The 71,267-nt window shown below is 45.4% G+C and overlaps 3 protein-coding genes across 6 annotated transcripts; 2 read left to right on the forward strand and 1 right to left on the reverse strand.

Moving 5' to 3' along the window:
• Positions 1 to 13,974: 13,974 nt before the first annotated feature.
• On the forward strand, positions 13,975 to 28,256 carry LOC136516626 (DNA mismatch repair protein MSH5). Of its 3 annotated transcripts, none has more exons than XM_066510072.1 (34): positions 13,975 to 14,466; positions 15,090 to 15,121; positions 15,452 to 15,546; positions 15,732 to 15,812; positions 15,885 to 15,957; positions 16,567 to 16,630; positions 17,046 to 17,183; positions 17,454 to 17,587; positions 17,673 to 17,700; positions 17,764 to 17,795; positions 17,873 to 17,930; positions 18,010 to 18,096; positions 18,593 to 18,649; positions 19,416 to 19,517; positions 19,631 to 19,675; positions 20,888 to 20,965; positions 22,846 to 22,896; positions 22,986 to 23,067; positions 23,684 to 23,757; positions 23,827 to 23,923; positions 24,317 to 24,413; positions 24,506 to 24,595; positions 24,693 to 24,757; positions 24,843 to 24,901; positions 24,985 to 25,061; positions 25,213 to 25,299; positions 25,374 to 25,435; positions 25,535 to 25,596; positions 26,440 to 26,493; positions 26,601 to 26,683; positions 26,777 to 26,808; positions 26,895 to 26,918; positions 27,199 to 27,314; positions 27,431 to 28,255. In XM_066510072.1, exons 1-34 carry the CDS (start codon positions 14,425 to 14,427, stop codon positions 27,515 to 27,517), a joined length of 2,445 nt encoding a protein of 814 aa, XP_066366169.1. In that variant the 5' UTR covers positions 13,975 to 14,424; the 3' UTR covers positions 27,518 to 28,255. The 3 variants fall into 3 exon arrangements, with proteins under 3 accessions (XP_066366169.1, XP_066366170.1, XP_066366171.1); XM_066510073.1 differs by having other exon boundaries at positions 17,046 to 17,197; positions 17,486 to 17,587; positions 27,431 to 28,254; XM_066510074.1 differs by lacking the exon at positions 19,416 to 19,517 and having other exon boundaries at positions 27,431 to 28,256.
• Positions 28,257 to 29,163: 907 nt separating this feature from the next.
• Positions 29,164 to 31,027, forward strand: LOC136516628 (protein translation factor SUI1 homolog). 2 transcript variants are annotated; one of them, XM_066510078.1, is made up of 5 exons: positions 29,164 to 29,288; positions 29,984 to 30,090; positions 30,287 to 30,498; positions 30,590 to 30,643; positions 30,739 to 31,027. In XM_066510078.1, exons 2-5 carry the CDS (start codon positions 30,054 to 30,056, stop codon positions 30,781 to 30,783), a joined length of 348 nt encoding a protein of 115 aa, XP_066366175.1. In that variant the 5' UTR covers positions 29,164 to 29,288; positions 29,984 to 30,053; the 3' UTR covers positions 30,784 to 31,027. The 2 variants fall into 2 exon arrangements, with proteins under 2 accessions (XP_066366175.1, XP_066366176.1); XM_066510079.1 differs by lacking the exon at positions 29,164 to 29,288 and adding an exon at positions 29,375 to 29,397.
• Positions 31,028 to 31,979: 952 nt separating this feature from the next.
• On the reverse strand, positions 31,980 to 36,037 carry LOC136517470 (uncharacterized). Its single transcript, XM_066511035.1, has 3 exons — positions 34,962 to 36,037; positions 33,937 to 34,041; positions 31,980 to 33,838 (listed from the first exon to the last, which is right to left on the reverse strand). The coding sequence occupies exons 1-3, from the start codon at positions 35,310 to 35,312 to the stop codon at positions 32,288 to 32,290; spliced, it is 2,007 nt and encodes a 668-aa protein (XP_066367132.1). The 5' UTR covers positions 35,313 to 36,037; the 3' UTR covers positions 31,980 to 32,287.
• Between the last annotated feature and the right edge of the window lie 35,230 nt (positions 36,038 to 71,267).

A 71,267-nucleotide genomic window follows, 5' to 3' on the forward strand; every position in this document is an offset into this window, starting at 1 on the left:
GGCGATGTCCGAGCACCAAGGAGCGAGGAGTCTCCGACGTCGCTGGCGATGACCGAGCACCGAGGAGTGAGGAGTCCCCGGCGTCGCTGGTGATGTTCGAGCACCGAGGAGCCCTCGGTGTAGGCGGCGAGGTCCGAGCACCGAGGAGCGAGGAGTCCCCGGCGTCGCTGGCGATGACCGAGCACCGAGGAGCGAGGAGTCCCCGGCGTCGCTGGCGATGACCGAGCACCGAGGAGCGAGGAGTCCCCGGCGTCGCTGGCGATGTCTGAGCACCGAGGAGCGAGGAGTCCCCGACGTCGCTGGCGATGTCCGAGCACCGAGGAGAGAGGAGTCCCCGGCGTCGTTGGCGATAACCGAGCACCGAGGAGCGAGGAGTCCTCGACGTCGCTGGCGATGACCGAGCATCGAGGAGCGAGGAGTCCCCAGCGTAGGCGGCGACATCAGTGCGGTGAAGTGTGCCCACTTAGTCCTCGAGCACGAAGAATCCGAGCGCTGAGTAACCGGTGTAGCTGGCGATGAAGCACGAGCGGCGAACAGTCTGATTAACTGGTCGGCGGCGAAGTGAGCGTTGAGTAGAAGCGATCGGCGAACAGTCCGATCAACTGGTCGGCGATGGAGTCCATGAACCAAGCGGTCCGACTAGTTGATCGGTGGAGAAGTCCGAGCACCAGGTGATCCGATCACCTGGACGATGATCCTGCAATACAAATATATAGAACGGGTAGTACATGACGCACAAATAAATAAACTCCAGAGAAAAATCAGCAATGGTGATGAAACGACGTATGCAGTTTGGCGATCAGTTGGCGTGAAAATATATTTATGTTTAATATAAACCGCCCGAACAGTTATTGTGTAGCTGAGTCTCTAGCCCTAGCTAGCCCACAGTCCATAACGTCAAGCACGGAGCCCGTGCACGTGTAGGAGAAACAGGCGTGACCAAGAAGCCACTGCCGACCCCCCATAACGCAGAGCGCGGAGCCCGTAGCACGTGTAGAGAGGAGCCGGAGACAGGGCCGTCTCTAGAGGCGTCCGAGCATCAACAGGACTGTTCGGGGGTTCAGAAAATCGTTTGGAGAGCAAATATGGAGAAAACAGTTCGGAGAAACATTATGGCAATATACGGAGATTGGAAAATATTTGGAAGAATATTAAAGTGTGACTTAGCTTTGGACGGAGCGTCTGGTCGGTGGCGTATGGCGTTATCTGGTCGGCGATAGGATGGATGTCTTCAACCTGGTCGGCGAATCTATCCCACAGGGCATGTTGGTAAGCGGCGGCGACGTTGGTGAACCCGAAGGGTAGAGCCGCAACTCCTGGAGTTTCTCAAGCAGCCTCCGATAGATCTAGATTGGAGGGTGGTTGGCACTGAACCAGAGTGTCCAGGGCCGATTCGGCGACGGAGAGACAATCGGCGAGCTTCAGACCGACCCGATCGATGGATACGATCAGATCGTCGTTGTTGATCTGCCTCCTTTGGTAGCGAGGAAGCGGGCGGCGAGTTGTTGATGAAGGTGACCTCGGAGGTGGTTCCGAGATCGGATCTGCTATAGCAGGTGCTGATGTAGCCAGCGATGAATCGTCGTCGTGGACCGGCATGGATCTCCACGAGATTGATGACGAGAACACGCTGTTGATTTGAGGTCCATCTGGCTCGGCATGGATCAAGCGCACACCCTTACCTGGCGCGCCAACTGTCGATAGAATATCGTTGGCAGTCCACCGAGGGGTATCCCGCGATGGTGGATTTATCGGTGGGGGTGCGTGTAATCAGGAACCGGATGGTGACACAAGGCGCAGAGACAGCGATTTAGACAGGTTCGGGCCATCTGATCGACGTAATACCCTACGTCCTGTGTCTTTAGTTTATTGTATTGATCTGGACGACAAAGTAGCTTGTCAGCTAGGGGACCCCTGCCTCTCCTTATATAGTCTGTAGGGACAGGGTTACAAGTAAAGTATCATATTTGGTACTATACAATGTCTTGCGGTGCACGCCGAGCAGCGCCGTGCACGCCTTGATCTTGTGGGCCGGGCCACCTCTGATGGTGCGGCCCATGTCTTGGGGGCCATACCCCCACAGTCGTTGTAGTCGTGGGTCGTGCCGCAATGAACATAAGGAGGCGGCTGGGACTCCGGCAGCAAGGAATCTGGCACAAAGTCTTGCTGGGCGCTGGAGTCCAGCTCGAGTTCCTGCGGCGGCGTCGATTCCTGCTCGAGGTCCTGGGGCGCCATCTCCATGGCAAGAGGGAGCTTCATGATGGAGTCCGATGCCATCTCCTCCGACTCGACGGAGTCCAGTGCCACCTCCTCTGACTCGACGAAGTCCAGCGCCGCCTCCTCCGATTCGGCGGAGTCCGGCACCACCTCCATGGCCCAAGCGGGCTTCATGGTGAGAGAGAGAGAGCGACGAAGCACGCTGCGCGAGGAAGGGGAGGCGAAGTGGGCGACGAAACGACTGGGGCGCGGAGCGGCGGCAATCGAAGGGGCCGATTTAATTGCACGGATGGTAACCGAGGAGTCCAGGGGCATTAGAGTCCAAAACGTGGTTAACTGATCTAAAACGACCTTAATTCTGCAAACCATACGAGGTCATAGAACGACTTTTTTCGAGGAGGAAGTACAGCTGTTTTTCATTTTTCCTATGACTTCGAACCAATTACTCCCTCAGTCCTAATATATAAAGCGTAACTATTTTTTAGTCAAAGTCCCATAATATAAGACATGCTCTCTCTAGCCACGTATACATCGATGTAGTAACACTACTGTTGAGAGAAATTAAATGTGTTTCTTGGTCTTTGAACGAGGATGGAGTATTAAATTAAACAAAAATAATTCCCATGCTCTTGCCTAAGACGTACAGTATGTACCGTTGGCGACCTGGTGTTGCTGGAGTGAGGTCACAGGTTGCTTCCCAGAAGGCGGCGGCTCGCAAGTGGTCCTCCTGCACTTATGGAGGGCGCCGACAAAGAAACGTCCAAAATCCCGATGCTCACTATTCAACGCCAAGAGAATCAAATGAATGAAATCCCCAAAAGTACAGCACATTTGCTTATCCCTTTTAAGAAAACCAACGAGTGTAGAACTTGTCACAATCTCTTCAATTAGTCCATAAGAGTTGTTGCCACAATCTGAACTTCCAACATGGTTTTGAAGCTATTTCAGTTTCAGCACGGTTCCAGTTCTCATAATTTGTCCAAATCATTTGTTTCAAAAAAATTTGTCCAAATCATCTCAAACCAGAAGATAACTAAGAATCTAGTACTGATAATAGAGTGAAGTCACATGCCCAATTCCACCGAGTCACAACTCGGAAGTTCCAAAAAAACAAGAGACCATTGCAGTCTTGCAGATAGATTTGAATGTGCCACACAATCACGCATGCAAACCTTCAACTTGAACTCCTCTGCTTATTCATACGTGGTGGGAATTACTCAACAAGAAATCGTAAACTCGCCCTACTGCACAGCTAGCTAATCCCTAAAACTCTACTACTGCACAAGATACTCACAATGACAGTTCAGATCCCAGAACGGCGTGATAATCACACACATGAGGCCTTCACCGATCTGCTACTGCTACCACTAAACTACTAGTGCTACCAACCGCCCGTCTAACCTGGATTACGCCTCCAACACGCGCGACGATCAGAACCAGGCGAGCGCCGCGGCGGTGAGGGCGGCGCCGGCTCCGGCCACCCTCCACACGCCAGGCCCGCCCGCGCCACCCGCTGCGGCGCTGTGGTGGCCGTGCGATCCTCCCGAGGCCGTCCTCGCGCCGACGCCGGCGGCGGCGCCCGCACCGACCCCGCCGAGGAACGGGCCTCCGGAGCCGGAGCGGCCTCTTCCCGACCCGCCGCCGCCACCTCTTCCTGACCCGCCGCCGCCGCCGACACCGCCGCGTCCTCCTTTGCAGGATGCGCCCTGGAAGTGGGTGGCCACGCAGAGCAGCGCCAGCGCTAGCGCGCAGAGCAGCCTCGTCCCGCCCCTCATCGCCGCCCCCGATGCGGTGGTGGCTGCGCGGTGCGTCGAGGTGGAGATGGGGAAAGCTCTACGCCAGTGACGAGGCCAGCAGGGAGAGGCGTCGTGGCTTCGTGGCGCACAGTACGCCTCCAACCGTCTTCCTCAAACTTGGCAGGGCGGGGCTTTATGGCGGCACCGTGGGCCGTGGCGCTACGCGGCAATGCGCCTATGCCTACGGAGACGCGTGAACAAGTTCGATTGCGACTTTTTTCAACTGGAGACGCGTGGAACAAGTCACAGTCCAGCACCTTCGGCTTCGATTTTTTTTTCATTCGATTCGAACCGGTCCTATTGGCTTCGCTAAAAATCAGATTTAAAAGTATCGTTCGTTGATTTATCGTTTAAAAAAAATATTATATGATAGCTCATAAATTCCCAGTTTAGCTTGGCTGGACTCGGCGAGGTGTGCGTACAGGTACAGTACATGCGCTTGCTCGTTCTTCTACAGTTAGCCACGTGCTCATCGCCTAATATTCCTGAAGTACGTACTCCCCTGCTAATCTTTTATTAACTACTACTCCTCCTAACAATTAGCGAAGCCAGTAGAAGTTAACAAAGCTGTCAACTACAGCAACTAGTCCACAGTAGCGCCTAGTACTGGTTTTCGAGCACTCGTGTTTTGCATTATTGCATATGATCAGTTTCAGTAAATATATTAACAGACGCATTATGCCGATTGCTAAGTACTCGATACTTCCGTAGTTCATAAAAAAAATTAATAACACTAATGAGCAATATATGACACGACTTGTTTCACTATTTGCCATATACACAAGGATGGCCCTGCACATCGGTATCATTTGAACTTATATACAAACCACATGTGCAGTCGCCATCCTGTATACGGTGATCGATGCCATCGAGATCATGACACATTGACACCCGACGCAGTCCGTCCCCATGTCTACATCTAGACGAGCCAGACGACGGCAAGAACCGTGGCAGCGACTCCCGCCTTCCAAACGCCGCCGCGGGCACCGGCAGACGAGTCGTCGTAATCGAGCAAGTCATGCACGCTATCATAGTTCGCGGTGCCTCTCGAGCCGCCGCCGGAACGAGAACCACCGCTAGAACGGGAACCGCCGCCCTTTGACCCGCTGCCGGAACGAGAACCAGAACTGCCGCTTGATCCGCTGCTGGAACGAGAACCAGAACCCCTCCGGAGCCGCCGCCGCTGCCGGAGGACAGGCGCATGACCATGACCTCCTCGCTGACGTGCTCGTGGACTTGCTTGACGTCGACCGCGTGCTCGAGCGGCATGGCTCCGCTGCCGGCCGGTGCTTGTCCTTGGTGAGCGGCCTCGGTGTCGCCATCCTGAAGGGCGGCGGGGACTCGGACTGCGTGCGCGCAGCTGAATCACGCCACGAGCGCGAGGCCGACGAGGAGGAGAAATAGGAGCGCACCGGGACGGCGACGCGTCGGGAGAGCCATGTCGAGAGCGCGTGCGTTGCTGCCTTACCAAATACGGAGTATAATTACTGCATACAGTACGACGTTTGCCTGACAACGCCTGTTGGTGCGGTATTGCGGATTGCGCTGGGTTTGTGGACACATACTTTTTCGCACCAGGGCAGTTGTCCGTGTCGAACTATTGGGAGTTGCAAGGTGTGGTCCAGAACTAGACTAGATAGATTAAGGGCACGTTTATTTGAGCTTTGGGGTATTTTTAGACTAGGCTTTTTGATATTTTTTTTCAAAAGCCAAATAGCTTCCATCGATAAGCCAAAAGTTCGGAAGTTTCTGGTTTTCTGCTTTCTGTAGTTTTTTTAATAGTCTGTCTACTACACAACCATGTGTTTTATGCAGTTTCAATACATGAATTTTTTTACATCATAGGATTAAGATCCAACAACCTCCATCCTTCTTCTACCTCTAGCCTCTAACCTCCACAGATCACATATCACAATTTTTTTTATATGAAAGGACAAATCACAGATCCACGGCCGCCGCCATCGCCGCCAGTTCTGATATGATGATCGATATCCTTCCATTCATCCATTGGTGCTTTTCAGACAGTTGGTGTTGGTTTTCACCTTCCACTGGCTGGCAGGACAGGCTGTGTAGACGGACATTGTTCTTTTACGCTGGAACTGGTGCAACAGCCAGCGGCCGGCTGCATCGACCATGCGGTATCGTGAGCAGACTAATGCAACTAGGTTCACCCATTGCCGGATCATGCATGTCAGTGCGCCGGTGACAACCAGGCCATTGACAGGTGGGCCCAAAACAATGAAAAGATCGATCAAGCTACAACCATTGCATGCAGCCAAGCCATAGGCAATAGCTAGCAGCGATACAATGTGAGAAAGAGAGTAAGAGAGATAAAGAAAATCCATGTGTGTTTTTTATGCTAAAATACATATGTGTTGTATAGCATTTCTATTTTTTTAATCTTAGAACCCAAACAAACAGACTCATAATATACTTATTACCGCGAGGGCTGGCTCTACTATTTTAAGAGCCCTTAGGCAAACAAGATGATAAGGGTAAGTTGAACCAATTTTTTAATGTAAAGATTAATATATAGTATGAATAATTAAAGTTAATTTGCAACATATATTTAGTTCATAAAAGATAACTATAGTACTACAACAAAATTAAAAGAACAATAACTATTATGATTATCTCAAATAAAAATAGAATGCTTCAGTGCCTTGTAAAAAACAGTCTTCGGACATTTCTTGATGCAAAATCTTCAGAAACAATATCGAGTCAATGTCGTCCAAAACATTCTTCTCAATGCTACACATAGTCAAGCCATTCAATCTTTCTTGTAACATAGTTGACCTTAAACAATTTTACTTTTCTAAGCATCCGACAAATGCTTCTTAGGCAACATCTAACTAAGGATGGCAACGGGTCGGGTTCGGATCGGGTGGAGTCTCCGTGCACCCAAAATCGAAACCCGAAATCGAAACCCGAATCCGCCCCGAAAACCGATTCGGGTGGAAATCCATCACCAAAACCAAACCCGCGGATACTCGAAACCCGAACGAATACCCGAAACCCGAATGGATAACCGAAACCCGCGGATATATATACACATATTCACATGTATAAACAAGAGGCAACAAATAATAAATATTTTCATGAGTCAACTTTAAATAAATTTAATAATCTAAGTAAACAAATTATTATTAGTATATTATAAAACATGAGTTTTAATTCCAAATGATTTATTTTGGATATCCATTGGATATCCACGGGTGGAAAACCAAACCCGAAACCGAACCCGATTGTTTTTGGGGGCCCTGAACCCGAAAACCGTGGGTGAAAAACCATCCCTAAACCCAAACCCGTAGAACCCGAAACCCGCGGATACCCGCACCAAACTCGATCCGTTGCCATCCTTACATCTAACATATCCAAATAAATACATTGAATTAGAAATTTATAACCCTACCTCTGTACAAGCAAAGCGCATAACAAAACAGTTAAACAAATAAGAAAAATAGACTAATGTCCCTAGCGCTAGCTTCCAGTGATCCAAGTTAAAAATTGGAAAATAGCGCGTGGCAGTGTGCCGGCGATTCGGCGAGGGTGGCCAGCGTCTCCTCACGAGAATAGAGCATCCGCGTCGATGGACGAGAATAGGAAGCACCAGCGCTGACGGAAAACAAAACGTCGCTGGCTCCTCACTTTGCGGCCTACGTGTTAAGTAGAATAGGAAGAGGTACATACGGTACGACATGGGCTGATGTTTGTTGGGTCTTCAAAAGCTTATGCTAAATAGGAAAACATATCTACTAATTACCTATATACTCTTGGGCCCCCTAGCTCCATGGGTCCCCGGCGGTCGCACTGGCTGCCCTCCCCCTAGAGCCGGATCTGATTACCGCCGTATGGTATTATGAACTGTTAGTGAAATGATTTTCACTATCGGTTGGTACCATAAACTGGCGGTAAAAATGGGTCGACCATCAGTACCGGTTGGTAACATAAACCGACTATAATGATAGGTGTATCACCGCTGGTTCGTGTTACCAGCCGGCGGTGATAACCGTCCAAATTTTCACCAACGGTTCGTAATACGAACCGGTGATGATGAGTATTACCGCCGGTTTTTAGCAAACTGACGGTGAAAGTGACGGCGGTGATTATTAATTATGTAGTAATGAGAGATGACAAATAGAGAAACAGACTTGAAGGTGAGAGTTAGGAATCAAAGTAAATAATCGTTAGATTTAATATTAGATATAGATATAACACAGGTTTCAACTTATTCGAGCCAAGAGGCATTAGTCCATTATTAGAGCATCTCCAAGAGTTCCTTAAATCTCTTTCTAATCCCTGTTTTTTAGTAAGACGAGAAAAAATTCCTCTCCAACAACTTCTAATCCATCCTCCTAATCTTTTAGAACTTGGAAAAAGTCACCCTGTTCCGCGTAAAGTTACGCACTTCCGAGTTGCGCGTATCTTCTCTCCCTACGCGTGTTTGTCGGCCAATCTAAAGGTGGAAGGACGTGGAAAGAATAAAGAGCAGGAAATGGTTACAAGAGAGAATATATAAAAGTGGTTCGGATAATTTAGAAATAATGTAGGATTCCCGATGTAAAATCGTCTTCTATATTTTAAGAATGGGTTATTAGAACTATTGGAGATGACATTCTTTATTTCTTCCAATACTTGTTTAGGAGTTATAAAACTTGTTTTTGGAAGAAAATATTGCGTACTCTTGGAGATACTCTTATATTTATTACAAAACATGTAGCCAACGCTACAAACAACCCAAACGAGACAAAAGCACATAAAAACACCACAATACCGAGCAATTCATTTAAAACGACTCCATCAATGGAAAAAGTGAAAATTGCATTGTCATCACTTCTATTTTCACTTTTGTTGTAATCTATATCTATATTATTTAATATTAAAGAGCAAATAGATTCTTTCATCTGTCTCTTTTTTACTTTTCATGATGCCCTTGCGTCTCTCCTTGTTCCTTTGGACCATCACTGATAATTCATGCTCATACGAGTTAGAAATATATATGTTTATGCATCTAATGATACAGAGTTCGATTCTAATACATATTAGAACAATTATACATCATGTTGCAATGCATAAGCATATTTGCTAACAACAAAAACAATAACAACATAAATATATATTGGAACACATGACACAACCATTACATAAAATCATAGAACTACAATTCTACAAGCCATTCCGGACGTTTGCTAGTAATAAATACATTGCAGAAAGAATAAAAAGAGCCAAAATAAATAGGAAAGCTAAAGTTCATTCGTGTGATTTGAGCTTTTCCCTTATTCGAAATTTTTTCCAATCAAAGGATGTCACATGGCTTTCTGTCGGTGATACGGACTCAGGGTACCTCATCGTACTATTATTAGTCCATTACCATCGGAATAGGCCGAAGCTGACGAAGATGAGGTCCACCCGAACCAGGACGCATCATTAGATGTGGTGGACAAGTATCCTGATGTAAGGATCTTGGATGCCGATTTCTACAAGATATGATAGTTATTTTGATGTGGATTTCCTTGTAACTAACTAAAAAACATATCTGTAAATCGATCGATCTAGCCATAGCATTCTTTAGGCTACATGGCATAGGCAATAGTCATTAGCACCCCCTTGCAAACTTGAGCACACGAGACAAAAAAGACCCACTGCCAACTGGACGTATGATAGTGTTGTAGGGTCGAGATGGTGACTAGAGGGAGGTGAATAGTCATTACTAAAACTTAATCGCGTCGGCTAACCGAAACAAGTGCGGAATTAAAACTATCGGTCTAGCCAAGACTACACCCCCCTATCTATGTTCTCTAGCACCTTGCAAAGATCCTAATTAAGCAACAAAGGTGTCGGGCTAGCTAGAGCTCACCTAAGTAATTCTAGAAGCAAGGTCACACAAACCTATGCCACTAGTACTTTAAACAATAGGGAGCTCCTACACATGCTAGTAAGCAAAAGCACAAAGCCAACTAAGCTCACTAGCAATGCTCAATAACAAGACAAACAATGCCAAATTAGAGAGCACAAATACTTAGCTACACAAACTAAACAATGTGACTAACAAGGTTATACAAACTAAATTAGGCATGCAAGGGAGCTACTTCTATGCTACACAAGTAAGAAGGTAATTAGTGAGCTATACAAGCAAACTAATTATAAGAGCAACTACACAAGCACAATCTATATAAAAGTAATTACAAGCTTTGTGTAACGAGGAAGCAAACTAATGGGAAGAATAAAGTTGACACGGTGATTTTTTTCTGAGGTTCACGTGCTTGCCAACACGCTAGTCTCCGTTGTGTCGACCGCTCACTTGGTGGTTCGACGGCTAATTGGCATCACCCGCCAAGCCCGCACATCGGGCACCGCAAGAACCTACCCTGAAAGTGAGGGTAGCTCAATGACACGCTCAACTAGAGTTGCTCTTCACGGCTCCCGTGGGGCGAGCACAATGCCCCTCACAAAGCTCTTTTCCAGAGCACTGCACAAGCTTTTTGCGGGCTTCGACGGAGACCACCACCAAGCCGTCTAGGAGGTGGCAACCTCTAAGAGTAACAAGCACTACCGGCTTACAACTCGATCACCTAGTGCCACTCGATGTAACCTCATGATGCAATCGCACTAGAATCGCTCTCTCACATAATCGGATGATCACTATCAAGCATATGTGAGATGGAGGGCTCCCAAGCACTCTCAAGCATGGACACAAAGTCCCCCAAGGTGCTCAGCACCAGTCATGGCCGAGACCCCCTTCTATTTATAGCCCCATAGGCTAAACTAGCCGTTACCCCTTCATTGAGCGTTTTTCGGGTTGACCGGACGCGCCGGTCATATCGACTGGACGTAGGACCTCAGTGTCCGGTCGCCCGATGCTTGCCACATGTCATCGGCTTCAAATGCTGTTCACCCGATCTCAATAATCAAGTAATGACCGGACGCAGCTGCTTAAGTGATCGGACACACCAACACCAGCGTCCGGTCCTTTCCAGTAAACATCCAGTTGTGACTGGACGTGTTCGGTTGATCACGATCGAACACTGCATCAGTGTACGGTCCTTCTCCAACTTCTTTGCGTCGCCTACATCATCGTACGCCAGCCTGACCAGATGCACCATGCTAGTGTCCGGTCACTTTCAGCTCTAGCGTTCGGTCGAAGACCGACGCCTACGCGCTCACTACTGCCACTGATCGGACGTTGGACCCCAGCGTCCGGTCACCACGTGACCAGTGTCCGGTCCACTCTGTGAGAACCTGTCTTTTCTATATAGGGCTCCGGTGACACCGCTGGACTGTTCGCACTCTATGGGTGGACACTTCGCCAGTGGAGTTACGAACCCTTGCCTCCGTTCCTTCACCGAGTCGATCCACATCAACTCTAACTTCATCTTCTTTATAAAAGTGCCAACACCACCAAGTGTTCACCACCATGTGTATGTGTGTTAGTATTTTTACAATCATTTTTCAAAGGATTAGCCACTCAACTTGCCACGCCACTCAATCCTAGCGATAATGCAAAGTTAGATCACTCAAGTGGTACTAGATGACCGATATGCAAATAAGTTTGCCCCTCTTGATAGTACGGTCCTCTATCCTAAACTTGGTCATCAACTTCTCTACACATCTATGACCTGTGAAATAAAATGTCCTAGGTTATACCTTTGCCTTGCGCATTTCATTCCATCTCCTCCAATGTTGATGCAACACATGCACCAACATGATCAACAATGATATGATCCACTTTATATCATCACATGATCATATCGGTTCATCGATCTTGACTTCACTTGCTTTTCACCGTTGCCTTCGCCATCGGCGCTAAGTCTCGCTTAAGCTTCACCATCACGCGGTCCATCGCTTCAAAGCCTCCAACTTGCCCTTCACGCTTACAACTGGGCCATCAAGCCAAGTCATGTCTTGATCTTCTCCACCTTGATCACATGACTCAATGTCATGTCTCATTTACAATGAGCTCCTTTATCATCACATGTGTGAGCTTTACAATATCTCCGCGCTATTTTCACCTTCATGGCATATGTTGCTCACACATATGTACCTGTGGACTAATCACCTATGTATCTCACATAAACACTATTAGTCCACCTAGGTTATCACTTAATTACCAAAACCACACAAGGACCTTTTAGATACGCTAATTTGCATTACCGGGGTCAAAACCTCCAACGCCTTTCCCAATTTTGACCACATTATAGTGTTATTCATGTGATGGATAGTTGCATCGCATAAATTTGTGGCATTAAGAAATCTAAGTGATTTGGTCATCTAAAATAACTCAGGTGATCAAAACCCAGATATCATCAAAAATTTGAATAAACAGATAAATTATAGTTGTTATCAATATATACTGGATTTATACTATACTGTACTTATATTAAAGTTACAATAATTATTTTAGTGTAATTTCTATATAGAATTGTTGTAACCATAGATCTGTTTGAAAATCCTTTGTTTTTATTAAATATGTTATATGTTTGTTTAAAATTTGCTTTTTAATGTGTCATAGTTTAAAAAAATCTGTTTGTATTATAAGATTCATGTGATGGATATAGTCGTATAGCACATAATTTTATATAGCATTAAGAAATCTACAAATCACTCGGGTAATAAAATCCATACATCACTTAAGTTTGTAATAAAAAAAAGAAAGAAGGAAGGAAAAAGTCCACATTAACCCCCTCAACTTTTATGAAAGTCTATTTTTTCTTGCTGAACTCTAAAACCGAGTAAATCACCTCTCTGAACTTTTAAAACTGTTCGTTTTACCTCCCTGACCGGTTATAAGCAGTTTTCAAAGACAATTTTGTATTTTTCTTTTTTTATTTATTTATTTTAGCTGAATCTTTGAAAAAATATAGTAAATCACAAAAAATAATAAAATTGAAAGTTCAACTTTGTTGGACTTCACATGAGTATATATAAACAATAAAAATATAATATGGTATGCTTTAGTATAATTTTTTTGCTATGGTTTTACATCCATGCTTTTCTCTAATTAATTCATAGCTGTAATTTTTATGATTCAATTATGGTGAATTTTTTATGGTGGGTTAATTATTATATGCTTGAACTGTAGTAAAAATTTCATATTTATTGGATCATGTATAACTTAGTTATAGATTTATACACTTTTTGACAAGCATACACCTAAATAAATCTATAACTAAGTTATATATGATCCAATGAGTATAATTTTTTTACTGCAGTTCAATCATATAATAATTAGCCCACCATAAAAAATCAATCATAATTGGACCATAGAAACTACAACTATGAATTAATTACAAAAAAGCATAGATCTAAAGCTATAACAAAAAAATTTGTAATAAAGCATACCATATTATATATTCATTATGTAGATCTATTTATGTGGAGTCCAACAAAGTTGAATTTTCTGTTTTATGATTTTTTTTGTGATTTACTATGATTTTTTAAATATTCAGCCAAAATAAATAAAAAAAGACAAAATCGTCTTTGAAAACCGCTTATAACTGGTCAGGAGGTAAAACAAATAGTTTTAAAAGTTCAGAGAGGTGATTTAGCTGTTTTAGAGTTCCAAGGAGAAAAATCAATCTTTCACAAAAGTTGAAGAGCTATCGTAGACTTTTTCCAAGAAAGAAAGAAGGATCTGCTAAACATTTGTTTTCTTATCTTAGGCCTTGTTTAGATCACCTCCAAATTCCAAGTTTTTTCACTCTCTCTCCATCACATCAATTTTTAGCCGCTTGCATGGAGCATTAAATGTAGGTAAAAAAAATAACTAATTACACAGTTTAGTTGGAAATCACGAGATGAATCTTTTGAGCTTAGTTGGTCCACGATTGGACAATATTTATCAAATAAGACGAAAGTGCTACTATTCATCGGGTTGAAATTTTTTGCAATCTAAACATGGCCTTAGAAACAAAACAATGAAGGCCCAGGAGGAGGCCCACGCGGTTGGGCTGCCCCTCGGCCGAACAGCACCTCGGCTATTCGTTCTCCCCGCGTGCTCTCGAGCAGGGACGAGCAGCCGCGCGGGACGAGCTGCGGGCGGACGAGCAGGTACTCGCCGGGGGAGCCGCGGGCGGACGAGCAGGGACTTGCCGAGACCCGCAGGGGCTTGCTGGGGGAGCTGCTCGCCGGGTCATCGGGGGAGGAGCCCGCTGCGGCACAGGCAGGAGCTGTGCGGGCGGGGAGCGGGAGCTCGTGCCGGAGGAGCGGCTGCCGTCGGGAGGAGCTCGCTCCAGGGGAAGGGATCTGCTCCGGAGCTCGCTCTGCCCCGCCGTCGTGAGGAGCTGGGAGCGCCGCCGTTGAGAGGAGCTGGTAGCCCGCGCCGCCGTCGTGAGGAGCTGGGAGCGCTCGTTCGGGAGGAGCTGGGAGCGACGACTAGGCTACCACCGCCGCCGCCGCTCTACGCCAGATTCCAATGTCTTCGCCGGACCTTTCCTCGGAAACGAGCACCCAACAGGTATGCCCGCTCCTTCTCTTCCCTTCTTGCTGTGCGAAACCGAACAGGCGAACAGCATTCAAAGCCTAACCTACCTTCTCTTCCCTGTCTGTTGTGGGAAACCGAGCAGCACTCGAAGCCTAACCTAAGCTATTTGGCTATTTGTAATCGGACAACGGGCATGATCTAATTGCAAGTGTATACGTGAATTTTGCCTATTAACTTCGATTACTTTTGCAAAAAAAATCTCGGGTGTACATGTACACCCATGTCCTTTACTGGGTCCGCCCCAGTCTTTCAGTTTCAGCTCAAACCTGCACTTCGTACATATATACACTACTAGGACTTTATAGTATGAGTGATAATTTGCATATCAACAACATTTTCGCAATGCCATTTTTTTTTGGTTCTAGCGACTCTTTTTTTTTTCATACGTAAATGCTAGTTGTTTCATATGTAAGACTGTAACCCAAAATTTGTTTTATGTGGGGCGGTAAATTTACGTTCTAGCTGACTCTTTTTTTATTCTGTGGTATCATGCTTTCTGCACATGTCATTTTGATTATTATCAGTTATTTTGTGCAAAGGTGCATATCTTCATGCTATCACTGTACTCACTGAATGGCTTTCTGATTACATTTCAGGTTCATATGGCCTGTGTAATGCAAGGACGTAGGTAAATCTAGATGCATGCTTCACTTCATTGTCCATTAGCTACCATTCTTTTCACTATTTTTATAAGACATGTTTCTTTACTTGATGTACACCATGTCAGTTGAATGTTTCCTTGCTATTTTATTTTAATTTCATTACAAGATCCTGCTTCATAGACTTCCTCAATAACGTGAATGCTAGACATCAATCTAAATAGTCCTGTGAATATTGTTAAACAAACACCATCATTTATAGCTGCACCACACTGTCCAGTGCTAAAGTTTGTTTTGTGAATTATTATCACAGTGCATAGTTAAGTTATTGTATTCTTTTTTACTTTATTGTGATTCAGAGTTGGAGTGGCATACTATGATTCAGATGCACGCCAACTTTTTGTGTTAGAAATCTGGGAAGACAGCGCTGGGGAATATCCTCTGATTGATCTTGGTATGTTCCTCACATAAATAGAAATCAAGTTTGCTTCCTATTTGTTTGGAATATAGACAGAGGGGCTGCTGTGGTAAAAAAGATACTTATGTATGTTTTCCAATATATTCAAGAACTTTTAGGATTGGTAGAAAATGAAACCATATAGATATAGCTGACACTTTGTGATCCTGGTTTTGCATCAGTGAAATTTCAGTCAAAACCAAGCACAATATATGCAAGCACAAAAACGGAAGAAGCACTTTTGTCGGCTTTACAACGAAATGGTACGGCCACAACCACTTCTTTGAACTGATATCTTTAGTTCTCTTTTGATGGTTTTGCATGAAATCATGCAGATGGTAACGATGAGGCTCCTGTTGTGAAGCTCATGAAAAGCTCAACATTCAGCTATGAGCAAGCCTGGCACAGGTTAGCTGCTTTATCTACTGTTCACAAAACCTGGCACTTCTTAAATGTAGTAAGAAGTATTATTTCTGTGCCTTACAATATTCCTTACATCAGTGTATAAGGATCGTCACAATATTGTCTGGATCTGCATAGTACAACATTTACAAATACACTAAATTGCTTGACATGCTTTGTTGGATTGCTCTTGTATTCCTTCTTGAACATGTAGTAACCAAATTCGTCATGGTTTGGTGCAAATTACTTCACTTTAGTAATATGTATACGATGATGAGGTTTTGACATTATTAATTTCTAACCGGAATACCCTCTTTTAGCTGAACATCTACAACAAAAAATGCTTAGTCTGGCCCATTTGGAAAAAGGGACAAGAAACACTTTAGTGGAGCTATGTGATGACCTATGCTATGACTATCAATTTTCTTTTTGTATATATCTGTATTCAGGGAACTTGTAAGTGAAGAGACAAAATAACAAGCACGATCTCTTCTTGTAAAGTTCACCATAATTAGTAACCACCAAGCCTCATAGTATTTTTGTTATCTCTCTCAATGACATCTTTAAGCTGATAACTTGATGATGTAATACTTTGTATGCATATCTAAACTGCAGATTGATCTACTTGAAAGTTGCAGCTATGGATGATGGACTCAGTGCAAAAGAAAGGATATGCTTTGTAAGTGATCTTAAATGAGAATCTTGCCACACTAATTGCTACTTACATGTTTCAATTCGTCTCCTGAGATTTCTTTAGAAATATTAATTTTATTGTAAGTACCTGTTAATTGCATCTCTGAGATACAAAAAATATATATCGTTGGACCAATAATATGTGACTATGTGATCAAGCACTGCAACAAGGATTGCTATTTCCCTCAAAAAACAAACAAACAAGGATCGCTATCCTACTGCTTTTTCTCATTCCATTCTAAACTGACATTATCCTACTACTTTTCTCGTTCCATTCTAAATTCTGTCGCTGATAACTACTGATTATTTATTATCTTTTTTATCATTCATTTTTTCGACTCCCAAATCTTGTTAGCCATTTCTAGTTACGAGATGGAAATATCTTTTTGGTTTACTTGCAGCTTAATTCCATGATGGATCTTGGAAGCGATGTTCAAGTTCGTGCTGCTGGAGGTCTCCTAGCCATATTAGACAATGAGAGACTTCTTGACACCATTGAGCAGATGGAAGGTGGAGCATCCATTGCAATCGATTCTGTGGTACAGATCTCATTTTATCCTTTGATGATATGAGATAAACCGAACACACTGATGTGTTGAGATTTAATTACATCTTCTATCATGGGCAGTCAGCTGGGCTTATGGTCCCGGACGGCAGTATGTCAGATCAGATCCGACCTGACATACTGCTGCCCTGGCTGGCCGGCCCGTAACCAACAGACTGCCCATGACATCTTCCAGTGATAGTCTAGTTTATATATACACTGAACACATTTTTAACAGGTTGGCATTCTCCTATCTATTTTTTAGTTAGCATTGAATACCTTGACTTATAATCACAGAGACAAGTTCCTTAAACTCGATGCAACTGCTCATGAAGCACTACAGATTTTTCAAGTAGATAAACACCCTAGTTACATGGGAATTGGAAGGGCTAAAGAAGGGTAAGAATCTTTCATCAAGGATTCAAGTTTTTTATGGTAGCTTTTGGCTGGCGTCCAATTTTTTAATAATATTGACAAACTGCAGGTTCTCAGTTTTTGGCATGCTCAACAAGGTAAAAAACCTCTTTCTTTATTTACTTCTTTTCTGAAAAGCACTGACTGTGTTTTGAATTTAGTGCGTCACGCCAATGGGAAGACGCCTCTTGAGGTATCTCTTACCTCTGATAATAATGATTGCAATAATGATAAGCCAAATCTGTATTAACTATTCCTTTTTGGTTTCAGGGCATGGTTCCTACGTCCTATAATTGATATTGATGTCATAAATAATCGCCTCAACACAGTATCCTTATCCACTTTTTCAATTCTTGATGCCCACTAGGCACCATTAGTTTTCTGTACTGTTTTCCTAGAAATGGCAGATAACATTCTTTCTTTGCTGTGAAGAAGTAATGTCTGCATTGCATGAGACTTTAAAGTCTGTCAGAGATGTTCCCCACATGCTCCAGGTTCTAAGTTGGCAATTTACATACAAATTTTAATGTGGTGTTATTTGTACCTTCTTTGGTTGTGAACTTGTAGTACAATCATAACCCCTTTAGGCCTTTACTATGTCAATATGTCATAGAAAGACCCTTTTCAAAGATAAACTGAATATCGATTTTATAGCTTTAATTATGCTCTCTTTATGGAAAACTGGCCTCAAATTCTGCTTCTGAGTTTGTTGGGTCTTGTGGCAGTTTCACCCTACACTTGCTCCCAAATTGTTCCGTGGTCTGATATTTTATTTTGCCCACCCTGTTCTTGCTATAAATATTGTGAATTTAGCATGACATAGTACGCATCTTGTTTCTGACAATAAATAGTGAATGAAGACATTGTTTTTGGTTTACAAATGGTAAAAACAAAACCTGATATTGTGCTTCTTCTTATAAGTGTCTCCAAGCATGCTGATTCAGGTTTAGATCTCTTAATACTCATGCCTGATATTTGTTTTTTCTGTAGAAATTCAACTCTCCAAGTTCCTTCTGTACAAGCAGTGATTGGAACACATTTCTTAAGGTACCCCAAAAGTCTTGTTTCGAAATAACTACATTTTAACCTGAAAGATAGAAAACATATGTCTTTCTAGATCGTTAGTACTTTTATGCCTTGCATGCTTGTGCAGTGCAGGACTAATAGAAAACTTAAATCTGAAATTCCCTGGTGTCCAGGAGTAGGCATAACACCAAACCATGTTTGTTATATTACTTATTTTAACAGCATAAATATTAAGATCAGTAGTTAGAATTTCTGGCAGGAAATACCTGAAGAATTTCTCATGTGGATCTTTTAATTATTGCTTCATAGCATTCGTCATGCAACATGTTTTGATTAACGGTGTTGGGAAAGTAAGATTATCAGTCATAGTTAGTGCATGGTTTTTAGCATAATTGCTATGCCTACTCCTCTTATCAGAACTTCTAGTCTTCGAGTATGTCAAGCACTCAAGCTCCTCTATACAACTAGAGTACGTAGGACAAACTGTTTGGTTTTAAGGGAAGTGGAACTTAGAATCAGGACCCAATCACTACAACCATGTGCTTTATCAGTTATCACTATCAGTGTCAACTGTCATGTGTCAACTGTAGTTTTTTTTAATAAACTCAATCATTTTGAATGAGTTCTTGTTTTTGGCCTTTCTCCTGCCTAGCAAGTTTAGTATTTTGCATAAACTATGACTGAAGTGTTATATATTCAGTATGCACATCTGTGCCATCGTAAATCTGTTTCTGTCTTTTCCCTATTTACTTATTGGTATATATATGTCCCCCCCATTTTTTTTCAGTGCATTTGCTCTCTGCTACATATAAACAAGATTTTTGAAGTAGGAATATCAGAGCATCTGGCGATTAAGTTGCAACATATGAACATTGATTTGATTGGAAAGGTATCAGTCTCCAAGGGAGAACCATCAGTTCCACCAATCCAATATTGAAATTTGGACAAGTTTCATGTGGTTATTGTATCCTTTTCCTCATCGTGCATCCTTTATGTTTTCAGGCAAATTCTTCCATTACAGCAGAGTTGGATTACGTGTCAGACCTGGTCAGTTCAAAACTTTGTCAGGTTTCATTTTGATTTGGAAATATTGCGACCTTTTATTTGTATGTTTGATAGAAAAATATGCACAAAAGTACTGATGGGCACAATAAATGGCTTGACTGCAAAACTTCTTAAGCATCACTTATTTTTTTTTATCAGGCGGTGTAATGACCAAGTCTTCTCCCACTCTCTCTCTAGAGATCTATGTCATATCTTTTCTTGTTTTGTGCCAGTGATACATGTATCATTACACATTATACATGATGAACTTCTATAATGTGATTTTTGGGTACTGTTAAAAAGTTCATGACATAATGATTTGTGAAACTTGTTGCTTCAGGATTTAAGCCTGAACAAACATTATACGCTTCGACGCATTCTTCTATTAGGCCCAGTCCACTGACCAAGCGCTTGGGTGTCAAATTTGGTTGACACTTTGTTTTTGACTGCAAATAACTAAGCGCATATAAAGTAATGATAAATATATGATGCCATCAGTATCCAGGCCGTTGCCCGGGTTCACTAAGATTCGTTTTGACGGCAGGCTGTGACAGTGTTTCTTCCTCCTCCACCTTCTTCCTCGCCTTGTTTTCCTCCGCCCCCGTCCATACCTCCCCCATGAGCTCGCGCCTCCCCCGTGAGCACTGTGTCCATGACTGGGCGTGGGCCCGCGCTCGAGGTCAAGCGTGGTGTGAGAAGCCGCCAGTTGATCCTTGATTTGTCAGCCACAGCCAGGAGGAGACAGGGAGGAGCAGAGGAGGTCGTGGGGGAGCGGGCCATGGCTGGCGTGCGAGTTGTCTGCGAGGAAGCCAGGTGGTGAGGAAGAGGAAGACAGCTCTGCTTTCTTCCATCTGTTTCAGTTAAGGTGGTTGCTACAGATAAGGAGGGTGCCAAAGCCGCTCTCATAAAGTAATTGAAAAATAGGAGGAAAAATATGTAACACTCATTCTTTTGTTTTTCTTTTTGTCTCTGTAACATTTGCTGTGTACAGCTTCATTTTAGATGTTTTGTTGACCAATGATAGCTATCTGGTTTTTGCCAAATATTTTGGTTCCTGCTATGCTATTGTTACCATTTTCCTTTGTGTGTTGAGACATTTTTCTGGAAATGGCAACTCTTTATTGCTACTACTGATGAATACTTAGAGCTTTTTATGGAATCTGTTTTTACCATCTCATACACTGTTAATTGGTAATCATGTCCTATTATTGATAGGTAGTTGGTGTGATTGATGTTCAACGGGGTAAGGAGAAAGGCTATGAAACCGTGGTGAAAGAAGGGTTATGTGATGAGGTCAGACTTGCTTTTTCCATCCTTGAGTTGTATTCTATTGTTTCTTCTTAATGAAATGATACACAAGACTCCTGCATGTTTGAGAAAAAAAAAGTTCTATTGTATAAAGGCTCTATTTGAAAAGAAGTGTGGAAAATCCCTGCTTCTTCTTTCAATGGTGGTATTCTTTCTGCATAACTAGAATGTATGTGGTACTTACATGTTGCTGTGAAATTCACCATAGAGGCAGATGTTGCAGGTTTATGTTGTATTTTGTTATTTTAATAAATAGTTAAATGCACCATAGGTCCATTAACTTATGCGGGTGTTTCGATTAGGTGCATCAACTCTAAAATTTGATTTCTGAAACTTTTTAAGTGATTCACTGCAGGTCTATACACCTTCGTTTGGCCCTTAGATTCAACTTCCGGGTCCATAATCTTTTTAAGTTGTTCACCACAGATTTGCCGAGCTCAGGCCGAGCCCATGCTTATCCTCTGCCCGTGCTGCCCTCCTTTCCACTCCCTCAAGCCTCGCCACCACCATTACCGGTCACCTAGCTCCCACTACCAACGCTGTTTCTCGCCTTGTGTTTCACCTCTGTCCTAGAATGAGCTCTATGGACTCCGTCTCTGCCTCCTCTACCCTTTGCGCTCTTGGACACACAGAAACTGTGTCGGAGCTCCTAGCCTGCTATACTGCAGCTGCCATGGTCGAGCTTTAAACTCGCATGCGCCACCGTTCCCATTGGTGTAGGCCATCACTGCTTCAACGAGTGCACGGTTGAGTCCTCCGCAGTCCCCTTGTACCGCACGCACGCATTCGGGGCAAGTTTATGCCGGACCCACCATTTCCACTACCGTCTTCTACCTTCTGCTTGTCGTTGACCGCTGGACAGGCACCCTCATGACTTATCCGCTGCTAACCTCCACCGGAAAACTTAAAACCACCCTTAGGTGCCTGGGTGAGTGGTGAAGCTCGCGGTTGCATCCATTGCCACTGACGAATGCTCTCTTGGCTGAATCCTGCCCTTCCCTGCTATACTTGAGCCTATGTTGATTTGGGGAAAAAAGAAGAGGAAGGAAATGACTTGTGGAACACGCGCACCGCCGTGCACCCCTACGGCCCTATGCCTCACTCCACCGTGCCTTCGTCGCGCTCCACCGTCCCTTGAGCTCGTGCTGCTTGCTGGTGCTTGCGCTCACCACCTTGCGTGCCGCACGCTGCCGCTAAGGGAACAGAGCAAGGAAGGAGAAGGGAGGGAAGAGGGGCTAATTGCAAAGTTCATGCCATGCTGGCTGTTGACTCTGCATGCCAATGTTAGATCTAAGAGTCAAGTGAAGGGGTATGGACCTGCAGCGAACCACTTAAAGTTTATGGACCCGGAAGTTGAATTTAAGGGCCAAACGAAGGGGTTTGGACCTAACTGAAACCCCCACATAAGTTAATGAACCTATGGTGCATTTAACTCTTTAATAAATGATTTTTGCCTTTATCTTGCCATTGAAATACCTTTTTTGTTGTTGAATTTAACCCCTATTTCCTCAATTTTAGTTTATTTCACCAAGTTTCACGATGGCATTTCCAAACATAGCTTCTGTCTTTCAAAATAGGTTATGCTTCACATCGTGCATGGGAAGTTGCTAGATCATTTATCATTGTAGCAACAGCTCTTAAGTGTGGTTGCAAGATGAAATTTCCTGACTGTTCAATGGCCAAGCCTTTGTATTTCAAATCTGAACTGCCACAGGAAAACCATTTGCTTGAAATATTTATATGCTGCTATTCATTTGCTTTCTCTACATGTATCACAAAACAGGCATTTCTAGATTGTCATGTAGTTGTTATTGAAGTTATGGACACACTTGTATAATTCAATATCTTCTCTTTATATTGAACAGCTGGATGAGCTGAGGATGGTGTATGAAGGTTTACCTGACTTTCTGGAGCAGGTGATAGGTCTTTCAAACCCAAATTAAGTTTGAAACATGAAGTCTTTAAGTATTTATTCGGTAATTTCTGACAGTTCAATTGCTTCTAGGTGTCAGATAATGAAAATGCTTCTTTACCTTTCTCATTTGGATGCAGAGTACCTCCACTAATAGTCTATGTACATCAAATAGGTAGGGTTTCCTTATCTTTAATAAGAACTCTACTCCTTTTTTTTTCCTTTGATTTGAAATTACCTAGCCTTCTGTTATGTGAAAGTTTTGAGTTACTATTATGTGATAAAACTTAGCCTGTTTCCTCCCTATTTCTTATAGAAGTATTCTTCCTTCATCTACTGTGGTACTCTGTATAACAGGGATTCTAACTAAATCCCTTAAACTTCTACTAAACCCTATTTCCAAAACGCCTATCTACCTTAAGAAGTTGAATAGTGCTAAATCTGCTTGTTGAATTTTAATTTTTGATGCATGAGACATTACTTAAATTAAGCTTGTTCTATAGTTCTATACTTAAGGTCAATGCACATAATAAATCTTCTGACCTCGATTTGAGGGATGTTTAAATGTAGTCTCACTTCGTAATAGGTTGGGATCATGGTTAAGCTGATGATGTTTTATACTATCATCCATATTATGTTCAAATATTTGATGTCATTGTTTGCTTTAAGGAGATAACTGCTTGATTTTTTCTGCGTGAAATTTAAATTCTAAACAATTAACATAGTTGCTACTTAATCCTGGTGTAATTTATGTGTCGTGATTTCTATATCATCACATTTGCTACTTCCAGGGTACCTAATGTGCTTTTTCGATGAGAAGATTAGTGATGCCTTGTTGGCAGGACTTCCAGATTACGAATTTGCGGTATATGCGGTGTCTTTATCCCTTTTTTAGTTTAATTTGTTTGCTAGGCAATAAATTTGTTTTCATCAGTTTTCAGAGGAAGGTGAGGAGAGAAGGTTCTACTATCATACCCAAAAGACTAGAGAACTGGACAACCTTCTTGGAGATATTTATCATAAAATTCTTGGTAGCTTCTGTGCTCCTTTTATTTTTTTTTTGTCTTGTCATACTATTGTAATTTCTTCATGAAATTCTACACATGATTGCGGTTTATTTTATTCAAGTAAAAGTTCAGGAATCTATAGTCTCTATACAAGTCATATATGTATGCATGTAAGGTTATCTGCACGATTTAGGGCTAGAAGTAAAACAAAATGGCTGGAGTTTGTATAATTTAAGCTTATATCTAATTGATCCGTTTCCTTTGTCAAAGTCAAGTTTATTTCTATTTTCTGCTTTCTGGATTATTAATCCTGTTTGGGCCCACGCATGGAGGACCTTTTTTATGCTTTTGAAAATGTATTGGAAACTCACAAAATCACAAACATATTTTGTCTCATAGCTGTTCATATTCATACAGACATGGAGAGAGCTATCATAAGGGATTTAGTGTGTCGTGTCCTTCAATTTCTACCTCAACTGACAAATGCAGTGAACTTTGCAGCAGAACTTGATTGGTATGTATGCTTTTACTGGGCATACAAATAATATAGAACATCTTACTGACAGTACATCGGTTAATGTGCTCTTCTTGATACTGTTACATCAGTATTTTATCATTAGCAATTGTTGCCCGCCAAAACAATTATGTGAGGCCCATCTTAACTGAAGATTCAATACTCGAGATACATAATGGCAGGTTAGTATTTATTTTGTTGATTTACAAATTGCATGATAGTTAGCTAGTCTTTAGTTTTACAATGTCTACAACCTAAACTTACTCCAGTAGCATTTAGACATGCTTTGCAGGAAATGACTGTTGATACCTTTGTTCCAAATGATACCAAAATTCGAGATGCAGGTGAATAGTGTGCGAGATTTATGAACCTTCATTCTTTTGGCACCTAGAATTGTTGGAAAACTTCTGACATAAGTTTTTTTTTTAGGAAGAATAAACATAATAACTGGGCCCAACTACTCAGGGAAAAGCATTTACATTAAGCAGGTAATTTACTTTTACTATACTTCCTCTCTTATAAAAAAACAAATTATAGGAAAGATCAATTTGCATTGGATACCTGCTTTCAGGTGGCCTTGATAGTTTTTCTTGCTCATATTGGAAGCTTTGTTCCTGCTGATTCTGCTATTGTTGGATTGACAGATAGGTTGGTCTAACATATAAGCACTTTCCTTGTATGTCACATGGTTTATATGTTATAGAAAAGATTATGTATTACGGTTGTAGACCAAAAAAGCATATGTATGTACACACATGGGTTTGGACCAAACCTTGACATGCTCAAGAATCTTTTGTAGGATATTCTGTGCAATGGGAAGCAAATCCATGACAACCGAACAGTCAACTTTTATGATTGACTTACATCAAGTTGGAACAATGCTCAGGTATTGTGGTAGTGACCCTGAAGCTTGTAGTCTCATCTTTCAGCTGTAGGTTTGATGCTCAATTTGTATTTCAGGCATGCAACATCCAGGTCACTGTGTTTGTTGGATGAATTCGGTAAGGGCACTCTAACGGAAGGTGAGAGTGGGACCACAGTAAATCTAACTCCTTTCTATTATTTATCCTCAACATGGCTCAAGATTACATGGTTTGTCTTTCTTTCCTGATTATGTGTAGATGGCATTGGTCTGCTTGGAGGTACTATCAATCATTTTGCAAACTATGATTCCCCCCCGAAGGTTAGATAGCTATCTTGGGAAATGTTGTTTTAGAAATTCAATCTGATAGATTTGCTAGTCTGATCTTGTGGGCTTCCTTTCTATCACTTTGGATTTGTGAACTTCATTGCATGATTTGCTTAGCTCAAATTTTCTGCATTCTATTTGTTCTTATATTTTCCTCCCGATTCTTTTCAGTCCATTTAGTAAATTGATTTCATTTTCTGCTTAAGTGAATGTAAAAAAAAACCCGACTTAGACTAGAAAGGCAGATTTTATAAATTGATAGTACTGTTGGACTGTAACGTATATGAATAGGAAAAAGTTATAGGTCAGTTTCTCAAATCATATCATTTCCCCCTGTTCCTTCCATATCTATTTCATTCAATGATTTTTATCAAAAAAAAAAAAAATCATTCAATGATGCTTTTGCACAAAAAAGCATTTTGACATTACATTTCTCAGGCATGAGTAAAATTATTGTCCATGCACATGCAAATACTTGGCATATTAAACGTGACTGATTAGTTTGATTGATGAGTAAAAAATACATCAATTAGACATTGTTGGCACCTTGACGCTTGAATTCCTTCTGTATTATGGAAGGAATTATGTAGTTTTGTGTCACACCTGTGGCCCTACATCCTGTAACATATTAACCATATAATAACTTGTTTTCTATATCGTTTGCCATACTGGATGGGAACAAAATAAATTGGTGTAATTGCTGATTGACTCTTGTAGATCTCGTAAATGGCTTACCCATACATGGATGGCCAATATATTCTATGATGCTTAAAACTAGCTAGCCTAGCATCAAAATTGACAAGTTCAGTATGTTGCGATATTGTCTAATTATTGCAGGTCCTTTTGTCAACACATCTGACAGAGATCTTCACCGAGAACTACCTACCACAGGTTAATAGTCAATGTCCATTTGCTGATGCATAGAAACAATTGTTTTCTTTTTCAGTCAGTCTTGTGTAGTCCTGTTCATAACAAGAAGAAATCTGAGACATTTGCAGTGTGAACATATCAAATGTTATACCATGAGTGTTCTGAATCCTGGTGGACAGACGAGCAATGAAGATATCATATTCCTTTATCGGTAACTGGACAAGAAACCAGCCATGCTTTATTCTTGTTACTGTTTTGTTTTCCTTGTGTACTAATTCCTTAATTTGTAATGCACATGATGAAGGCTTGTACCTGGGCAAGCTCTCTTAAGCTTTGGTAAGCTTACGTACTGCATTTCCAACAATTGCTATGGATCCTTTTGAATCAGTTACAAGGTAACATTTTTTTTTTCTGCCTTGCAGGTCTGCATTGTGCACGGCTTGCTGGTACGTACCTGGACGAACTTGTAATCACCTGGCATGTTGTGATAACACAATTACTTTTTCATTGAAACCATAAACTACTGTACTATTTTGTTCAGATTGGTATTGTCATCATTGTTTTGTTTCAATTAAAAGTTGCGGTCATAGTGAAGTGATCGACATGTTGACGCGCCATGTAAAATTTACCTACAAGTTACACTGTCACGTTGGCATGTTGAAACAGGATATCATGTTACTCTAAACTGCAATTTTAAATATGGTCCTCCTGTTTGCCTGTTAGCAGGTGTTCCAAATGAAGTCGTCCAGAGAGCTGACAGTGTTTTGGAGGACATTCATTCCAAGAAACCTATGAGGCGCGTGACCAGTGAGAAATTAACAGCAACAGACAAGCAGTACCAGGTGCATAACTTGGCGAACAATGACATTTAATGATAAAGAACATCTATTCTGATGTTACATATAAACTGGGGGAAAAGATGTGTTAACTGAATGTAATAATCTTTGTTAAATTTCAGGATGCAGTGACTAAACTGATGGCCTTCGATACACAGAAAGATGACCTGAACAGCTTCTTCCAGGAACTACTTCCCTCCGAATTGTAGCTCTGGAAATCAAGACTTGTCGCCAGTACTGGAACCTACTGGAAAAAGGGTGAAAGTTAGAATGAGTACCGGAACCTATAGCAAAGTACCGCCGTTCATCTGTTGCGCTGTTAGCAGCTTTACATGTCTACTTATCGTGCTTGTTTCAGTGGTCTTCGGATGTTCCCCATCCTGATACTCGGAAGTGTCCAACTATAGAGTGAATGGAATTAGGGAAAGGTTAGATCATTTGTGTAGTCTGAGCACATTGCTGCCGCTTGGGTTTACGTATGACACGGTGATGCGAGATGTCAAAGATCACAGTATAATGTTGCAATATCTTTTCCCTTCACAATGTACAGGCTGACAAAAAATGGACACGGCCTTGGTTTGGACTTTGGAGTCTACTTTAAAAAAAAAATGGAGTCTACTTTTTTGGTTACCTAATAACCAAACGCAGAAGTGTGATACCATCACACCAACAAGCATCTTCAGTGAAAGTGTCGGCCATGGAACCTATTCGTGACGATCTACAGCTCAGGGTGTTGTGTGTGCTCACGGTCTTGCAAAAAGTAGCCTACATGGGCCGGTGGGCCTTGTTATTCGACAATTTGTTTTTGACACTGATGTGCCCTGAGTGTCAGTGGGTCTTTCCTCTAAGAAATATATTTATTATCTTTTATATTTCCTCTATGAAAATATCATCTTGCATATTTTTGCATTTTAGTGCAAATGATCTAGTTCTTTTCTAAAATTTAATACAAATCTTCTCTATTGATACATGCTTGGCAAAATATCGTACTTGTGTTTTTAAAATAATGTATATACTAACAGTGGCAGAGCTTGAAGTAAAATAGGGGAGGGGGGCATTTTGTCAATTGAATCTATATGTACATAAGTAGTGAAAAGAAATAATGGGAGTACTTATAATTACAGAGGCAAGGGGGGCCATGGCCCACTATGGCCCCACGTAGCTCCGCCAGCGTATACTAAGATTAAAGGTAACAATTTCTTTCTTCTATCTTTCGCTCTCTCTCCTGATTGTCCATCCCTTCTCTTCCGTCTCTGAATCCATTGTTCCTCACTCTCGTCATCCTTACTTTGAACTTAGAGCTGCAAAACATTCATTAGCATTGCACCACTCCAACCTTTTATTGGAGACATGCATGTGGCTTGCCTTCAACCTTTTAAAAATTTATAGAAGACACACAATAGACTAAGTCAATCTCATGCCAGTTTTCCATACCGAATTATTTTTTTATTACACTAGCATTTATTATGGATGTTATAGTTTCTTTGATTTAAAATTAGATCAAATACAATAATTAAATCTAAAAGACGAGTTAATTATTATTGGCCCAGCATATTCCATACGGACATGCTTGCTAGTAAAGTAAAATTTTGAAAGACGAGCAACCAATCAGAGTGCTTCGACCGTCAGTCGACGAAGATAGTTGCATTCCACACCATCCATTACTCAGTTCCATTGAAAATCAAATAACTATGAAAAAGAAGTTCTACCGAAGCGAGCAAATAGTTTAAAAAAAACAAGAGAGGAAAAAGAATTAAAAAAAAACCTCCGTCTCGATAGGTCGGCAGGAATCACGAGCCCCACAGTAGAGCCGTGTGGGGATGCATAATTAGCCAGCTTCCTTATACGCATCAGTGCATCACACGCCTATAAAGCCAACAACCCGGTGGAGGGGCTCTAGCCAGACAGCTCCTGGTCAAGTCTCATCCGCCTCTCGCCTCCAACCGCGTGCGCTCCACGCCGCCTCCAGGAAAGCGAGAGGTGAGCACAGCCCCCCTTTCCCCTCCCTTCGATTCATTCGTTGTCGTCTCGTTCTTAGCCCTAGGATTTGGGGATCTAGAGGGGTTCGATCGCTTCTCGCCGCGAATCGGTATAACCAACGGATCTCGGATCGTTGTCTTCAGAAGGTCCCTAGTTTTGCGGTGTGTTCGTTTTTGTCCTATGATTCTTAGATAGAGGGATGGTTTTCTTAGATAGAGGGGATGGTTGTTCACGACCTCTGGGCTTCGGGGCGGTTGTTGAATTGATTGTATCTGTTCGGGATGGTGAGCAGCTGGGTTTTCGGGGGAGTTTTTCTGCTTTGCAGTCACTCTGTCGAATCATGGGGTTCGACCCGATTCGTAGGCGTGCTCCCTGTTTAGGATGGGAAGTAGGCGTGTTTGTAGTGTTTGGGCTTCGATTCGTGAGAGAGAAGATCTGGGATGGGATTTGAGGAAATCTCAATATTTGTCTAGCACGTTTCTAGATCTATTGTTCAGCTGTTATATTGTTCAGCTGTTATATGAGAGTGATTTTGGAACCCTGGGGTATGTTTGACCGAGTATGGTGTAGATGATTGTCCGTAACTTGCTGATCGCTACCGTCCTATCTCTGCATCATCGATCTGTGCTAGTTTCTGTTTACTTCTCCAATGTTTCGGCTTGTGTAGCATGTGATTGATAGTATGATTTTGGCAGCTTCTGCTCAAGACCAACAAATCAAAGCGTGATCAGCTCGGTGCCAATCAAACCTCAACAACCAAGTTTCATGTCTGATCTCGACATCACGCTTCCATCTGCCTTTGGTATGTTTATTACTTTTCACATCCATGATTCCATGTTTTCTTACGTTGTGGTTTAGCATAGCATGTTCTAGTTTCCTGAATAGTATTACTGAATAGATTGATAACATGACATGCACGAATTTCATCTTGAGTTTAGTTCTTGTTGATCTATACATGTGTGCATGCGAATCTGATGGTGTGGCATCATCTCTGATAGATCCGTTTGCTGAGGCAAATGCTGAGGACTCTGGTGCTGGTCCCGGAACAAAGGATTATGTGCATGTGCGCATCCAGCAACGCAACGGCAGAAAGAGTCTGACTACAGTCCAGGGACTGAAGAAAGAGTTCAGCTACAACAAGATCCTCAAGGATCTCAAGAAGGAATTCTGCTGCAATGGTACTGTAGTCCAGGATCCAGAGCTAGGCCAGGTAAGATGCGAGAGCAATGCCTTTCAATTTCACAAAATGAAATGGTACCTGCTGGTTGTGGGTATACTGATGATGTGTTTGTCCTCTGCAGGTCATTCAGCTCCAAGGTGATCAGCGCAAGAATGTTGCTACTTTCCTAGTTCAGGTATTCAGAATCTTCAGAGCTGAATACTGTTTTGACAGACTGATAAATGCTCTGTCTGTTTATACTAATCATGTAAATTTTACTTGTCTTGATAGGCTGGGATTGCAAAGAAAGAGAACATCAAGATTCACGGGTTCTAAGGGACCTGTAAATGCTTGTGCCCTATATTGTGCGCCTCCACATATTGGGAAGCTTGAAGCAGCGACAATTACTAGTCATTGCTTTCTTATATAAAAACACAAGAACTATTGTCCTATTGTCAAGTGTGTCTTGCTTGATGCAAGTTGTGTTTTCGTCTCATTGTTATGTGCGGTCAGCATATGTGTATGGCTTGTACTATGGGTTATTGCCAACTTAATAAGAGTACTCCCTGTTTGGCTATAAGCGCTGATGTTTTGTCTCGTGCACTTGTTCTGAGTTGGTTTTTATTTGTAATTACCTCCTTGTAGCGCATGTGGTGATCTAGCTGTGAATCTTGCTGGGTCCTCCGCTGGCGTCTGGTTGGTCTGCCGGATCCGAGGCCGGCTCAGCTAGCGATGAAGAAGATCCTGGGTGGCCCAGGTTCACGGGCGTCAGCTGCCGATCTCTCTGGTCGGCAGAGCCGCGTAAGCCTAGCGATGAGACCATTTGTCAGGTGTCAATTCTTCTCATGGTGCGAGCAACTGCAAATTACTCTTGCAGGATACAAGAGAGGTGGTCTGCAAGAGAGGTGGTCTTTAAACCGCAGGATACAAGAGATGTGGCAGCGAATTCGCTTGCTCATATAAGATCGTAGATTATAAACTGAAACAATATTTTTCTCTCACATCAAACCAGTCAGCAGTAAATAATTCACTATTGTTTACGACGAAACGAACAGGTGGTCTTTGAACCGTGAACTACTGTTGCCGGAATAACTCAGCATCAGTGCGCAGCACTGCGTGTTTTTAGTGCCAATGCAGGCTTCTAGATCTTAGTACAGCATAGTTCAAACATCCAGATTGGCGGACTGTGCACGGATTTCAGTTACTGTTCCTCTACGGTATAGATTACAAAATGTCCCGTTCAAATTCACCTGAAAGACACGGCGCAATATCGAGCCAAGACTGATATGCTTTGTATGGATCTGACTTCGAAAGAAAGAGACGCACAGAGGAGCCGGCAAGGAGCTGACTTCGAAAGAAGAGAAACCGCACAAAGGAGCCGGCAAGGAGCTAGGCCTGTTCGCTTTACTAAATTCTGGAAGAATCTGGATGGTTTGGAGGAATGCTGGAGGAATTTGTGAGAGAAAAACACTGTTTCAGATAAAAAAAATAAACAGATCAAGCCGGGTTTAAGGACATGCGTGAGTAAGGAGCTAATAGCACTATTTGAGTGACATCGGGAAAAAAATATACTGTAAATAATACTTCTGTTACATTTGATTACACGGAGCATCGGAGCTCACTATTTTTCTAAGCGAGCTAAATGCTTTACATTTTACAAAGGCATGAATTAGGTACAGCGAGTGATGACACTCGATGGAGGGCCAGTGCAGCATCCCCATACAAGATACAACAACGGTACCTGCCCTATACTTGAAGGTGCCACTCCAGATTACCTCCTCCACCAGGCAAGATCATGGTGTTCTCTTTGACAACGAAGAATATGAATGAGCATGCCATGCTATATCTTCTGTTCTAGCGCTTGGCGCAGCTGTACCTTACGTCCATTGGTCCTTGCGTTCAAGAATTTGGACTTCAGGTTGCGCTTCTGGGTGCCTTGGGGCCATTCGACACCCCCTTTCATAGCGCCGACAACATGAGGGTTTAGCAAGTCTGGACTCCAGTCCCCAACACTCGGTGAGACTTGGCACACCTCACTGTTCTTGAGATCAGGAGAAAGAGCGGCATCGAGCATCCTGCTGCTTGAAAGCCTACCATTCAGTAACTCTGAACCTGTTTTCCTCCTGCCGTCACCATTTGATGACCTCCAGAGTCGGGCAAAAGAAGAACCCTTCTTCGGGTGCTTCTCTCCAGTCGTCAAACAGACACCACTGATGCCACTATTTGATCTGCAGTTTTCACAATTATCTTCTTCCCAGTCGGTTCCACTTGCTGATGCATCGTTTCGTCCACAGAAACCGTTTACTGATGGTTCACTTCCATCAGGTGAATTGCTAGACCCTTGCTCCTCTACACGGCTGACGGTCTCCCATCCACTGTCATCGTCATCCTCATTTCTGGCACAAGGTTGAGTGGAATATTTGTTTGCTGGTTTTTCCAGAAAGATGTCAGTTTCAGGACTCACTGTATGGATCTTTGTTGCATGGCTCAAGGGAGTATCTCCATTACACTGTCCAATTTCCTTCTCACTAATATCTTCTCTCTGTCTGAGTTCCTCAAACACAGCAAAAATGTCCTCGGAAGGAGGTGGTGGTTTGTATGAGAACTCTTTACCATGAAGCTTCATTGAGCTAATTGCTTCCCTGAGCCTTTCACCATCTCTTACTGTTTCTTTGTCTACACTGCTGCCTCGGTGGAAACTGAGGAAAGCCTCCAGGTTAGCCTGAAGCTCACTCAGCTGTGAATACTTGCTGTCTAATGTCAGTTTAGCATCCACAAGCTTCATCTGTACTCTCTCTTCACGCCAAACCTCTGCCATCTGTAGCATCTTCCTTTCTTCCTCCACCTCATCTCTTATCTTCATTGACTCTTTCTTCAAAGCTTCGACCTCAGCTTTGTCGTCTGCAATCTCCTTCGCTAATTCATCACACACCTCCTCCATGAGTTCCCTGGCCTTTCTTTCCTTTTCATAATCTTGAAGATATCGTTTAGCCAATGACTTCAGCTCAGAGAACTCATCCATCAACTTTGAGTTCATAACTTCGGCCCTTTGTCGATTCTTCCTCTCTCGATTCAGATCCCCTTTAACAGCATCTAAGATGCTTCGAACCTTATCATGCTCCCTACTCCTCCAGGAAGCCTTTTCCTCAGCGAGATTCTTCACCAAGTGATCAAGCTTCTTCTTAGCTGATCGGCTCTCAGCTTCAAGCTCATGAATCTGGTTGCGGGCCTGCATAAGCTCTTCTTTAAGTGCAGAGATTTCTTCATCAGCAGCTGCTGCATGATGATCACAGAAATCATAGTCAGCACCGCCAGATGTGTTCAGGCATCGACGGTCCCATTTTGTTGCTACTTCCATTTCAATTCGGGGTGATGGAGAATAAGGTCCAACCTAATTGTAGTACATAATCATTTCATCAAACAAGACTGGATCAGAAAGGAAGGTGGTAGTCCATACCAGAAATAATAATTTATGAAGGAGACATATACCTCACGAATGATGCCATTGCCAAGAGGCTTAGTTCCTGTCCTGCCCTCAAGGACCGCTTTGTAGTAATTGCAACGATCCGGAGTATGCAGATGCCTTGGGCTAGGCTGCAAAATTAATTCCCTGTTAGTTCACCACTAATACTTAATAAGAAGTATGTTGCTGGAATTACAGAAGTCGCATGCAAAATGGAGTAAAACTTGTCAAAATCCGTGCACTAGGATGTCTTCGTTTCACAACTAAGAGCAGCTAGTATCTGGGGACCGCACAGGTTACATCGCCCTGTACATTGACACATGGAAATATGGGGATGTCACATCTTCAGGCCCAGTTGAAAGGGACATACGGAAAAGAATCCAAAGCAGACTGGAATGATAAGGATCACCAATTGGACCAACTCAGAAGAACTTACTATAATCTAGCATAAAACTCAACATGATTGGTCCACACTCCACACAGACGGAGACTGCTCTTCCTCAAGAAGCCAAAATTTAAGCAGATTGTAGTTCGGTGCTTGACATGGAAATATCAAATATGTCGAGGCAAATTCACGAAAACCATGGAATTACGCAATCACAAAGTGCAAACAATGAGTCTTAATTTCAAGAGCTTACGCTAGTTAGCAAAACTGCTACGAAATTTGCAGAAGCAACAACCACTCCCTTTGCTAGTGGATGAAAAAATTTTTGCCAAGCTTTAGGAACATTCAGCTCAAAAAATCCAGAGAATCGCCCCACCTCCCCCCAACAACGACAAAAACCAAAGAAACGTACAATACGACTCAAACAAACGAACACTACGACTCAAACAAACGATCACAATTCACAAACCACCCGGCCACTCAGTGTCGTACTCTCATGCTACTCGAAGCTGCCTCTCCGCGAAAATCGTGAGCTCAGCAGCAGAAAACACTCCCGAAAAACGAGCCTGCTATCGCGGAACACACAACAGAACGGCCACCTGAGACCCCTAGAAGCCTGGAACGCAACAACGCGCACGGATCTCGAGTCGAGAACAGCAGGCTCACCTCCAACCGTCGCCGCGCTTTCCCGGGCTCCCGCGGCGGCGGGTGCGGGTGCGCCCGCCACAGCGACGCGGCGATCCTCCTCACGGACGCGGCAGCGCCTGCCCCGCGGGGCGCCACGGCGTCCCCGGGCCAACGGAGCGGCGGGGTGGCTGGCGGCGGCGCGTGCGCCGGGGCGGGGGCGCGGCGGGCGGAGGCGAGGGAAGGGCTCTGGATGCCGCGCAGCCGGCGGCCGCGGCGGGGCGGCCGGGAGGGGGACGACGCCTGGCGCGGGGTGGCGGCGGCCCGGCGGCCATGCGCCGCCCTGGCCGGAGACCTCATCGCCACCGGGGACGAGCGGTGGGGTCGTGCCATGTCGATGTCGTCCGCCGCGGCTCACCACCAAGACGGCGCCGAGGGCAGTGGCATTGCCGCGAATAGCGCGCGGACGGACGGGGTGGGGTGGGTTGCGCGCCGCGCGGGGGGTAGACGCGCGAGATCTACTACCAGTGGTGGTGTCCCGGCGAGACGACTGGTACTCTATAGTTGTAGTAGGCCTGTGAGGTGAGGAGGCTGGACGCTGGAGAACATGAGCACGGGAAAGAGAAGTGGGGACTGGAAATATTTTTCCGCCCTTTTTCTTGTTCTTTTTGCTAAGGTTCTTAGATCATGTGGATTATTGGGCTGTGCGAGCTGAAATGTTTTTTTTTTCTTTTGGGGTGGGTGGAAATTGGAATGGTACATAAGGTTAAACTATTGTGTTTGTACAATATTCTTGTGCAAGTATGTGCTTTTGTTAGGTGCCATTTTTACGTGGAGTTGTTTTTTCACATTAGCTTTCGATGATTTTGTTTGTCAAGAGCGAAACAATAGCTAATACCTAAAGTCCTAAACCACACGGTTGCACGAGTACCTTGCTAACTTTAACTCGCACACATAAATCAAACTAGCCAAGTCAATTGCTAAAGCACCTCACCGTGTGTTTCTACATTTAGCGGCGCTTCTGAGTTCTGACAGTGAGATTTCAACGGCGCAACATGGATGAAAATACTGTAGATCGGTGGTGGTTGCAGTTCCAGACTCGCAGCCCTGTGCATTTGCTGCTTACGACTCGATCGTTTAGGCTTGCCTGTGTGATAAGCCATGGTTGAAAATATTATTAACTAATTTAGTGTGAAAAAATATTATTTATTAACTAAAAAAGTATTGATTTATAAGCGAAACAAACCCTCAGCAGACAATGGGAGCGTTGGTGCAGGAGGTGCCACGCTCACTTTGGCTACGTATTGAATCTAGAGTAGATAGCATGTTCGTTCGATCGTAAACTGAAACGATCCTAATTTTCACAAAGGGAAATTCATAGTGTCGAAGTGTAATACGATCGTTGTAGATCATATTACCCAAATTCTAGTCGAATATCACATCTATACAACGATAATATCAGAGTACAAATAGTGCGGAATTACATAATTTATTACATCGCCGCATTGGCGGAATCAAAAGTAGCATTCATTTAGAACAGCTTGAAGATAAGATCGCCAAACTCGAGCGTAGGCACGAACCCCTCGTCCGTCAAACTCCTCGGAGCTATACTCCTCAGCAGAACCTGTGTGCCAAAATTTATCAGTACGAATTATACTGGCCACTCCCATCCCTATGAGCATTGCTTTGTAAAAATTGGATGCAAGTGGGACATAGTCAAAGGAACCTATAAAGCTGGGGTTTCCTATGCAATAGCATATCAAGTAAATAATAGTTTGTCAAGTTTTAACACCATTTCCACACACATTCCACTCCATTTCCTTTTCCGAGCCAGGTTTCGATCCTGGGATCGACGTACCACCATCTCCATACCATCACCATACCATACCCTCGCTTAGTCGACAGGCCAACTCCCTCTCGACACTGTCTCAAGGCCCGTAGCCCTTGGCTACGACCGACACTCTCTCACGAGGGAAGAAGAGAAGGACTTATCTCACTATCTAGTTTAAGCGAAACCCAGAAAAGATCCATAGCCGACAAGTCGGCACATGTATCGATCGATCAACCATACACTCTGCAGAGGTTTTACATAACCACAAGATCCGCCTTCCTCGCTGACCGTCGTCAACTAGGCTGATTTCGGCTGCTTGCTAGCCTAGGATAATGCCACTCTACCATTCAGCCCTGGTTCACCCCAAGTCAAGTCTGGGGTGGCTGAAACTGTGAGTCATGAGCCGGGTCCACAAGGTCTCCATGAAGTCTCGGAAGGGTGTGGGGGAAATCCTCCGCGCCCCGTACCTTCTTACACTGTCCGCTATCAACCTAGCAGTAGTGGCAATATCCTACTAAGTAGTCCAGTCGTCCCGCACCATATAGGGCAAGTGGTACGTAAGGCTTTCCGGTGAATCTGAGTACTAGTAAGTCCTTAGGGGTGACCAAGCCAGAATGTCTCCATCAGGGTTTCCATTTACTGTGCCACCACAGCACCTCCATCCCGGGCTCCACCCGTCACAGGTTCACACCCAGGTCCACCTCATATACCATTTTACCCACCACAGGTATCCATTTCAGGGGTGCCCAGGTAGCACCCCATGGCAAGACTTGTCCCAGGCTCGTCGTATACTCCAACTTGGTCGACACAACCCTCACCCTCCACACACCCAAGTCACACACGCAGCACTCTCCCCATAGTCCAGGTAACACCAGTTTCCACCACGCACGTAGTATAAGCGTAGTATAAGTAATAAAATATATAGCAGTAAGCGTGTGTCTAGCCTAATAGCAGGGTATGTAGGGGTAAGGTTGCGTCAAGGTAAAGGCTTTTAAGCAAGCATACTACCATGCAAATCCTAGCATAATATATTTGTAGCAGTAAAGTAAAGCGATAGCAGTTCTATATTAGCCATGCATAATAGGTGCTACGAGATTGGGTGGGATGTGGCACCTTCAGTGTAGTCGTCTTCGTACTCCTCACGGTACTCACGGTCCTCGTCTATCAGGTTCTCCTCCGAGTCTGCAACGTTTGCATTATAGTCGCGTTAGCGACATCTATAGAGTAGCACAAAGAAGCAATGAAAATTCAAAAAGAGTCAAATGCACTCAAACATGAGTTCATTGCGTAGAGCTTGATTTTAGATGAATTTTGGTCCTAGTCTCGTATTTTTCTGAGGTCGTATGAATTAGTTATGAATTCCTGAAGTTTAAATCCTTTCTGAAATTGAATAAAGGCTGAATTAATCCTGGGCTAACACGTGTCACGGTGTCACTGGTCAACGTGGCATGCTGACGTTAGCATGACGTCAGCATGACGTCATCGTCTCGGTTCCGAGCTAACAGGTGGGTCCAGGGGCTCTTGGGTCACAGACATATGGGTCCCTCATGACGTCAGCATCTGACGTGTGGGTCCAGCGTGTCTGTGATGCTGACATATGGGGCTAGGTCAACGGTCAACATTGATCGGTCAACGGTTAACATGTGTCGGGTCTCAAACGGGCTTTGGTGGGCTTGGGTCGGGCCGGTGTGGGCCGGGCCGGGCCGAACACGTGGCGTGTTGTGGCGCAGCCACATCACGGCCGTGGGCTCTTATTGGGCTTCGTCCGCAGCACGGCTCACACCGTGTGGCTCACGGTGGACCAGCGCTCCTGGTCCATGGTCCTAAGGTAGGGTCCATGGTGGACCAAGCCCATCGTCATTTCTCCTCGGCTCGGCTCATGTGCACCGGGTGCAGGGCTGCGCTGCTCACCTTGCCCCTTCTCCTCTGTTTCTTCCACAACGCGCTCCCGCCGGCGACGTGCTCACCGGCGAGCTCCCGCAATGGCTCAGGCATCCAATAGAGGTGGGGAAAAGCCTCCCTGTGCCATGGCGACTGCAATGGTGGAGTCAGGGCGACGGATGGTGCATCCTAAGTCACTGGTCACGGCGAACGGCGGCTCGAGCACAACCGGCGTGCGGGAATGGCGCGGGTGCAGCGGCATTGGCCAGCTCTGTGGTGCGCATAGGCGTCACAATGCTCCAGCGGGCATGTTGGGTAGGTCGAGGGGTCCTCCAGGGCCTCCGGTGGCTTTGGCCACGGCGGACGGCCTTCCGATCACGTCGGCAGCGTTGGTGTGGGGGCTATGGCCTCGGAGGGCGTCACAGTGGGGCGTGTAGGCTCCTACGGATCCGTGTGGACGCGGTGAGGGCGTCCAGAGCTCAGGGCAAGACTTCCGGTTTCTAGGTGGCCGGTAGGGTCTTCCCGGCGGCCACGGCGACATGGTGACGACGGCGAGGTGCGCGGGTCACTACGGGCTCCTATGGGGTGGTCACGGCGTGCGCGTGAGTTAACCGTGGCTTCAGCGAACGGAACGGGCGAGTCAAGGAGGCGCCAGGCGCTCCCGTCGGTACTGGCCACGGCGATCGGTGCTCGGACCGGTGGTCGGGTGCTCGGACCTATGGTCGGGTGCTCGGACCAGTGGTCTGGTGCTCGGACCAGTGGTCGGGTGCGCGGACCTGTGGTCTGGTGCTCAGACCAGTGGTCGGGTGCTCGGACCTGTGGTCTGGTGCTCGGACCAGTGGTCGGGTGCGTCATGGTGGCGGCGTTGCAAGCGCGGCATGCGTGCTCGGCTACGGCGTCCGGGGAACCTGGAGAGGCCTACAGCGTCCAAGGGCTCGGGGATGGTCACGGTCAACGTGAGTGTGCTGTGCTGGTGTGCCTAGAGGCCGGGGATGGCCTTGGCCTACGCGCTCATGGTATGGAGCGCCATGGTCGGAGTAGCAAGGTCCAGTGGCGAGCAGGGAATGAACCGGGGCTCACCGTGGGTGCTGTGGAAGAAAGGATGGCGGTGCAGTGTCGAGTTGCGGCCGTGTAGCTCCAGAAGCGGTGCCGTGCAGTGCTGACCCGCGATCGTGATGACGACGACGGCGTCGCCCTCGGCTCCGGCGACTTCGGCAGCGTGCGGGGGCTCCGATCCTCCTCTCACGATCTCCTTCTCGGCCCTCTACTCTCGATGTGGTGCGGCTGCTGGGCCACCAAGCGGCGGCGGAGGCTGAGGGAGAAGCTAGGGTGCCGGGCGTGAGCGGCGTGCGGGCTGGCTTTATAGCCGAGCGCCATGCCTCCCAGGGCGGATGGCATCGTGCGGTGGAAGCGGATGCATCGCATCAGACGGTGGTGCGGGGTTGCGTGGGCGCGGCGCAAGGGGACAGGGTCATGCCCCGGGCGTGACCCCCTGGCCCGCCCCTGCCACAGCTGTCGGGCGCCGGTCGCGTAGGCGGTTGAGGCGTGGGTGAGGAAGACGACACTGTAGACGGGGGTGCGGCTGACATGCGGGGTCCAGCGGGCAGTGGCTGTGAGCGAGGCAGACGGGTGCGCGGGCGTGGGCGACGCACTAGGCCGGCTCGTGGGCTACGTACGTGCGCGCCGGTGCAAGGTGGCGCGCGGTTTGGCTGGCTGGGCCGCGAAGCCGAGCAGCCTGAGCTGCGAGGCCTTCTTCCTCGTTTCCTTTTTCTGTTTTTCATTTCATCTCTTTTGTTTGAATTCGCATTTGGTTCCAGAATTTAAATTCCAAATTGGTGCACCTAATTTATTGGAGTTGTTAAGCATATCATAACTCAAATGGAAATCCAAATCACATTTTGAATAATCAATGTATGCATCCCTTTATTAGTTAGATTTTAAATAATCACAATTAACTAATGACATGCCATGCTTATGTGTTAACTAGGGTTGGGGTTAGACTTAATGCATCTCTTAGGTTGGGTTACTATGCATGACACTCATCATCACATGGTTGTTCTAAGAAAATTTTTGTAGTTGGTATTTTCAGTGTGTGGATTTTTTGGGTTGTTACATAAACAATCATAGATTATAAGTTAGAATAATATTTTTCTCTCACGTTAAATTAGTCGGCAGTAATAATCCACGAATAGGCCGTCTCTCTCTCTCTGCATTTGCTGCCTTCTGGCTTCTGCACCTATTGACCTGACGTACCAAACATCGGAGATACCAAGCAGCAGGGTACGCGTACAAACCGATGATACGGCACATGCTCGGTCCTGCCGGCCGACGCGACGACGCTGCCAAACCACCCCCCTCCTCGGTCGGCGTCGGGGCTCCGGACCACGGGCCAACGTGCCGAAAAGCAGCCGGATCAGACGGGGCTCCATCGACTGGATTTCGACACCAAAGCCGCAAATGCATGCACCGCTGGGCGCTGCCCGTCACGGAGTTCGTGGTGTGCCCCTTCAATTCAATTAGCTAGCGGCTACCGGCTACCGGCTAGGAGGGCCGGGGAAGCGCTGAGATTGAGATCGAGCTCCTCACATGAAAGTGAGGGGCCGTGTGGACTTTGCATAAATACTAGCATACCGACTGGTCCAGTGCCTAGTCGGTGCAGAATAGTGCGCCGTAGCATTGTAGTTGTACAGTGTACTGCGCCATCCGGATCCGGCGGTGCTAATTTCAGGATCACAGAAGCTTGTATAGGAGCTCATGGCGTGTCCTAAACATGCAGATGTATTAACTTTCAGAGAAGCGTTGTGCTCCTACTACTCCATGGGTATGAGTTGGTACTGCTACTAATAAGCAACGGAACAGCGGGTACGTACTCTCCAAACTTGAAGAGTTGGCCCAACAAAAAAGTTTTGAATTTTGAATATCTCTGTCGCATTGCGGAACTGGCGCGCACGTATCCTGCCATACGCCTGTGAAAATGATGCGTGTGCGTGTGTGTGCGCGCCACCTTGACACTACATCAACTATAACTCTGTTGTGCGCTTGCTTGCTTGCCCAGATGTGATTGAGGCTGATTTCCCCCCTTTTTATATGCCCTTGTTTAGTTGAACTCTAAAATCCAAAAAATTGCTACAGTACCTGTCACATCGAATGTTTACGGCCCGTGCATGGAGCATTAAATATAGACGAAAAGAAAAACTAATTGTATAGTTTGGTGGAAAATTACGAGACGAACGTTTTAAGCCTAATTAGTCAATGTTTGGACACTATTTGTCAAATAAAAACGAAGTTATTACAGTAACCCCAAAATCCAAATTTCGCAAACTAAACGAGGCCTACATAAAAAAAACTCCCATTTGTAGCTTCTCCCGTCGCCAACGTCGCAAGGTGACTCAACGCACAACTAAGTCTTGTTTAGATTGAAAAAAATTTCAAACCGATGAATAGTAGCACTTTCGTCTTATTTGGTAAATATTGTCTAATCGTGGACCAACTAAGCTCAAAAGATTCATCTCGTGATTTCCAACTAAACTGTGCAATTAGTTATTTTTTTTACCTACATTTAATGCTCCATGCAAACGGCTAAAAATTGATGTGATGGAGAGAGAGTGAAAAAACTTAAATTTTGAGGGTATCTAAACAAGGCCCTACACAAGTTCAGTAGTTCATCGTGTTCCAACCTCTGACACCTGATCTCTACTGCAGCAGAAAATGGAGCTCCGAACCAAGCTCCACCACTACCTCAATCTCCATGCCGGGCGGCGGGCCCCGAGGGTCGAGGACAGTGTGCGAACAGGGCGGGGAACATCCGAACGTGGCACTGGCGGCCGCCATTTCCTCGGCTAGGTGGGGGCGGCCGGCGTTTTCACGGCGGTCTCGGTGCCGCCGCTTGGCCGCTTGTGCGTGCCTCTGGTTGGCGGATTGATCGACACAAGCAGGCGGAGACCCACAACTACAGGAGGGTCAAGCGGCACAGCTTCTGTCCGTCTGCAGGATACAGATACACTGTGACGTGGTGCTGATGAGCTGGCGGCAGTTTTGCTTTTGTCATTTGTCCCGTTTGACCGAAAGTGCCGTTCGCTAAAGAAAAAAATACTGTTTCTTAATTGAAAAAATATAGCTTATAAACAAGCGAGGAGGGCGAATGTGAACAAAGGACTACTATAATCACATCTTACTGCGCGAAATGGTTCGCCTGGATTTCAGGCTATGCTGCACAGACAGACTGCAGTGGTTTCAAAAACTGAGGCCTGCAGTGGTTTCAAAAACTGAGGCCTTGTTTAGATCACTTTCAAATTCCAAGTTTTTTCATTTTCTCTCTATCACATTAATTTTTGGACGTATGCATGGAGCATTAAATATAGATAAAAAAATAACTAATTGCATAATTTGGTTGTAAATCACGAGACGAATTTTTTGAGCCTAGTTAGTCCATGATCGAATCAAATATAAACAAAACATGCTACAGTGTTCAGATTGCAAAAATTTATAATCTAAACCAGGCCTGAAGAGGCACAGACTCCTCTGCGATGTGTTGTTTCGCACTGGAACGTGAGTGCACGAACGAAGCTGCAGGCGCCCCAACTTGTCGTGAGGAAAAAAAGAAGTTACTCCTACTGGTTGTATCTAGGTCTTGTTTAGATACCATCCAAATTTCAAGTTTTTTTACTCTCTCTATCACATCAATTTTTAGCCGTTTGTATGGAGTATTAAATGTAGGTAAAAAAAATAACTAATTACACAGTTTAATTGAAAATCACGAGATGAATCTTTTGAGCTTAGTTGGTCCACGATCGGACAATATTTGCCAAATAAGACGAAAGTACTATTTATCAGGTTGAAAAAAGTTGTAATCTAAACCTGGCCTAGTAGCGTGGGGACTGAAGCCTTTGGGATGCTTCCTTTTGGTGGTAGCAGCTTGCTACTAGCGGTAGCGCGTCCGTTGAGCCGCAAAGCCAGGAGATGGAAAGCTTAAAGGGAAACCATGCAATGCAATCATCGTGGCACACTCGGCAGCGTAGTAGTACTAGAATAGGAAGAGAAACACTCGGCAGCGTATCGTTGCGCTCGCAATTTGCATCTCGAGCGAGCTTGTGGTTCGATCGGTCAAGGGGAGCATCGATCACGCGGCCATGTGTCATGTGCGGCAGCCAGCCCCACAGGATTATGAGATCCGCCACCATTCTCGCTTGACTAAGAAACTGCAAGATGGTCCTCGCTGCTGCTTAGAAGTATTCCGTTGCTGTTTTCTTTAGCTGACTCAGTTTTCTTCTTGGTTTCACTCATGCTGCGTCGGGATCCGAAAGAAATAAGCTAGGTTCAAGTCTGCAGCATTGTAGCTTGAGATCGATGTTGGCAGGAACCAGGCAGTGGACGATGTTTTTCGGGACGTTTGGACGATGCATCATTAAGGATGAGTATCTCTATTGATCAATGGGTTACATATATGGATGGGTTAGGTAGGAACTCTCGTAGATGGGAAGGGGTTACTACGGAGTATAGTTTAAGCAAGCATATGGATAGTGGTTATGCGCGACACTGGGACTTGAGGAGGAAAAGGAGAGGTTTTGATGTTTTGCATGCGCGCGTGTTGTTTTTGACCTTGATTTGCTTGAGATGATGGTACAGTACTACTGCTAGTAGCTAGTAGGAGTTGTTAATTGCATCGTAGGCATGATTAACTTTAATGCAGAATTTATGTCACCTAGTATTAGTAGGGACTAGGTTGGCTCACTAGTACAGAACAAAGCTTTACTCCTGGTGGGGAACCCCCTCTAGTCCCGGTTCCCGGTGGGTAACACCAACCGGGACTAAAGGTCCTCCCCCAGCTTTAAAAAAAATAATGCCTCCCACCGCTGCGTCCCGTGAGATTCGAACCCAAGACCTCATGCATTGCCTCGCGCGTAGCTTACCACCCCACATACACAACACATCTGACAAAGGATGGGATGCTTCCCTTTTGAACTAACCCATCGGGGGACCTTTAGTCCCGGTTGGTGTTACCAACCGGGACTAAAGGGTCCTTTAGTCTGGGTTGGTGTTATCAACCAGGACTAAAGGGTCTACCTTTAGTCCCGGTTGGTGTTACCAACCGGGACTAAAGGTTGGGGACTTTTAGTCCCGGTTGGTGGCTCCAACCGGGAGTAAAGGTCCACCTTTAGTCCCGGTTGGTGTCTTCAACCGGGACTAAAGGTCCCCTGCCACTGTGCCGAGCGCAGTAGCTGTTGGGCAGGGACCTTTAGTCCCGGTTGAAGACATCAACCGGGACTAAAGGTCTCTCTAGTCCCGGTCGCAAAAAATACCAGGACTAGAGCCCATTTTAACCTCGGATGAAAGGTCTGTTCTCTACTAGTGGCTAATCTGAAAGGCAGTTCAGCTTATGAAATTAATGCAGAATTTAAGTCACTATTAGTGTCCTAGGACGTCTCTAAGCTCAGAGGTTAGAGCGTAAAAACATCCACAGCCGGTAGCATCTTTCTGTTAGGGTATACGGTTAAGCATCTCGATATCTCTCTCTTCCATGGATGGGTTCACTGTCATCGCTACTTCACCTGTATGTTCGTCGCTGCTGCCACTTCCATCCATAAAGTTCCAACGCCACACCAAGTAGCACACATCGAGTCGAGAATGCGAAGATGGTCGGACGACTCAATATACAGTCGTTGGGCGTCCCAAAAAACAAACGGGCCAAACATGGGCCATATGTACCAAGCAACGCAATACAAAAAGGAGGACGAACTGCATCAGAAGGGCTGTTGAATGACTAGATGATGAAACCGGCAGTGGCGAGCTTACGCTCGAGTCGAGCTTTTCTCGATTCTATACCTTCCAACTTCTTCGTCCAATCTACTACCTGGAGATAATTATGCAAACTCACGTTTCTTTGCTATTTGAGTGAATTTGTACTGTGTTACTACCATCTCACATCAAAGCCATCAGTCCATGGTGACGATTAGCTATACCACATGTACCCGCATCGTCTTGAGTCCCTAATTTGCTCCTCCATCCGTTCCAAATTATAAGTCGCTTTAACTTTGTTAGTGCATCTATTTTACTATACATCTAGACATACATTAGATCTAAATATATAACAAAATAGATATATTAAAAAAGTCAAAATGATTTATAGTTTAAAACAGAGGGAGTACCTGGCTCATACGGGGACTCTGGTGTAGTTGGCTGATTGATGAACCAAGACGAAGGGACTGGATCGTTAGGCCCACTCACTAGTCGGAACGTACCCAACTGGCTCCTGACTTCAAGATCCTAGAGTGGTCGTAGGACAATCCCGCAACTTCTGTCACCAAGACGGGAATGCCCGGCCAGGAGGGGCCTATTGGCTTGTTCAGCAGCATTCCGCGTGAGAAGCAATGCAACATATTGCCAAACGTCGTGCTCCGTCCAAGAAGTAGTGGGAATTGCTTCCTCCGCTCCCGATTTCGCATTGCGGGTGGAGAGCAGAAAAAAACAGCTCCCCCTGCTCCGCTCACTGCTTCACCTCTCTCGTCCTCTTCATCTCATTGCGCCCCCACCTCTCCCAATGCCTACCTTGCTTCCCGCGATGCTCCCTCCTCCGCTGTCATCCTTCTCCATTGCGGCCGCTATCACCGTTTCCCCATCGTAACCAACACCAAGCTTGCGTCGCCAATGCAAGATCTAGCCCACCTTCGCTACTTTTTTTCCTTTCTCGAATACGCAAAAGATTTGTGTATCATTGTAATTAAGAAGATGAGTTTAACCATACAAATGATACGCTTCTAATGAACGCCCTAGGTGATCTTACAACTATGACTGGATGTAACCCATCATCTCCAAGCTCATTGAGACCAAGCGTACCCCGAGGCCGAGCCCGCCATTGCTGAAGTGGAACCATACCAATCAGTCCCTAAGAATGTAACGAAAAAAGCTACTTACAAACTACCCGTATGTATTTGGAATTGGATTTTTGGCAGCTCCGTTTACACATTTAATCCTTGCAGACAGCAACCCGATTAGTATTGGTAAGGTCTATACCAACGCATTATTATGCGTTGCCAAAAGTGGCGTTGTAAGGGTCTATTGCAACGCTTACATATGTGTTGGTCTCTATGCGTATAGCTACCTCGATCTCCACCTCGATCTCCACGCGCTCGATGGAGGTCAGATCTAGTAGAAGATATGGTCTGATGTGGGAGAAAGAAAAGGGACAGAGACGAGGAGTTTGGAACGGTGGTTATGGCGTAGGAGCACGACTCGCGTGTGAAGTGGGGGAGGTGGGATCCAGGCTGACTTGTAACATATGTTGTTAGCATTGGTGGACATCTGTTGCAATACGAGGGTTCGTGTTGTAATTGATGCATGGGATTTCCTCGTACTAAATCGAAGCTAACACAGATCCTTAGAGGCTTATTTGGATGCACATCAATCTAGTCCAATCTATATAGATTAGGACGTATTAGGGTATAAAATTACAATAATGCTCTATCAGGACGTCCGATGGACGGACGCAGCTTCCCACTCACTACGGCGCCGTCCGCTCGCTCCCGTCCTTGCTGTGGCAGAACCGCCCGAAATAACATGTTTTCAGAGACGTTCGTCTTCCACTAGACACTAAGCACCCCGAAAGTTAGCTATATCGGACAATTTCGTGGAGCACACCCAATGGGAGAACTCGAATCAATACACGTTTTACCTCCAGAATCCAATAATGAGTACGAGTTTACAATACTTAGTCCATTTCATACAACAAGAATTCTTGAAAATTATTTATTACAATACCAGGGTTCAGAGTGCGATAATTAAATAGCGAAATAAAAATAAACATCTAACGGAAACGATACAAGGATCCGTCTGTGCCCACCAGAAGAATCCTCCACACAAGAGTTACTCCTCAAGCTGCACCTGCAACAGGGTAAAATAAACCCTGAGTACACAATGAACTCGCAAAACTTACTTGACTAGTGGGAATAGTTTTCTGACTCTAAGGGGTATGATAGGTAATATGGGTTTGTTGTTTTCTTTTTGTTTGTAAAAAGCATTACTGTAAGTACGTCCTTAAGATCAAATTTAATTAGCAGTCATGATTACTTGATTAACTAACCATTCTATGTAAGCACTTGTTCTACTTTCGAGTAAGGGTTGAGCAATCAGAACTATTTTACCATCTTTCATATTTTAGTTCTTACTACGGTGCTAGACCATAGTCAAGTCGTACCGTCTCATAGAAATGGCGATTCGCGAAGCAATGTATCTCAGCTGGGTACCCCAAAACACACGCCCTGTTTATATCCCAGGCACAAACAAGATCAACCCATTCCACTCCTATCACGGGGTCCAGGTCTCTGTCCAAACTTGAACTCCAAGCCCCCACACTTGAGACCCGGTCTCAATATGGTCCTTAGACCTCTACCTTTCCCCGCCTCCAATCAGTCGGTCCGGAAAGAGCCGGAACCCACGACAAGAGCGTAACGAGCCTTTCCGCTCTTATAAGCAAGTATGTGCTCAGAATAATTAGTCTGTGACCTGACTGCCATCCACAGCAACAGACGATCCTCAATCGACACGGATAGGAAAAATAGTGTAACCAAGCTAAGCCCCGTGGTCGCAAGACACAACTTGTCACACCCACCATAACCCATACCATATCCCTGCTCGGTCTCCATTTTTCTTTCATCATTTTACCATGAGAGTAATTATAATAATCACCTATTGTGAGTAACGGCATGTTACTCACGCTACCGAAAACCTAAGCATAGCAGCTACTCGAACCTGCACTAGTAAGACTCGACAGATATATCTATGCATGTGGTTTCCATAAAATTTCTATAACACAAATGCACATCACACACACACACACACACACACACACACACACACACACACATATATATATATATATATATATATATATATATATATATATATATATATTCAGTGATTATAAAAAATAAGGGTTATGCACCGGGGCTTGCATTGGGCAGGTGCGGTGTCAGCCGAGTCAGTCGGTGGTGGCTCCGGGACCTCCTCCTGCACGAGAATCTCCTCCTGGTACTCCTCGACGATCTCCTCGAACTCACGATCGTCTGGGTCTCTATCTCCACCAGCTCATTCTCTACATGCATACGATGATGATGCAACACTTAGCATTTAGGCAATAATAACTCTTAAAATAAGAATACGTATAGTAAACTACTAAGCTAGCTCTAATGACTAAGATACTAAGCTAACTATCATTTTCATCAAGCAAAGTGTTGGGTTCAACTAACAAACATTTAGCTTAGCAAATAAAGGATATATCTTTATTTCTACTAATGATTTAATGTATATTGAAACAGAGAGCATCTAGCCACCCTAATGGTTAGTCTACTCTAAATACAATAAAACTACTGTAAAAATTTCAGGACTAAAGCTATTACCAATTTACCACAAAAATTTCTACAATAATCAACTTAATAATATTAAACATTCTCATACTATTTAATAGCTCCTAGTGTCAACACATATAAACAAGAACTAAATATACCAACAGATAGATCACAATTTTAAGAACCTAACAAAATTTGTTTCATAATTTTTGGACACCTATATAATTTTATATTAATTATCAAAGATCAGCTCAGAAATTAAATGAAAAAACTATTTCTAATTCCTTAGGTGTCGGGTTCATAAACCCGGGGTCCCTTGTGGACTGGCTTCCCAACAAAGGCTCAGCCCAAGCAGACAACGCGCAACTCATGGGCCGGTCCAAGTATCTAAACGACAGGCTAGAAGGGTGATCCAAACATCGATCGGAAGGTCTGGCCGAGGAGGAACAACGCCCATTTTCTGACTCCGTCCCACCACTCTGACCGGAGCGCTCGCTTCGTTCTCCAGCCCGTCTTTGGATGGCCTCTTCGACTGGAAGGCCTGACCAAAGCACTACATCCGACTCCTACCCGCGTCTCTGACCGGGGATGCGCTAAACCCCTGCTCACTGCTCTTCTCCGACTGGCGCGATCAAGGCCGACTGGGACTAACCGACTGGGGACGCTTGCTCGGTAAGGACCAGGAAGTAAGGCAAGGCGCACAACTCAAACCGCAATACTAGGATCCGTACCCTGTACACCTGTGGAAATAGTGCTCTGTGACCTCCCTGGCACGACAGAACCCAAGCAATGTTGTAGGTGCCGACATTTTTCCCTATAGTATTGTGGGCATCATTAACTCCCATACGGTAAGGCTCCCCACATGCCTCTGGGCATCGACAGTGTTGTGGACACCGGTGTTTATCGTACCAGGCGAATATGGTAAAACCCCTTGCATGCCTCCAGGTATCAACAGTATGGCAGGCACCGACGTCTGCCATACCCAAAGAAAATAACACAACCTCCCATGTGCATCTGACATCCAATAGTATTGTGGGCGCCTACCATCATCCTGTATTCGTCGGCGTGGGCAACAAGGCTTAGAAGCATGCGTACTCTCCCCCTCTCACTTGTAAGGCCATCCTCTTCACCTATAAAAGGGGATGAGCTCTCTCATAATATAAGTAGATTCAGATTCATTAGATCGATCGAGTTCACTACTACACAACCACAGAACCGCCAGGTTTGAACCACGAGCAGACACTTGAACACTTAGCTCATAGCGGGGCTCCCATCGCTTTTGGTCTCTCTGACTAGAGTCTGATCGGACCTCGTGTACCCCCCATCTTTCTCCTTCTCATTTATAACCCCACTACAAACTTCGAGCACCTAGGCTCAGGAATAAAGTCACCGACCGACTCAAACTGGATGTAGGGCACGTTGCCTGAACCAGTATAAACCCTATGTCATTGAGTGCTAGGCCACCTCCGATCATAACGTACGACAAAACTACAAATATTTACTTGTTGGTCACTTTCTACACATACATTAGAAAAATGAAAAGTAAATCTCCCACGCGGCCAACACGCGTGGCCCGCGCGACACAACGCACACGCGCAGCGGCCTGCTTCCACGGCCCACGCGCGAGGCACTCACGCGCTGGCGCTTTATGCAAAAGAGGACTCGAACTTCTTCTAAATCACAACTAAGTACTAACACTATTTGCCCCTCTTACATGCCTTCTCACTTAACTCCCTGACCTTTCCCTAATTCACCCGCACGCCACCCCAGCAACTCAGCGCACGGCGGCATGGCGAGCGATGACACGATGTGACCGCGCTGGCCACTAGAGGCTCACGCTGGCCTGTCGGTCAGGCCGACCTTCAACTATGGTCCAACCGCCTACACCAAGCAGCAACGCAGGGTGGTGGGACGCGCTGGAGTGAGCTGCAGCGACGCGTGACCATCTGCGGCGGCAACGCACCCGCTTCGATGAGCTAGGGCTACTATGGACCTAATTGGCTAGCGAGTGAGCATCAGGAGACTACCGTGGACTAGGACGAGGTGACGGTTGGGGTGGAGGATGGTGGAGGAGGGGTGGCCACGTGTGGCCGAGCCATGCGGCGGTGCACTGCAGTGGCACAGTCACGTCAGCGACGACGGAGAGGTGGTAGCGGTTCCTATGGTGTGCGCAAGGTGGAGAGGGAGGCATGGCAAAGCTAGTAGTGTAGGTGAATTGGTTCTGGGTGATGGTAGGAGGGCTGCCATCGGCACCTGCCGATCATGGCCTTATCGGCCCGACGGTGGGGAAAGCTCCAAATTGGAGCTTGGCAGTGCATGCTTCATGGCTGGGTGGGGTTGGGCAGCTGGAGAACTCACTGGCGGGGCCATGGATAGGTGGAATTGATTGGAGATGACCTCTCACTGTCTAACATGCAGGCGTGGCTCCGACGGCGGCAGTAGAGGGAAAGAGGGACGGGTCCGAGCTTTGGCTGTCGTTATCTTGATAGCTAGCGGTCGGCCAGATTCACGACCATGCCTGCGCACTCATTACACGACACGCGACCAAACCATGCGCATGCGTGGGGAGGCAAGTGGGGGCACGGCCAATGTGGCCGCAATGCCATTAAGGCGAGGCGACGGCGCGAGCGCAGCCGGGACAACCCATGTGCCTACGCTAGCAGAGCGAGCGACAGCAGCGTAGCATGGTGTCATGGTGGCGTTAGTAGCAGCAACACGAGGTAGGGTAGTAGTGTGCAGATGCGATGACAAGGTGATGGCGCCGGCAGTGGCTTCGTCGCGGTGTGGGGTGAGGAAGGTGGCAGCAGCAGCTCCGCGCGGCGGGGCCAACAGCGGCTAGGCCATAGACAAGCCAGAGGCAGCCATGGATGGCCATGCGCGGCAGCACACGCACGCACGATCAGCGTGGTGATGCCGAGCTCCCGAGCTTGGTGACCGCATCCACCTGGTGAGCTAGCCCGAGAACGTGTCGTGCACGCATTTTAAAGCGCCCATAACAACTAAACGGTTGCCTTAGGAACCAAACCATCTTCACCATGCTCAGGATGGCATGCGAGGCTATCAATCCGAGCTAAAATACGACACCGCCTCCTAACTCATTTTCACAAAATAAATCACCAAACATTTCATTGTCTTGCAGTTTATAAACTTGAAAATATTCTAAGTCTTTGAGCAGAACTTGATTCCATGTTGCATTTCTAGGCTATTAGAAATGTTGGCTAGCAATGTTATTTTTCCACGGCAAGTATTCATTGTCATCTACAAAGTTCATATTCCAAACTTTATTTAAGTGCTACATATATGTTCTATAGTGTTTTTTGTTCAATAAAAATTAGTTTTAAACCCTACTTGATACATATGAGTTATGGAATAGCTTCTCATTTAATATTTTTATTGATCATCTTAAGTTACAGATATGTTGTCTACACATTCCATCACATGCATTATCACATAAACATGATGCTCATGACATGATTTGGGAATTTGTTTAGGGCGCAACACCGAGGGTGTTACACTTGTCCCTTTAAAAACTCTCTCTAACCCAATGGTGCTAGCCAGCCAGGGGTGCTCACCAGGGTGCTCGTTGAGCATGCCGCCGAGCTCGCCAGGGTGTTTGTAGCCCCACACAGGTGCTCGCCTAGGGTGCTAGGTGCTCACCCAAGCCGCTCTACTCGCCCAAGGTGGCGTAGTGCCTCTACTAGGGCACCGGTGAGCTCCATGAGCTGTTGCTGACCTCCCCATCGGCGTTGAGCTCTGCAATGATGAGGCCTCCTTTCGTCTAAGCAGCCAGGTGACATTGCGCTGAAAGAGCATGTTGCAACTATATGATTCGAGTGTTTTAGATGTTTCAGAGGTGTGTTGCAAGTGTTTCACATCGATGTTGCAAAAGTAGATCAGGATGTTGCATATATTGCAATGGTTATACACGCATGTTGCAAGCGTGTGTTCTAAATGTTTCATCTATTTTTCAGAAGCATGTTGCAAGTGTGTTTGTTTTGGGTGTTGCTATCTCGATGTTGCATATGTTTTGCAATGGTTTTAAGTGTTTTTAGATGTTTTTGCAAATGTTTCAGACGCATGTTTCATTTGTCTTCAAACGTATGTTGCAAATGTTTCATCTGGATGTTTTAAAAGTAGATTGGGGTGTTGCATATGTTGCAATGGCGCCGATGGCTAGCGGCCGTAGTAGGGCTTCGACTCCTGCCTCGTGCCTTTCTCACGCCTTGCCTTCTCCTCTCGTCTCCTCTCCCTCCCCTCCCTTCCCTTCCATTCCCTTCTCTCCATCTCGCCACGGCTCAGTGGGGAACGCTACCCGACGAGGCGACGAGCGCGTGAACGCCCATGAAGGTGGTGGCTCGGGTGGACCGATGGCTTCACGATGCCTGCGTGGTGACTCGGGTCCGTGCTGTCTGCTCGCTATGCGTGAGAAGCAGAGCAGCCATGGACGTTCGGACATTCGGGCTAGTCATGCCGATAAAATTAACACCTCTCATACTATGTGAATTAGTGTGTAAATTAACAAGCCCTAGCAGGTAACACTTGCACATCATTTGGAGGCCTTTTCTGCCTAGACGACTACATTGTCACCGAAAACTTTGAATTAGGTTAATGGCCCTGTTCGTTTTGCCAAAATTTTGCTTATGTTGATGCTTATCACTACTACACAAATGATTTTATGAGGCATTGCTGAAACATTAACGGAGGCGGGCACAAAATTCAACCACCTCCTAAAATACTGGGCTATTAACGGACGCGATCATTTTCATTTATCGAGGCGGTCACGTTTGCATGCCTCGTAAAATTGATTTACGGAGGCGGTAAAAAAATAACCACCTCCTAAACTCAATTTACAGAGGCGGGCATCGTAAGACAACCGGCTCCAAAAATCTTCTATTTTTGGAGGCGATCATCTTAAGGTAACCGCCTCCATAAATCCATTTCCGAAGGCGGGCACACTATGAGGCCCGCCTCAAAAAATAGTGGCCCAGCTCCCAGCCCAAAAAAGCCCATGTCTACCATTCTGCCGGGCTTGTATATAAGCAGGATTTACCTAAACCCTAGCCTCACATCGCTCCTCCCTAGCACCCCTCCCCTCCCTAGTTGACCCGAGCGCGGCGCTCCTCCCCTCCTGATTCCTGATCTGAGCACGACGCTCCTCTCCCTCACAGCGCTACTCCCTCTCCTCTCCCTCACAGCGCCCCTCCCACTCCTCTCCCTCAAAGCAGTGCCCCTTCCTCTCCTCTCCCTCTCTCCCCTACCTCTTGCGACGCGCGAGGTCTCTCCGGTGGTGTGGCGCCCTCGATCCAGCCCTCCGGCGATGCACGGGTGAAAGGTCCTAATGGCTAGAGGGGGTGAATAGCCTATAAAAAATTCTACAACAACACTAAGCCAAGATGTTAGACAAATATGAAGCGAAGCGAGTATTGCGCTTGCCTACTCAAAATGCAAGCCTCCTATCCACAATTCTAGTTGCTATAATCTCTATTTCACACAAGGAGCTAAGTCACTACTCTCTAAGTTAGTGAGCTCTCAAAGACTAACTAAAGAGCCTCACTAACCACTAGCAAGACACAAGCTAGCAATCAAAACTAGTTACACTAAAGAGCTTAGCTATACTAGGAATATAAATACACAAGAGAGGTAGTGAGTTATACTACCATGGCAAGCGATGATCAAACAATCACAAGAAATCCTGGAGACAATGATGACACAATGATTTTTCTCCGATGTTCACTTGCTTGCCGGCAGGCTAGTCCCCGTTGTGGCGATTCACTCACTTAGAGGTTCACGTTCTAAGAGGCATAACACGTCTAACCCACAATCGGGTGCCGCACAACCAACATAATATGAGGATTCATAAGCAACACGTAATCCACTAGAGTACCTTTTGACTATCCACTAGGGAAAAGTCAAGAACCCCTCACAATCACCACAATCGGAGCCAGAGATAAGCACCACCCTCCGCTCGACAATCCTCGTTGCACGAAACCGTCTAGGTGGCGGCAACCACCAAGAGTAACAAGTGAAATCCACAGCGAAACACAATCACCAAGTGCCTCTAGATGCAATCACTTAAAGCAATGCACTTGGATGCTCTCCAATCTCACCAAATGATGATTCAATCAAGTAGGATGAGTGAGAGAGGAATGGCTAGGCTCACTAGGGTGTATTCTCAAAAGAAATGGCCAAGAGTGTGAACCCAAGCCGGCCACAAGCCTTTTATAGCGCCCCTAATGAAATAGAGCCATTGGGCTCAAAGGGGGCGCCACTGCGCGCTGACCAGACACACCGATCGTAGCGACCGGACGCAGCCTAGCCAGCGTCTGGTCACGCACTACCTTCCACATGTCCCCATGTTCGAATCTACACCGCTGATCTCCAATGGCTACTCGGTCATGCGCCAAGGGTTATGTGGCAACTGGACGCACCCGCGAGGCGATCGGACACATCAAACCCGCGTCTGGTCGCATGCGCCCGCGCCCTCAAAGCCAACGAACAGACGCGCTGCTCCGCCGTCCTGACTCACTAGTACGCCATGTCAGGTCACTTCCAGAAATGATCCAGAGAAGTTTTTATGTGACGGGATGCGTCAGATCTAGGACAACCGGACGCACCCCGGGGTCAGGTCCTCTCTGCGCTCGAACGACTCCCTGCGTCAGCGTACGTCAACCTGACCAGACGTAGGGCCTATGCGTTCGGTCCTTCCTCTTCTCTAGTGTCTGGTCAAAGGACCGAGAGCTTCTTCACCGTGAGCTACTGACCGGACACACCTGCTTGAGTCCGGTCACAACGAGGTAGCTTCTCCACTTCACAAACTTCACCACCCTTGCTCAAATGTGCTAACCACCAAGTGTATCACCTTGTGCACGTGCGTTATCAACTTTTCACAAATATTTTCAAGGGTGTTAGCACTCACTAGAATCTAAATGTATATGCAATGAATTAGAACATCTAGTGGCACTTTGATAACCATATTTCGATACGAGTTTCACCCATCTTAATAGTACGACTATCTATCCTAAATATGATCACACTCACTGTGTCTCGATCACCAAAATAAAATGACCCTATCAAATATACATTTGCCTTGAGCCCTATTTGTTTTTCCTTTCATCTTTTCCAGGTCCGGAGCTTGATCATCATCACATGTCCAACACCATCACCTTGGACTTCAATTGCTCCACCACTTGGATTGGTACCAACCTATCTCATATACACTTAGAGCCAAAGGTTAGCACCTAGGGTTTATCCAATTCACCAAAACCAAACTAGAGCTTTCAGCGGGGTCCCTCCGGCGGCGTGGCGACCACGATCCGCCCCCCGGCGGCGCAGAGCACTCGATCCGGCCCTCCGATGGCGCGGCGTCCCCGATCTAGCCCTTCAGCGGCGCGCGGGGTCCCTCCGGCGGCATGGCGACCTCGATCTGGCTCTCCGGCGGCACGGAGCACTCGACCCGGCCCTCCGGTGGCGCGGCGCGGACACCCTCCCTCGCTCGACGCGGCGGGCTCACGCTCGGGGCCGGATCCGGCTCGGTGGCACGACGCGAGGCTTCGGCGGCGGTGGCATGGCGTGCTCGTGCTTGGGTGCTATGGATCCGGAGCATGGTGAGCAGCGGCGGCGCAGCGCGAATCTGGCAGGCGGCGGCGTCGGCGCACACGCGGATGGGCTCGTCGATGGGCTCAATGGGCCTCACCGACGGGCTTGGTGGATTTTTTTTTATTGATTAATCTAGGCGGGCATATCAACCATCTCGGTGGTTCACATGATTTACCGAGGCCTTTAAATGGAGGCGTTTGAGTTGCCCGCCTCCAATAAGATTTTTGTAATAGTGTATGCTGCAGAACAGGGCCAATATTTCTGAATGGAAAGAACAACAACAGTATAATTCCGTGGAGACCAGAAAAAGAAAACTCGAGTGTTCTGCAGTCTGTACCTTTTTTTTTTTTGCGTCTTCCCCTTCTCTTTTATTAATCTCTGAATGGAATCTGTACACAGCACGTTCTCAAAAAAAAAAAAAAAAAGAGGCTGCCTCCATGTTCTCGTTTGTCAGAATCTCATCACTCTTTCATCTTTTGCAGAACGACCGCTTCTCTCTCCACCACGCGATGTTGAAAGAAAAATTAACTTGTACTGTATTTAAATATGCTTCTGTAATACTGTAATAATTCCTAAGACGCACGTGTGGCAGGGTGTCGTTCATTCAACGAGAATGATTCGTGGGTTCCGTGGCTGCTCGCCGATTGAACGCTTCCATCAGACGTTGAAATATGTTTTCTGAAAAATGCTTGCTTCGCGAAAACGTCGATCCAATTCAACGAAAAAGGTATAAACATTCAGAATCTCGTACCCTTCAATTGCCAGTGTTCTAACAAGGTTCACACGACGAGAGCTGCTTCTTGCCGGTTGCACATTTTGCCACCCCTCTGTAAGGACTGCAACCGTACCTGACGGAAGCAGCACCTGAGAAGAATGATTTAAACGTTTCATTTTGACTAAAAATAATGCTACAACCTGAGAAACCAGCACCTCAGTCTTGCCTGGAGATGCATCCTACGCTACCGACCACATACCGTACCATTTTCGGCCTGCATATTCAGGCCTGCATCACATCGCCTACCAGTTTCTACTTGTCGGTCGGCGCAAGCAAGGAGCTAGGAACGAGACCTGGCTGGCATTGGAATTCAGGTAGACCTGGCTGGCATTGGAATTCAGGTACAATTCACTGCGCTGCCGCGGAGGTGCGGACGGGCTCCGCCGCTCGCACGCAGACGCGCGCTGGTTCGGCAGCTAGCAGCCTCCCTCTCTGACCCAGCGAGCGTATATATTTGCAACCCGGGCCGCCCACGTACGTGCACGCTCGGTGAGTGTACATCATCTAGTTTCGCACGAACAGACTCTTGTTTCTTCATTCAAGCAGCAAAGCAAAGACCACCATCTCCTCGATCGGATGGGCAACTGCGTGTGCCAGGCATCCCGGCACGGCGGCGTGCCCGGGACGGCTGACGGAGAGCCGGTGTGGGCAGAGCGGGGGGAGACCTGCGAGGAGGGGAAGACGAAGAGCGTTAAGGTGACGGTCAGGATCAGCAAGAGCCGGCTGCAGAAGCTGATGGCAAGTAGGGCCGGTGGTGGGGAAGGGATGACGCTGGGGAAGGTGCTGGCGGAGATCGTGAGCACCGGCGAGGTGGTGGTTGACGGCCGCCGCCGCCAACGGCGCTGGGAGCCCTCGCTGGAGAGCATCCCGGAGGCCATGGAGAGTCGTGGCGTACGGTGCATATAGATACAGGGGATGAAACAACGAAGGTATACATATATTGTACGTGATGAACTTTAACCATGTACTGAAAATTCTTCTTTTATTTTGTTTTATTTACATGTATATCAGCACACATTGTATAAGCTGCCAGTGAGCGAGAGAGAGAGAGAAAAATGATGTTCTACATACTCCGTAACATTATTTACTCGATGCGAAACGGCTTCAGAACTGCCAGTCTGCCACCGTGCCTACAAGTTTTCTGTGGCATAAAGCCACTCAATTTGGTTTCCAGCTTTGGTGACGGCTTAGCTATAGTGAGACGTTCTTCTTTATACATACAGACAACAACCGATGATTTGTCCATCTGTCTTTTCATGACAATTGAAGTCGAAAACATATCTTAGCATACAGAGGAAACACGGGAAAAGTATATTAATTCGAAAACACCCCCTTTGTGAAACCGTGAAAACAGTCTAAAAACATAATTAAATGAGACGCAACTAGCATAAATGTTTAAACACTAAAAAAACATACCTAAATTCCCAAGATATCCTAATCGATTCTAAACACGTTTTGAAAACTTTCCACAATAAAAATATGAGATTCAATTGGTATGAATGCATTTAGAATTAAATGCATATTGCTTAATTGTCGAAAGTTTTTAAAACACATTTATACATTAATTAGAATGTTTCGAAAATTCCTAGATCTTTTGGATATTTTTTAATTTTTAGATATATTTTTAATGATCTAAATATATAAATTTTCTATTTGGGTTTTCGTGTCTCGTTGTATCTCTAGAATCTTTCTTGGAATTTTTGTAAGCTTAAAGATATTTTTATGGTTTAAAAACCTTAATAGGTATTTATTGGATTTTTTAACTATTAAAATATGAAAATGTCTTAAAAGTTCTAACCCACTTCTAACCCCGGTAGAGAAACAATTTAAACAATTTTCAAAACTGAGGATGTATGAGATGTCTAGTTTAGCTTAGATGAGAACAAGGGTGGATCTAGCACCAGGTCGGTCGAGGCTCGACTCCTCGCTACTGGCCTACCATCACCGGAAGTATGGAGCCCCTCCTACAAGTTTGCAGCTATTACAAGGAGTGGTTAAATATAGAAAATAAGGGGATAGTGTAACCCTAAATAATTTACTAAAACATATCATGAGCATCATGTTTATGTGTTAATGCATGTGAAAGAATGTGTAGATAAATTTCTTGTAACTTAAAATGATCAATAAAAATGCTAAATGAAAGTTGATTTAATAGCTCATGTATATCAAGTAGGGTTGAAAACTAATTTTTATTAAGTAAAAATACTATAGAATATGTGTGTGATACTTAAATAAAGCTTGAAGAGCAAACTTTGTAGATGACCGTGAAATACTTGCCGTTGAAAAATAATATTACTAGCTGATATTTCTACTCGTCTAGAAATTACAAATTGAAATCAAGTTCAGCTCAAAAACTTAGAAAATTTCGAAGTTTGTCAACAGCTAAACATTGCTATGTTTAGCAAATTATTTTAGGAAATTGAGTTAAGAGGTGGTGTCATGTTTTAGCTCGGATTGGTAGTCTAATAGGCCCTCTTTAGCATAGTAAAGGCGGTTTAGTGTCAACCTCAACCGTTTAGTTGCTATCGACGTTTTAAAATTCGTGCACGGCATGTTCTCGGGCTGGCTCGTCGGGTGGACGCGGTCACCAGACTCAGGCACTCGGCGTCACCGAGCTGGTCGCGCATGCGTGCGCTGCCGCGCGTGGCCGGCCGTGGCTGCCTCTGGTCTGGCTGTGGCCCCGCCGCCTGGAGCCGTCGCTGCTGCCGCTTGCCCCGCCGCACGCCGCGACGGAGCCGCTGCCGACACCATCACCTCGCCGTCGCGTCCGCACTGTTGTCCTGCCTCACGTTGCCGCTACCGACACCACTGCGACGCTGTGCTGCGTTGTCACTCGCCTGGTCCTCGCACACACGTGAGCTATCCCGGCTGCCACCTATGGCAGAACCGCTCGAAATAACACACCTTCGGAGGCGCTTGTCTTCCACTAAACACTAAGCACCCCGAAAGTAATCTACACCAGACGGTTCCGTCGAGCACACCCCAAGGAAGAACTTGAACAATCCACGTTTTTTTATCCAGAATCCAATGATGAGAACGAGTTTATAATATTTAGTCCATTTCATACAACAAGAGTTCTCGAAAATACATTATTACAATACCAAGTTCAGAGTGTGGAATTTAAACAGCGGAATTGAAATAAACATCTAACGATAAGATACAAGGATCCATCTGTGCCCACCAGAATAATCCTCCACATAACAACCACTCCTCAAGCTGCACCTGCAACAGGGATAAATAAACCCTAAGTACACAATGTACTCGCAACACTTACTCGATTAGTGAGAATAATTTCTCGACTCTAAAGGATATGATAAGCTTTATAGTTTGCTGGGCTTCCTTTTTGTGAAAATCATTACTAGTAGTGAATCCCTATGTATATGTTTTATTAGCAATCATGATTAGTTCATTAGTTAACCATTCTATATAAGCATCTGTTCTACTTTTAAGCAAGAGTTGAGCAATTAGATCCATTCATCCCCTTTCATCTTCCAGGTCTTACTACGGTGCTAGACCATAGCCAAGTCATACTGTTTCACACGGCGATTCGCGAACCAATGTATCCCAGCTGGGTACCATGAAACACATGCCCCGCTTATACCCTAGGCACAAGCAAAACCAACCCATCACTCTCCTATCAAGGGGTCCAGGTCTCCGTCCAAACTTGAACTCCAAGCCCCCACTCCTGAGTCCCGGACTTAGTGTGGTGCTTAGACTTCCACCATCCCCGCTCCAATCAGTCGGAGGGAGCAGCAGCATCAGCGGCAGCCGCGGTGGCAGTGGCGGTTGGGCGCAGAGAGGGCCGGCGGGGCACGGCGGCCTACGGCTGGCTGCAAGCGGTGCGGCCAGAGAGGCCAAGCCGCGGCCAGGCCACGGCTAGACCAAGGGCAGCCTCGGTCGACCGGTGTGCGGCCACGCACGCGCACGCATGGCACAGTTGCGCAGCGACGCAGAACGGCCACACGTGGTGACCACCTGCCCGAGCCCGGCCACCCGTAAAAACTAAACGATTCAATTTGGAACCAAGCCATCTTCACTACTCTAAAGAAGGCACCTTAGGCTATCAACAAGAGCTACAATATGACACCCCTTCTTAACTCAATTTCACAGAATAATTTACCAAACATGGCTTTGTCACACTGTTGCTCACCTTAGGAATTTTTCGTCTTGAGCTAGATTTGTTTTCAAATTCCGTTTCTAGACTATTAGAAATACTAGCTAGTAACATTATTTTTCTACAGCAAGAGTTGCATTGTTATCTACAAAGTTTGTACTTTAAACTTTATTTAAGTCTCATATATAGGTTCTATAGTAATTTTTGTTCAATAAAAAGTAGTTTACACCCCTACTTGTTAACTGTACGAATCGTGGAGCAACTTTTGTTTCGCATTTCTGTTGATCGTTTTAGTTGCAATGCATTATCTACTCACTTCACCATATGCATTAACACAGAAGTATGATGCTCATGACATGTTTTAGTATATGATTAACGGTGTAACATCGAGGGTGTTACACCTCGCGCCGTTGCCTTGCCTTAATGGTGCTGCGGCCGCGCATGCCGTGCTCCCACCTGCCTCCCCGCGCGCACGTGGTCTGGCCGCGTTGTCGCGTAGTGGGTGCGCAGACACCGCCTTGGGTCTAGCCGGCCGCTTGCCGCCAAGGCGAGGACGAGCCAAGCCAGACCTACCCCTACCTCTCTGCCACCGTGACCGGCCGACCCCGCTCGCTTAATTCGGCATGGTTGAGTCACCATCGCTCGATTCATTACGTCCCTGGATTCTCTATTAAGCCACCTGACCCCCGATGCCCACCTAGCCTTGAAGCAAGCACGACCAAGCTCCAATTTGGAGTTTTCTCTCCACCATGCCGATAAGGCCGTGTCTAGCCGTGGATGCGGGCAGCCCTCCTACCGCCCATCCCAAACCAATTCACCTGCACCACTAGCATAGCCTTAACTCCCTCTTCACCCTACGCGCCTTAGCCAAATCGCTACCGCCTCCCCGTCCTCGTTGATGCGACCATGCCGCCGTGGTGCGCCACCGCATGGCTTGATCGCACGTGGCTAGCCCTTCTTCATCACCTTCTTCTGCAACCATCACCTTAGCTAGGTCCACGGTAGCCTCCTGATGCTCGCGCGCTAACTGATTAGGTCTGTAGCTGCCCTAGCTCACCAGAACAGTGGCGCCGCCGTCGCGGATGGCCGCGCGCCGCTGCAGCCTTCCCCAGCCAGTCGTGTCACCCCGCACCGCCGCTTAGCGTAGCCACTCGGGTCCGAGATGGTGACCGACCGGTTAGGTGGTCTGTCGTAGTTCCCTGGTGGCGTGCGTAGCCATGCCGTGTCACCGGTCGTCGTGCCAACATGCGCTGGGTCACCGGGGGTGCGCGTAGGTTAATTAGGGAAAAGCTAGGGGGTTAAGCGAGAATTTCTAAGAGAGGAGAAAATAGTGTTAGTACTTAATTATGAATTGGGAGAAGTTTGAGGTCTGTTTTGCAAAAAACGCCAGCACGCGCGGGATTTCCCTACCACGGGCCCTCTCGCGCTGTAGGCCAGCCTCACGTGGGCCGCGCCTGCTGGCTGCCGCACGCTCGCACGCGCACGCGCCGCGTCGCATGGGCCGCACGTGTGGGCCGCGCGGGAGAATTCGTTTTTCTTTTTCATAAGGAATTAGAAATAGTTTTCTAATTTAATTTTTGAGCTGATATTTGGTAAATCATATAAAATCATATAGGTGTCCAAAAATTATGAAACAAATTTTGTTAGGTTCCTAAAATTGTGCTCTATCTGTTAGTGTATTTAGTTCATATATGTACATATTGATACCAGGAGCTATTAAATCATTTGAAAATATTTAATATTGTTAGGAGAATTATTGTAGGAATTTTTGTGGTAAAATTGGTGATAGCTTTAGCCCTGAAATTTTTATAGTAGCTTCATTGTATTATTATGTGCTCACTGTAATTTTTGTAGCTTTAGAATAGACTAAGCATTAGGGTAGTTAAATACTCTTTGTTTCAAATATGCATTAAATCATTAGTAGAAATAAAGATATATCCTTCATTTATAAAGCTAGGCGTTTGTTTGTTGAACCCAACACTTTGCTTGGTAAAGATGATAGTTAGCTTGGTACCTTAGTCATTAGAGCTAGCTTAGTAGCTTAGTATGCGTATTCCTAGTTTAGGAGTTGCTATTGCTTAAATGCTAAGTGTTGCATCATCATCGCATGCATGTAGAGAACGTGTTGGCGGAGATCGTGACCACCGGCGATTGTGAGTTCGAGGAGATCGTCGAGGAGTATGAGGAGGAGATTCTCATACAGGAGGAGGTCCCAGAGCCGCCACTAACTGACTCAGCTGACACCGCGCCTGTCCAAGGCAAGCCCCGGTGTATAACCTCTATTTTATAATTCACCGTATATAAATGTATTGTGCATTTACATTACAAGAATTTTATGAAAACCACATGCATAGATACACCTGTCCTAAGAGTCTTACTAGTGCAGGTTCAAGTAGCTGCTATGCTTAGGTTTCGGTAGCATGAGTAACCTGCCGTTACTCATAATAGGTGATTATTATTACTCTCATAATAAAATAATGAAAGGAAAAATGGAGACAATGTAGGGATATGGTTACACTGTTTTCCCTGTTTGTGTCGATTAAGGACCATCCGTTGCAGTGGATGGTAGTCAGGTCACAGACTTATTATCCTGAGCACATACTTGCTTATGGGAGGGGGAAGGCTCGTTACGCTCTTGTCGTGGGTTCCGGCTCTTTCCGGACCGACTGATTGGAGGCGGGGAATGTGGAGGTCTAAGCACCATACTGAGACCGGATCTCAAGTGTGGGGGTTTGGAGTCCAAGTTTGGACGGGGACCTGGAGTCCATGACAGGAGTGGAATAGGTTGGTCTTGTTTGTGCATGGGGTACAAACGGGGCGTGTATTTCAGGGTACCCAGCTAGGATACATTGGTTCGTGAATCGCCGTTTCCGTGAGACGGTACGACTTGGCTATGGTCTAACACCGTAGTAAGAACTGGAAGATAAAAGATGGTGAAATGGTTCTAATTGATCAACCATTGCTTGAAAGTAGGATATGTGCTTACCTAGAATGGTTAGCTAATGAAGTAATCATGACTGCTAATAAAACTTGATTGTAAGGATAAACTATTAGTAATGCTTTTCGCAAACAAAAAGAAAACAACAACCTATATTGTCTATCATATCCTTGAGAGTCGGGAAACTATTCCCACTAGTCAGGTAAGTCTTGCGAGTACATTGTGTACTCAGGGTTTATTTTACCCCTATTGCTGGTGCAGCTTGAGGAGTAGCTCTTGTGTAGAGGATTCTTCTAGTGGGCATAGACGGATCCTTGTATCGTTTCGGCTAGATGTTTATTTTTATTCTGCTATTTAATTATCGTACTTTGAACTATGGTATTATAATAAATAATTTCCAAGAACTCTTGTTGTATGAAATGGACTAAGTATTATAAGCTCGTACTCATTATTGGATTCTGGATGTAAAACGTGGATTGTTTTGAGTTCTTCCTTGGTGTGTGCTCGACGGAACTGTCCGAGGTAGCTAACTTTCGGGGTGCTTAGTGCCTAGTGGAAGACAAGTGTCTCTGAAAGCGTGTTATTTCGGATAGTTCTGCCACAGATATGCCCCTTCTAACATGTACTTCTAGACGGGACATTGAATCAGAAATATAAGACCACGGGAAGCTAAAAGAGACATTTTATACAGTACTATATTTTTTGATCTGTTTGGAACATAGTAGTTCAATTTTACAAGAAAAACAATTCCAAACAGGCCCGGTATATAGTTGTCGCACTCATCGTAGAATAGAGTCTTAAGACCTAGTAACAACGCTAATGGCAAGAAACCCTGGCCACTATACCCTGCCCTTCACATCGGGGCTAGGTCCATACCGTAGAACAGAGTCTCAAGACCTAGTAACAACGCTTATGACAAGAAACCTTGGCCACTATACCCTGTCCTTCACATCGGAGCTAGGTCCATAGTTGTTGTACTCACCGTATAACAGTAACAGAGTGTTAAGACCTAGTAATGTTTTTCCCGGCCTTAAGGGCATATGCCCCCATATGCATCACCGTTGGATGCAAATGGGGACCTGCGTGCAACTGGAGAGAGAAATCTATCTCCTACTACACATGTATATCTCCGTGTGCCCTTAAGGGTAAATTTTTCACGTTGGCAGGGATAGATTCAGCGGTCAACTATGGGTCAATGAAGCATCCGATGATGATGACACGGGAATAGGCTTCTAGGGGTGTTTAAGTGTGTCTCCACAACCTTTTCGCATACAAGTTTCTCACATGTAATGTTGTAGAACTGGAATACAAATGACAAATCCAGAACTAGTGGTTCCCTAGCTAGTACCGTCCACCCTTGTGATGTTATGACATTTTGCAATCTTGGGTGAGGAACGAATGCATGCGTCACCGGCAAGTAGCTCTAGAAGACATAGACGACGGTCGCGTCTCGAAAGATGAAGTCCACCATGCCTGATATCTTGCAAGCATGGTAGAACTGGTATTCATGCACAGTGTAAAGTGTGTCTTGGTGGGCCTCCAAAGAGACTCTATACACGACAAATCTGAATGAGCAATACTGAAGCGCCAACGCTTACTACTTAACAAATCCAACAGTGTTCTGGATGGTCAGATCATTGTAAGATGTGAGTTGAAATGGAGAAGAAACGACGAAATAGAAATACGATTTTTTCTTTGTTTGGGGGAGTCCAGAAGTTCATCTTTTACGGTTTGATCAAATTTGAAATTTCCCAGTGAAACTATATGAACTTAGGGGGTCATGCCCCCCTTTGTCACCCTCACTCCTCCCCTCGTGGGCCACAAGGAAGACGATGACCAACAACAAGAGGAGTTTTATGATGTTGTTGTTGTGCATCGCGCCTGATCTGTAGCTAAAATGAACTTTCTAATACGAACTAACTATACAAAGAGATGAGCAATATGTTTGAGGTTTCCAACTAAAACGAACTCTAGTTAGGGCAAAAAATGGTCAAGAATATTCTACCCCAAAATGGCGTCTCCAACTGAAACGAACTCAAGCTATTGCAAAATGGTCGAGAATATTCTACCCAAAATGACCAACTGACATGACTTACCGGTCATGCATTTCTCTCACTCACTAATTGAAGCAAAGAAAAGCCATGCATTTCTTTCGTTTTATAGCGTATATAACCCTTACTACAGAAACAATTAATCACCTTGTCTATGAGAATTATGAAAAGCACTAAGCCCCCTTTCTTAACTTGTCCATCGTCATCTGCATTTTAGAATTTAAAGTAAATCAAATTGCCCCAGCAGAGCTACAAAGAAACAAAAGTTTTTAGATCGTCATTTACTCCTAACCTTCCAAAATCAATCGGAGTGGTGCTTCCTAATATTAACCACATGGCAACAAGTTTATGTGTTTAGGAGTATTTATCCTATAAAAACCTGTGATAGAAGGTGTCAAACGCTTTGTATTTGTGAATTTGAAAATTTTAAGATATAAAAGTAAAGTTACTTCCATTGAAAACATTTGGAACTGATTTCAAAGGTTTCTTAAATATCTTGAGTTTGTCTAAATGGTTTGATATGTCAACCTGACTAGAGCAACAAACGTTTCCATAAAGTCACAAACTGGTACCATGAGGCGGGTTTTATTTGTTGTTTTTTTTTTGTTTTTCTAAATGAGTCAGGTGCAGCTAAAGTAAAAAACTACCAGCTCACATGAAATGGCAGGCAGCTAATTATTGTGCCCGTCACTAGCTGGTTCCTGCACCGGTGACGCTAGGAAATTGCAGTGCTAGCGCCTAGCACGCTGCACTCTAGCAGGTTACAAGTACTCCAGCGCAACGCTCGCCGAGTCAGTGGGTGAGCAATACGATTTGTTTTGGGGTCTCATTTGTTTTCCCCTGAACTGAAAGCCATCCTTGTCGCTGTGCAGGCAACCGGAAGCAAAAAAAAAAAACATAAAGGCGGGAAAAATGGAAAGTGGCGTACGGAAGGCAGGCAGATCGGAAGAAAACAGAAGGTTTTGCCCCAGATGGAGATGGAAAGCACAATTGGTTTGAATATCCGCCTGTTCAGTTGGCTGGTTCGTATCGTTGCTGGTTCGTGAAGAAGTACTGTTGGCTGGTTTGTGTGAGAGAAAAATACTATTCCGACTAAAAATTTACGATCGTTTATGGCAGGCCACAGCCAAACGAACAGCTTGTATATCGGCTCGGCTGCACGTACCAACTTGGTCGGTCAGAATCGCTGGGGCAGAGGAGGAGCTTCGGAAATCTTGTGCGACGCGCCGACGCCACTGTTAGGCCTTGTTTAACTATCTTTTCATGTGAGCTGGGCCTGCACGTACCAACTTGATCGGTCAACATCTATTTTTTGTTTAACCATCTTTTTGTTTTAACGGGTTGGAGCTCGCAAAAAAAGTTTAACGGGTTGGCGTCCCCTGTGCTCGCGTTTCCCTTCAAGCAGGCCTTGCGTGCACAGCCCAAGTTTGGCCAGGCTGACCTTTGACGCCGCGCCGAGCGGTGACGGGGGGATCAGCCCCATTTCAATATTTTCTTTCTTTTTCTTCGGGAAAACGAAAGCTGCGGGCCCCGGACTCCCAGAGGCCAGAGAGGGCGGGCGCGTGGTACGGCACGAAGGCTGGGATTTTTTTTTTGTAATATAATATTGTTTTAATGAATAATCACAGAATTAGGTGCTAAAATGAAAAAATTGCAAATATAGGTGCCTATCGGGAGGTGGAGGGCCGATGGCATGCAATCCGCTATTCAATAGCCGATATGCTCGAGAACCAGCTGGTGCTTTGTTGGTCACCTGAACCGAATTTTTTATTTTTTAGCTATTTTGTTGAAAGTTTCTCATAAATAGACTTCTGGCGGAAAGATTTCAGAATATGAAGCTTTAGTTCGGCGCCATCGATGCTGGCGCTGAGCTAACACGTCTTGACGTCAGCGTCTCTGGCGTCGAGCTCTTAGAGGTGATATGGCGAACACAGCTTGACGCTAGGGACGCTGGCGCCGAGCCCAGCGTCGTAGATCTTGGCAGCGCTAGATACTCTGACGTCGAGATTATTTTAATAAATCTTCAGTCTGTACTTCTAGAGAGTGGAGTACTACTAGACTGATCGACTCCAGATGGTTCATGGAGTGGAGTACTGCTAGACTGATCAACTCACTGACAGGAGGAGAAAAATACTGAATGGAGTACTACTGAAAGTACTAGTAATCAATTGTCACATGACGACATCGATCAAAGTAAAGACAATGTCATTATATGCAATTCAGTATGAATTACATACAGCTTATACTACGTACTACTATCCTGAACTCTTGATCATACTACTAGTACAAGTTGGTATGATCTAGGGCCTGATTAATATAATAGGGTATAGTTGTCTACACTGATTGTTTCCTCAGAATTTACCGTGAACAAATTAACCGGGAGAGAGAGAGAAATAAGATCTACATGGGCTGCAGTAGCTGTACCATTTAGGATCGTAATGCGTGCGCGCTGACATCGATCCACCCGTGCGAAGCTACGGCGTGCATGCCGCTCATTAGCCATCACTTGAATCCGCCGGAGCTGCCGTAATCTCTAGCCGCCGCGTCGGGGACAATCGGGTTCCAGTCCCAGATCATCTTGGCAGATATGGCGGCCAGGGACATGGGTAGCGTCCCCGAGCGCCATTGGCTGCCGGCAGGGGGAGGAAGCTGTGGTATTTTTCTCCACTAATAGTAGCAAATATGAAGCGTGGTATTTTTCTTAAGGACAATGCTAAGGTACAAACTTTATCTTTGAGGAGGTAATATCAGCCATTGATTTTTTATATTTTATAAATTACTTAATAAATTAATAAAATCCAGGAAAACAAAATAAAATCCCTCCACATCCCCCTAATGACGGGAGTAAGACATGCATGCTGCATGCATGCATGCCGAATTGCCGATTCCCCTAATCGTGCGCGCCGTAGCTTTGTGTTCAATCATGCATTTTCATTCATACTTCTGAGATAGCCATCTTGTCCTTCCCTCACGTTTTGCAGCTGGCATCTCCGAGGACGATGGTGTCGGTTCTCCGTATCACCTGCAACTAGATCGGTATGCGCTCCACTCCCAAGGCCCTCACTGAATGTTGGCATTTGTTTATTATTGCTGCTCTCCGTATCATGATCAAGTACTTAGGGCGCGTTTAGTTTGCCCTCAAAGTTGGCGCCGCCAAAAATTTAAGATACGTGTTTCGTTTATATTTGATAATAATTGTCCAATCGTTGACTAATTAGGCTCAAAACGTTCGTCTCGCAAAGTATAACCAAACTGTGCAATTAGTTTTTGATTTCATCAACATTTAGTACTCCATGCATCTACCGCAAGTTTGATGTGACGGAGAATCTTCTTTTTACATAGTGCCAAAATTTAGATTCTGAGGTAACTAAACAAGGGCTTGCGCGTGTTTAGTTCCAACCCCAAATTTCTAAAAGTGCTATAGTATCCATCACATCAAATCTTACGATACGTGCATGGAGCATTAAATGTAGACGAAAAAAAAAACTAATTGCATAGTTTGGTTGAAAATTACGAGACGAACGTTTTGAGCCTAATTAGTTCATGATTAAACACTAATTGCCAAATAAAAACGAAAATATTACGGTAACCCAAATTCCCAAATTTATCCAACTAAACACGCGCTGAATTCAGATTATTGAAGTTGGTGAAGTGTGGGCCTTAGCTGCTTTAAAATGGTATTCACCGTCTAGATGCGTCTGGAATGCACCTAGACACATCTGTACACTCCAGGACCTGGGTTTGGGCAATCGGCATGGCATGGGGGCTCTGCACTCTGCAGAGCAGGGGGATAGGTAGGCGTCGAGCGAGACTGTAGCAGCGCGTGACAGCTCACGTCGCCGCAGACTTGCAGCCATGCTTACTGCACCAACGCGAACGTTGGCCCCCGTCTTTTCTTACTGAGGCCGTGTTTAGTTGCCCCGATTAGGCGGCGGCGAAATCACTGTAGCTACGCTGTTTTGTTTATATTCGGTGATAATTGTTCAATGGTTGACTAATTAGGTTTAAAATGTTTGTCTCGTAAAATACAACTAAACTATGTAATTAGTTTTTAATTCCACAACATTTAGTACTCTATACATGTATCATAAATTTGATATGACAGAAAATTTTCTTTTTATATAATGTAAAAGTTTGAATTATGGATGAACTAAACATGGACTGAGGAGACGTGTGCGGTGTGTCCGTGCAGGAGTATCGAGCATCTCTGAAACATCACACATCTCGTCACGTCACCGCTGAAAAGAGCTCCAGTACCAGCAAAGGAGAAGGCCATCCGGGGCTGTTTAGTTACACCAAATTTCTAACTTTGACACTGTGTAAAAAAAAGATTCTTCGTTACATCAAACTTGCGGTACATGTATGGAGTACTAAATGTTGACGAAATCAAAAACTAATTACACAGTTTGGTTGTATTTTACGAGACGAACGTTTTGAGTCTAATTAGTCAATATTTAGACAATTATTACCAAATAAAAACAAAAATGTACTGTACCTACAGTATCTTCACCAATTCGGGCGGCGCCGAATCAGACACCAACTAAACGTGGCCCCGGTGCGGTGCAGTGCAGACTGCAGAAGATTTATTAAAATAATCTCGGCATCAGAGTCTGTGGTGACGCTAGATCTACGACATCGAGCTCGGCGTCAGCGTCTATGGCGTCGAGCTGTCTGCCATATCACCTTCAAGAACTTACGCGCGTCAGCGTCTATGGCGTCGAGCTGTCTGCCATATCACCTTCAAGAGCTTGATACCAGGGACGATAGCGTCGAGACGTGTTAGCTCAGCGCCAGTATCGATGGCGCCGAACTAAGAGTCTAT

Source organism: Miscanthus floridulus, chromosome 17 (assembly GCF_019320115.1).
Source record: "Miscanthus floridulus cultivar M001 chromosome 17, ASM1932011v1, whole genome shotgun sequence".
Classification (NCBI taxonomy): domain Eukaryota; kingdom Viridiplantae; phylum Streptophyta; class Magnoliopsida; order Poales; family Poaceae; genus Miscanthus; species Miscanthus floridulus.

Coding starts and splice junctions, on each gene's coding strand:
- LOC136517470 (XM_066511035.1), bottom strand. CDS start 35,312: ATGGCACGACCCCACCGCTCGTCCCCGGTGGCGATGAGGTCTCCGGCC. Junction 34,042..34,961: donor AAGCGCGGCGACGGTTGGAG/GTGAGCCTGCTG, acceptor TTAATTTTGCAG/CCTAGCCCAAGGCATCTGCA. Junction 33,839..33,936: donor GCAATGGCATCATTCGTGAG/GTATATGTCTCC, acceptor TACTACAATTAG/GTTGGACCTTATTCTCCATC.
- LOC136516628 (XM_066510078.1), top strand. CDS start 30,054: ATGTCTGATCTCGACATCACGCTTCCATCTGCCTTTG. Junction 30,091..30,286: donor CACGCTTCCATCTGCCTTTG/GTATGTTTATTA, acceptor CATCTCTGATAG/ATCCGTTTGCTGAGGCAAAT. Junction 30,644..30,738: donor TTGCTACTTTCCTAGTTCAG/GTATTCAGAATC, acceptor TTGTCTTGATAG/GCTGGGATTGCAAAGAAAGA.
- LOC136516626 (XM_066510072.1), top strand. CDS start 14,425: ATGTCTTCGCCGGACCTTTCCTCGGAAACGAGCACCCAACAG. Junction 17,701..17,763: donor TTTTTGGCATGCTCAACAAG/GTAAAAAACCTC, acceptor TTTTGAATTTAG/TGCGTCACGCCAATGGGAAG. Junction 22,897..22,985: donor TACCTGACTTTCTGGAGCAG/GTGATAGGTCTT, acceptor AATTGCTTCTAG/GTGTCAGATAATGAAAATGC.